The following is a 72,089-nucleotide window of genomic DNA, read 5'->3' on the forward strand; positions in this document are numbered from 1 at the left end:
TTATGTGAAAGGGACCTTTAATAAAAAGTTTGTCATATTCTTGTCACTTCAGTTAATGATAAAATGTTTTTTTAAGTAAAATATGTATACAACATAAAAGGGAGACAAAAACAATTGTTTGAGGAGTGGTTGAATTTTAGTTTGGTGCTTTGGCCTTAGCTTTTGTTTCTTTTTATAGTTACCAACAACTACATAACAAGTGCTTTGTGAGGCAGAAAGAGTGGAAGTTACAAGATAATGTTAAGAAGTAAATTTTAAATTGTACGTAAAATTTATACTGTATGATAATGTTAAGAATGACAATATTAAGAAGTAAGTTTTAAATTTAATTAAATTTTATAAAATTGAGTTATAATAATATAATTGTGTGATGATCGAATAATCTGGTGTAATTAGCATCACTAGTTGCTCGTGTTAGGACAAGACAAGAATAGAACACCTGACGAAGTATTTTTAAAATCTATTTAGTTTAAGTGTTTTATCCTCGTATAATATATAATCATGAATTCATTAAAAAATAACTTCTTTACAATACATTAACATAATATTTTTAAATTATATGATATCTTTTAAAATTGAAAAATGAAAAAAAAAACAAGTGAGAAAGGTATCAACCAAATTAAAGTATTACCAATGCTCAGGTGGCGTCTGAATTGCTTTCCTTCACCCAATGGCCATGTCAACATCAACATTAGTTAAACCATTATTACCATGAAAAAAAAGTACATTTAATAATCATTTTGTACTGGACGAGCAAATTAGAGAAAAAAAAAATGTAACCAAAACAGAAGTATTAAAAATTAAATATTAAATATTTTTAAGATCTCAGCTTGTTGAATGGCTTTAGAGCTTATTCAAAATGTTACCGTTTTAAAAAATAGTATAATAAACATATTTTTAATAGGTTAATAGACTAAGTTTTTACATAAACCAATATATCTAAATATTTAAATAAAACAAATAATTCCAACACATTACAATAAAAACAAATTAGCCCAAGAACTATATCCTATTATATTATTTTCGTTTATTAAATAATTAAGTAGTCTTTTGTTTTAAGCCTTAACTTTTTTAATAAAAGACATAATTAAAAAGTTGTCTTAATTTCTTAAATAGGCTCCAAAATAACATGTCCCCTTAATCTAAAAACTTAGAGTCATCACTGAATTTAGATGTCTCATATTCTTTATACAAGCAACAAATAAAGTGCAAGAATTTTTGTTCTGTGAATTTGAGAAAAAGATATTTGCATATAACTTTTCAGAAATCTAGAGACTTTAACTTCTTCATTTTATCGAAGGACTGATTCAATTACTACCATACACAACACTAATCGATTCCTACATGAAGTGCTGTGACTACAATGCTGTGAGAAAATAAAGTGCAAAAATCATTTCAATTAAATTGGCATAAAGTGCAAAAAACAAAGCTAAAAATATAAACTTTTTTGTAGCCTATTTTAGCCACAGCAATACATCATGAATTTTTCAGAAGCCATGATTTTTGCATACCAGCAATTTAGTTCCATTTCTTGAGCTTTAGGATGAACCTTTCTGCAATGCTTAATCCCAATTACCAGAAAGAAAAATAGAGGTAACTTGTTGGCTAGTGGCTAGTGCGTAGTAAAAGGAAAAGGAATATATAGCAATAAAGAAATTCCCAGAAAATGTTTCTTTACATGAAAAGAAAAAAAGAAGGCAGGATTCCCTACATATGCTGCGTCCAAGCATGATCTTTGTGCACATCACTTTTTCCCCTTATCCATGTGACATGAGCAACTAGAATAAAGTTCTGCATTGGAATTTCTTATCTTCATCTTTCACCAGCAAACTCAATCACTTAACTTTTCATTCATTTTCTGGTTTAACATACCATGGTTGTCATGTTGGAGCAATTGCCTCCAAAGCACAAAAAGCAAGAGAGATTGATTATGTATGCACATATAAACAACTATTTCTATGTTATTTTCTTGAATGATACATATAACACAGCAAAATTCAACACAAGACTCAAAAGTTTCTAGCCAGAGTTTAATAAGTTTAATAACCCAATGTTAACGCCTAACTTTCTTCATTGTTTGAGTCCTATACCAAGCTTGATGTGCTCAACAATTCTTCCTTCCACCCTTTGTTAACTTTCTGAATAAATTCTTCCACTCTTTTCCTCAGTTCATCATTGCTGTCATCTTTTTCACTTCTGTCATCATCCTTTTCCTGTTCCACCTTCTCTTCATCTTCATTGCTGCAATCATCATTACCTTCAATTTCAATATTCTTAACTGTTTCAGCTTCATGATCATGTGACACTTCTTCCACTTCCACTGCCTGTGGCATTGGTGTTGTGTCTTTCTCCACCACTGGCTTAGAGTTATTAGCTCCTTGTTTCTGATCATTTGCACCCTTCAAAAGATGAATTTCACTCTGTTGATGAATGCTGAGGCTAGGCTTCAAGTCCACCAGAATTATGACTATGATCAAATTGCAGAAGCAGAAGATGAATGCTGAGCTGGAAGCAGCTTGAGTGATGAACTCCAACACAGAACCCAACATCATGGCTTGGAACAATTAGGACACAAACACAGAAAAGGGCAACAAAGAGTGAGTGAGAGAGGGTGAAAACAAACAAGATATCAGCAACAGCTAACTCTACATGCAATGTTTTGAAGACTTTAAGGGCCTATTTAAAGCCCTATTGGGATAGATGCAAACGTGGAAACGCAAATTTTAAGGAGTTTGTTGTGAAAGCTATCATCAGAATGTAACAATACAATATAGTATACGCACATTTGTGTATGTACATATGTGAAAGCTATGGAATATGGCAATATAATACACAGTTGTATAATAATTGATTGATTCATGTATTAATAATGAGTGTGTGAAAGGTTCTTCCAACTGTGTGTGGGGCGTCTTTTATTTCATTGATTAATAAAAAGTCTTTTGTACTATGCAAAGAGCATCACATGGAGCTTTCTCAGCCAGTCATAGGCACAGCCTATGTCATAAATCGACATCACCAACCAAAACTCTTACGTTTTTGGTCTCTGTGTCGAGTCTCTACCCTTTCTTGTTTCTAGTTTTGTTGATTTTGTAACGATGGTAATTAAGAAAACTGAAGAAATGGGTTAAGATTTTGTTATGCTGTTTTGAAGATCTTGAGATTTTTTACTGTGAGTTGGTGAAAATGACCAGGGACCTAACTCTGAGCAAGATACTGTTGAATGTTAGAAAAATTAGTTGTTTTATTAGCCTTGAAAATGTCACCTATGATATGATGTTCATAGCTTTGTCCCTCATCGGATATTTCTGTGCCTGTCTTTGACCCAAAGGAACATCATCTAAAATTTCTTAGGGCCAAATTTATATTCCAAGTTTAATTTAATTTAATATTCATCACAACGTTATTATTCTAACTTTTATGATTAAATGGTTTTAACATTTTCATCTTGTATACTTTCGAAAAATTAAATTCGTTCAATTTATCCTTAAGGATACTTAACTTTGAAAAAGATAGTATGTATATTCTTTTTCTGAAAATATACCCATTTTAATTTTTTTTACCCAAATAAGCTAATTTCCATTTTATTTTTTAAACTAACCCGTTTACTTTTTACACTACAATATAGTTTTCCTCCTTTTTTCTTTCAAATTTAAAAACAAAATATAAATTTTGATCGATTTTCTAACATGAGATGGATATATTGAAAATTCGACTCTTTGAAAATCAGATTCTTAATATATCCACTTTTATGTCTAAAAAGGTCAGAATTCGAATTTTAATTCATTTTTTAAAATTGAAAAAATATATATATAAGGGAAACCAATTCCTTTGCGAAATCTCATTTTAAACTAAGATAATTTGAGAATTAAAATAGACGAATTTATTTGAATAATGTTTTAAAAATAGGTTTGTTTTGAGAAAAAAAAATCACTTTAATAATCATAATCATTGACAATAATATTTTACAACCAATAGGGAAATATGATTTTTTTTGTTTGTTTGTAATTAATGTTTTTCTTATTTTCATTATAATACTCATTAGAAATTATTATCTTTTTAAGCTTATGCAACATTTTTTTCTTCATTTTATCTTCAGTGAGAGTTTTCAATATTTGGATAAAAATAAAAAAAATAAAGCATAATCATTCAAAACAAATAAATTTATTTAATAGACATGCAATAATTAATATGACAAGAATATTTAGCTATATGGAAGGTCTTATCATTGACATTTTTGTCAAAATATTCTTTTTTTGTATACCACACATTTAATCATGAAATTTAAGTTATGTGTTAATTTCAATTGAGAGGAATAGGTAGAGTCATAAATAGACGTAAAACAAATATTCTTATTTTTTATAACTAAATTAACACGATTATACATAAATAATTTACAACAATTATGCATATATACTAAGAGTAAATATGCAATTATGTAGTAAAAGATGTATCATGTGTCTTAATAAATTTCAGCACACGTGCCAATTCAAATTAATAATAAAAAAAAATTAATATTTTCATGGATATGCATGCTCCTATGCCCAAGACAAATTTGGATAAATGTGTTACTATACATTTATAAGAGAAGAAATCAGTAAAATAAAAAATTAAGAAATGGAAATATCAATAAAAATTCTGTCTATTCAATAAAAAATTACGAAATCTTCTTAGATTTATCTAAATTATTGAAGTTATTTCTCCAACAGGTAACTACATTTTGTCAAAATTTTAAGGTTTAAACCATCGGATGGTCCTCATGTTTGTATCAGAATCTCAGTTAGGTCCTCATATTTTCAACTGTCTCAATTGGGTCATAATATTTGTAAAATTGAGCCAATTGGGTCCAAATATTTGAAAAATTGAGTCAACTAAGCCCGGTCCGTTAAATCTTCACAGACGGCGTTAAATGAGGCTGACGTGTTGCATGTTGATCTCAAAGTGTTTGATTGCGTGGAATTTTTATTTAATTTAAGCCATTATGACATGGCAAAGGGTTTTACTAATTTTCAGATTAGGAATTTACTTATCTTCAAATTAAGCCAAAAACTGAATCAGTCCAAAGGTCCACCATCGCTGCCACCACCGACAGTCACCATTTTCACCATTACGCCTAAACCCTCTTCAACCCCAATCTCCAATCAGTCCTTGCATCATCCAAACACAACTTCGAACCACCAAATATCAGATCCCTTCCTCAGATGAACAATCCCAATTATCCCCAATCGCAGTGATAAGCCGGAGGACGAAAACCATAGTCCCCGTAGAGACATTGCCGCTGAGACGCCCACTGGCCCAAAAGATCCACTCCAAAACGCAGCTACCAACTCTAACCGGCTCCGTCATGTTGGTGGCGACACTCAAATCGTCGCGGTCCACCGCTCCATCTCCTTCTTCGCCCTCATTCCGCGTCGGCTCCCAATTCTTCGCCCTCACGTGCCGCCACGCTCGCCTCGTCGTCAAGGACCGAACCCTCTAGAGGAAATTCAAGATCCCCTGTTACCGCAACGACGAATGCTACCTCGAGGAGCATTACTTTCCCACGCTCTTGTCCATGGCAGATCCTGATGGCTGCCCCAAATACACACTCACCAGAATTAATTGGACCGGCACCGTCAACGGTCACCCTTATACTTACTGTCATCTTCAAGAATTGAAATTTCAAGCAAGGTACGTTTTTTTTTCTTTCCTCGTGTTATTTTATTTTATTTTATTATAGTCAAAATGATTGGAGGGTGGGTGTTTCCATCTTCAGCTTTATATATTGGAATCTGGGTTTTGATGCTTGTGTTATGTGTTTTTCTCTGGATGATGATATTTCTAGGGGTTTAAAGTTAGGAATTACTTTTTCTGAATTTTCAATGCACAAAATGAAGGAGGAAGAATTTAACCAGAATCAGCTTGATCGATTATGTCGTTGACCTCATTTGGAGACTCACTACTACATCCCCCTCCCAACAACTCTAATTTCAGATAACCCCATCAAATAGATATAAATCGACTCCAAAAAGCGTCGGCTTTTCTGACTCAAAAAAACCACAAATCCCTTTTGTTTTCTTCTGTGTTTGGCATCCAGGTTCTGACAAGGAAAACTCACTTAAGTCATTGTTCCCAAAAAGTTAAGAACAAAGTGAAAGGCCCCAGCAGAAGTCTCTACTCTGCACAACTCGCAAGGTCGAAGGAAAATCAAGCAAACAACCTCCGTCGCCGCCCAGAACCAGAAGAAAAAATGATGGAGAATAGTGTTGGTAGCTGCGTTTTGGAGACAGTGGAGGATGATGAAGACATGGAGGATGATGAAGACTTTGAATCCCTAATTAAATCTTGTGTCATGTCATAAATTATTCACCTAAAAAAAATTACATAATATAATACTGTCTTATCAGCATTTTAAGTATGCACCACGTTAACTCAAGTTAACACCGTCTGGAATAACTTAACGAATAAGATAAAATTAGTTCAATTTTACAAATATTATGACCCAATTGAGACAGTTAAAAATATGAGGACCTAACTAAAATTCCCATAGAAACATGAGAACATCCGAGAATTTAAACCAAATTTCAATTTAAAGAGTGCAGACACCTTTTAAAAGAAAATTGAAGCTCAAAATTAAACAAATAGGTTTCGTCCAACTAAGCCACCGATAAATATTTTTAAAAAATGTAATGATATTTAATTTAAAATTCTAGACAGAATAACAGTAGTAGATTAAATAATTATAATATATATATATATATATATATATATATATATATATATTCTCACTTCTTATTTTGTTATTATTATCTCTCTTCATATAAATTAGTTTCAGTGGACTGATTAATTGAAGTGTTGAAATATCAGTTCATATACCATGCTATATATGTATATAATACATAATTGGACAAACACAACTAAGAAATTCAGTTAACAATATGTAAATACATTGAACTTTGTTCAAATAAAAAAATAAACTTTATTCAAGTAATTATTAATAATGTTGATGATTGATGCTCATAACCATCGACAATTATTGTTTATCTACCTTGGTTGACTTTCAACTAAATTAGATTTAAGAGTCAAATTCCTTTTATTGCTTTCTCATTTCTGCTTCTTGGATTTTTGTTTATTGTTTCTGACACATAAAAATGGCTTTTATGAATTCAATAATTTCATTAAAATATTTCGTGGTTGACTTATAATTACTGACATGAATTTTAGTCACCTAACAATTATTCGTGTATTTCGATGGTTTATTCCGTAAGAAAACTGTAAAATGTACATTTACGTTTTTAACACTATTCTTCATAGAAGGTTAAGAAACATTGTTAATGGAAATGGAGTAATTTTGTATCCGTATGATAGGTGTACGATAAATTTAATTATATATTTGGTTCTTCTATTTATTTGGTTGTTAATTTAGTCTTTTAATTTCTTTTAAATGGTTTAATTGGATTTTTTTTAAAGTTGAGGTTAATGTATTATACTTTTCGAATTTTTAATCTTTTTAAAAAATTAAAATTTTTAATTAGAAAAACATAAATTGTCACATATAGGGGATAACATCCAATTTTATATACTTTTATATGTTTATTGTCATGAATAAATTAATTATTTTTTAGTTTTTTGTTTTATCCTTAAGTTTAATGTATTTTGTATTGTTTTGTATTTTAATTATGTTGTACTTGTTTGATTTCTTATATATTTGTTTAAGTGTGTGAAATAAATGAATATAGAACAATTTTAATACAGGAAAACAAGAAAATAATCAAGGAAGCATGTTTTAGAGAAGAAAAGATCAATTTGAAGCAAATACTAGCATCGGACTCCACTAGGATCACATTCAGTGCTTCAATTACAGGCGATGCTTGGGATTGAGTGTCACATTTGTGGGGTTGAGCACCACTAATCCCTACTCAAGTAGGGCTGAGTGGTGGGGAAGTGATGTTGAACGCTAGTTTGACAGAGTTGCTATTTCACAATTTATTCAATGGCGTTAAGTGGTGGCATCACTAACATGTCAAATATGAGTATTTATTCATACTTCTCGCTAGGGTTTTGGAGAATTCCACATTTTCACAAGTTTTCTTCGCCTAGGGTGCTTAGGAGAGAGTTTTGGGGGTTGTTAGGTGTCTTGGGAAGCTCTTCCTTCTCCTTTAATAGTTTCCACCTTCATCCATGGTGATTTCCCTTTTGGTGTTAGGATGGAAGATCAATTGCAATTTGGAGATGGAGATGTGAATCGAAGGCTTGGAGCACTTACTAGGTGCCTTGAGAAATAACCTTCTTCTTCTCGTTTCATTTTCTTCCTTCAATTTGTAAACCTTAGGTTCTCTACCATAGAGAGCTAATCCTATTTGTTGATATTAGATATAATAAACTAAATATTGTTTATGTTACGTTAATACATATGTTTTTCCATTTCAATGTTATTAATTGATTTTTATGCTTAATGTCTTTTGTGACTTGATCACCCACATCTTGATTGTTGGTTTTTTAGGTGTTATAAAATATCTTTTGAACCTAAAACTGAAATTAAATACTTAATGAGCTTGTATCTAGGGATAAAAAATGATTCGTCAGTAATCTTGAGAATCTTAAACTTAATGTATGGTTGTTTGTTAATGATCCAAGGGATTAGACTTTAATGAGTTGTCATAGGCTCAAAGCCACTAGGAATAAGATTTGAGTAATCTTGTGAATTGATTTTGACATGAATTTGAAATTGATATGATTGTGTATGCATGGGAATGAAGTTGATGAAATATAATCTTGACATTTGTAAATAATTGATGTTAATTTTTTTTGTTGCACATCAACTGTTTGATAAAAATACTAAAAATAATTTCTTTATTTTTTTGTGAGTTTTCTTGTCTAATTGAGTTGTGAATTGTGAGAGTTGTCGTGTGTTGCACAAGTCCCTGTGAAAAGAATAATATTTATTACTTGCTACGTACGACTGATGCACTTGTTGTTTCCCATTAACAAGTTTTTGGAGTCGTTATTGGGGACTTGTGTTCCAATATAAGGCAATTTGAGTATTTATGACTCTTTTAAACTTTGTTGTGTGTGTTTTTTTTCTTGTGCTTTCTTTTATACAGTTTGCCTATAAATTTTTATGCTTTCCATTGATTTGGTTTATGCTTAATGTTTGTCTCGGACTACGCCTTAAAACATGATCTAGTTGTTGGAAGGTCCTAGGGATGTGATTTCGGCAGCCTTCCTAACCAAATCAAACTAGATAACACAAGTAATCAGGGATAAGATTGTAAGTTTGACACCCACCGATCTGGTTCTTTATATAAGTCTTGATGCATGCTTGGGTTAATAGATTGTGTAAAGTGCGTCTGATTTAGATAAACACAACCAGAGAAATATGAGTGTTTTTACCTTAGAGAATAGGAAACAAATATTAGTAACCTTATGAGAGTACTTAGTGATCTTGCATGTAAAGACCTGAAAAATAGAGTGTTATAGAGCAGATTGATGTATTAGAATAATGAGATCGATTATTTTACTTTAAAATAATCTGATAATATAAAATGAAATTTTATAAACTCTTCTCATTATTCTAAGAACACTTCATCTCTCTAGAACTTTATTCCTCAGAGTTCTCTGAGTTCTCTCTAAAATTTCTTCTTGCTGAGTTATCTGTTCAACGATCAGGAAGTGCCTAGGCGATCCTGGCGTTGAGGGCTTGAGTTTGGACCGATCAATTTCTCGTTCTTCAGCTGGTAAGTTGTCTCCCTTTCTTTGTCCGCTCTTCTCTGTGCTGTGAGCATGCAACGATTCTGGTTGCATGTGATTAGTAGTTATTCCTTCCATTTCTAGCTCAATTTAGGTTCTAAGTGTGGTTCTCTATCACCATTTGGTGAGTTGTAGATTTCTGTTGAAATTCCTTGCTGTGCAAGGTACGGCTGGAACGTTTCTGTGGTTGGGACTGTGTATCTCTGAGGTAAGGGAAGCTAGGTTATGTTTTAATTATCAATTAGTGTTGTATGTGAGGAATTTTGTGATTTAAAGTGTTGTACAGTTAAAAGTTCAGTTTGTGAATGTATGTTCTTAACTGATAAAATGGTGGGAACTGTGAAATGTGATTGAGGAGATGATTTGGATTAATCTATATGCTGTGATATGTGCAAATTTGTGATTGTTATTGGTTGTGATGTGTTGTAGTGTTGAGGAAGTAAATTGTGAAGTGAATTGGGCTGGTTTAGGGTATTTTAGAGGAAGTGAGGTAGTGAAATTGAGAATTGGTGGTCAAGGGCTGTTGGTGACTGCTGGGATGGTGTAAATAGGTCATATGGGACTGGTTTGAGTCATTGAAATGGTCAAAAACAGGTTCCAAGTGGTAGAATTGATTTTGGGTCTATAAGTTGATGAATTGGCGGTTTTAGAGTGTAGATTGGGGCATAAACACTTTAGATTGGTGTTAGGAATGTTTAGAATCCTTTAGTCAAGTTTAATTTAGTATATATATCGAATTATGAGTGTTAGAAGTTGGCCAAGTTGAGTGGAATTGGTAAGGAGTGATTGAGTTGTGTAATTCTGCAGAATTTCGTTCTGCAGATTATGCAGACTCGCTGTGCGAATGGATTCGCATAGCGAGTTATCTTGGCGAGATGCTCTCTGCCAATGTAACCGCATAGCGAATGAGTGCGTTGTGCGAGTGATTTGAGAGGGTTGCTCTCTGTTTATCAATCCGCATAGCGAGTGTAATCGCTATGCGACTGATTGGGGTCTGGAAGCATTCTGTATTTTATTCGATCAGCGAGTGGGTCTCGCTCTGCGAGTGATTGGGGGGTTCAAGTCTCTGGATAAGGCTTTTTACGTAGCGAATTGGGTCGCTATGCGAGGGGTTGGGGTCTGTAGCATTTTACAATTTTATTCGCATAGCTAGTTTAGTCGCTATGCGAGAGATCCAGAGTAGTTGGTCTCTGTCTTTTGTTTTCGCAAGGCGATTTAGATCGCTGTGCGAGAAGTTTATGGTCTCGCTATGCGAAGGTGTGCGTTGTGCGAGGGGTACGTTCTAGTTCAAGTCTGGTGTGCTCTTATGTTGTTGAATATGTATCAATAAGTGTTGTATGAAGTAAGTTGAAGATGTATCATGTAATATCTGTGGTGATTGTGGTATGTTGTAATCAAAATGGTAAAGTTCAAATGTGGTTTATGGACGTAATTTCTTGATCCTCAAGGAGAGGAGACGTGGTGGTGCCCTATGTTGTGATTCAAAGTAGAATCTCTAGTTGAGATTCAAGTAAGTTTAGAATGGATGCAGGAGCTCAGTCTTGGGGGTTATCCTAAAACTCCAATGGTCTTTCATTCTCAAGTAGAGAGGATTGATCCATGTCGTGAGGAGTAGCAGGAGGTCCTAGTCTTGGGTGCTTCCAGTATGGCCCAAGGTGAGTGATAACGGACTAACCTCGTGAGTGTGGTAGGGTGAAACCCATTGGCAATGGCTTTGCAAAGCAGTAGAAGCCACCACGAGTGCACGACCCGCCATAGCTCGACAATCATTCTAAGTCCGGACAGTCAGAGTCAGTGTGTGTTATGTGTGAAGGGTTTAGGTGATAAAGATGGATAATATGATTGTATGAGTTCTATTGATTGTGGTATGATTAGTCTTTGTTTAAACTAGCTTACCCTGTTGTGTGCTTATGTTTTGTATGTTCTGCTATTCTTTTCTGCGATGACCATCCTTTGGATGTGAGCAGCGGAAGAAGATGTTTCCTTGGAGCAAGCATTGGATGGAGGTGCTGCTGCTGAGTAGTTGTGTTTGGTTCTTTAGAGCCTTGTAGATAGTTTTGGATTAGTCTTAGGTTTGTAAATAAAGTTTTAAATTTATAGTAATTTTTGGATGACTGTAAAGATATCACTTTGTGTTCTAGATGGATAATTGTACTACTTTATCATGCATGTTGCTTCTCCTTATTATAGTCTATACTATATATATTGGGATGTTACATTGCAACAAGAGAGAAGTAAATGAGGTTATTTGGGAAATCTATTTAATCATTCTGCATATTAGATTTGTTGTTTGGTTGGTGGGCCTTTTGATAACGGTAATTCTTACCATTATCTGAGGTTCATTTTAGAGACAAAATCAACTCCCCTTTAGCTTATAACTTGCTTAATCCTCTCTTTTATCTTAGTTTTATGAATAATTGTATTTTAGGCTACTTTGATGTAATTTCATCTCTAATCCCTTATTTTGTAGCTAATAATGTGCTTGGAAGAATCTCCAACAATGTATAGAGCTAAACCAACCACAAGAAGCAAGCAGATATGTAGAAAAAGAGAAAAAGAGGTAGTGCAGAAAAATCAGGCCCGAGCGCCCCAAGAAGGGGGCTGAGCGCCAGTCTTCACGCAACTCTCGCGCCCGGGCGCCCCAAGAAGGGGGCTGAGCGCCAGTCTTCGCGCTACTCTCACGCTTGGGCATCCCAGAAGGGGCGCTGATGTGGCAGATATGTTCTATTTAAACCTAAAACGCGAAGGGGTTTGGGTCTTTGGTGGCTTGCAGGTGCGATTTCACTCAGAGGAGAGCTTGGAGGGCTGCTAGGGTTTGTGGGAACACTCCCTTCTTCCTCTTTGGGTTCTTCTTCTTCTTCCATGGCCATTTTGTAAGCTGAAAGGCTATCCATGGAAATGGAGAGCCAAACCCATCTTGTTAGGGTTAGTTGTAGCCTTTGAATCTTGTGTAATTGTTGAATGATTTGAATATATATATATATATATATATATATATATGTCTTTTCTATCAATTGCTAGTATTCTTGTTTCCAATCTTAAAGCTTGCATGTAATGGGGACGTTCATGACTTGATTTTAGGGTTTCATGGGTTATGGGGACGTAAGATGGAACCCAGAACTGAAACAAGAGTCCTTGTGGTTCGTTGATTCTAGGGGTGGAAGATGATTCACATGTTGTCTTAAATCCTAGTTCTTAATGCGGGTTTTGCTTGTTAATTAGTCAAGAGATTGATAATTAATAGGTAAAAGTTAGGCTCTTTCACCTAAGGGATTAGGGCTAGAGTAATTTTGTTGATTGACTTTAATTAATTGATGGAGAGGAGATGAAATTGTGTATGCACAAGAGTAAATTGGTGAAACCTAACCTTAACAATGTCATTTCATATCATTTCTAGTCTATTCCATTTCTAAGTGCCTTTAACACTAAAGTCCAACCATGTAATTATGTGTAAATTTATCTTTCTTGCACATGCTTGTAAATGAATGTTGTTCTATTGAGTCTAGATGAGTTGTTAATTGCACAATTCTCTAGTATTATGAGTCTCTTGGGAAAACGATACTTGGTCTTACCATGGTTTTATTACTTGAAACGATTCGGTGCAGTTGCCGAGGTCTTAACAAGTTTTTGAATTATGTATAAATTTATCTTTCTTGCACATGCTTGTAAATGAATGTTGTTCTATTGAGTCTAGATGAGTTGTTAATCGCACAATTCTCTAGTATTACAAGTCTCTTGGGAAAACGATATCTGGTCTTACTATGATTTTATTACTTGAAACGATTCGGTACACTTGCCGAGGTCTTAACACCTTTGTTTATGTTATGCATTTTGCTTTTCTCTTTGTTTTTGGTTTTTAACTCTCTTTTTTGTTTTTTTGTTTATGTTTTCAATTCTCAAATCTTTATCTATTTCAATATCGGACTAACTTGTTTGTTCGAGTATCTTTTGTGTTCTTATGAGTGTAAGGTATATGAAAACAAAAGGAGGACACAAGGAAGCATATGGTATTGGTCTTTTGGTCCTTTCCAATTTATGATCAAATTAGAGATTAAGCTTACTTACAACTTATATATACATGTTAAAATAATTTTTTGAATTTATACATCAAATCACTCCACTTAAATACTCAAATTATTTTATTTTTTACATTTTTACACTTGTAATTTTTTATACTTTTAAATATATAGATAGAGTAATTTAATGTATAAATTTTAAAAAATTATTTTAACATGCATGTATAAGATGTAATTAGGTTTAATTATTAATTTAGTCTCAAATTAGAGAACACTAAATTGGATTTTTTTTAAAATAGAAGAACTAAAGTTAAAATAACCACTGTCATGTGATAATAATACTATCACGTGACATTATAATAACATGACATGTGATAGCATATATTTTTTTAAATTAAAAATTTTAAAAATTGAAAAATTCACGAATTAACATATACCATATACGGACATAACATTAACGTCAATCTAACGGAAAGAATTAAATTAGATCGTTTCAAAAAATCTGAAACCTAAATAATGGATGAAATTGAATCAACCAAACAATGATAAAATGTATGATTAAGCTTAGATGTTAAGTAACATTATTAACAAAATATCCTTATGATAGATGTTATGAATCTAATATAATTTCAATAATAACAACCGAATTTTATATTTTGCATTAAAGAAATGCTAACTAGTGTTATAAGAACACGGTTTAAGGTATAATTAATGATTATTGATTTCACTATTAAATATGAAATAATTAATTACACTAATTAAAATAATATAAATTCATAAAAAAAAATTTATAAAGACAAAAATATTTTTTTTTGTCTTTTAAATTAAAAATTTTATATTATTAGTTTTAATTTTTTTATAATTATTAATTTCAGATATTAAAATATTGTTGTTTGTTCTTTAATACATGGGATTTTGTTAAGTCAAAAGGAATGTTGCAAAATGTTATCGTAAAGTCAGTGAAAGAAAACTCAATGAAGACTCAAAATCATATTTTAATTGTTTTTTATTTTATTTTTAGATGTCTAACAATATTAAAATAAATGACAAACCGTTAAAAAGAAAGAGAAACCGTATAACTTATTTTATTATTTAATTACTTTTTAGTTTTTGTGGTGTTCATCAAACAAATCAATTATAAGTGTATAACAATTATAATCATTTTTGTTCTTTAAATAAAATAAGTTTACATTATTGAGGTTAAAATTAATTTAATATCATATTTAACTATAAATTTTAATAAAACTTAATGTTTATTGATTATTCTTAACTAATCACTGTAACACTGGTTAGCGGGACTCATAATTAAATGCTCTATTTCTAAATCATTAAACTATGACAATTGAAGAATTTACTACTGAGATCAAAGTTGAAGTAAACACTCAAACATTAAATATTTAAAAACGTGTTAAAAGAATAAAGCAATTATGAAACATGTTAAGTAATGCAAATACATTAATTATATATGTATTTATAGTTTCAATAAAAAAATTAATTTAACATTTATTTATTTATTTTCGTAAAAATATTTATTTATGTTGAGAAATATTATAATACACTAAAAGACAAAATACAATATTAGAAAACTTATGATCATGATTTATATATTTGATATCTTACTATGGTAATTAAAAAATGAATAAAAATAAGTGGGAGAATATAGATTTTTCCTCAAACTTTTTAGGAACAATATGTGTCTCGTTTTATTCAAAATGGATAAAAACAACTGTGTGAAATTATTGTTGTTGTGTGTGATAGATTTTTCAACTTCTGTCGGATCCTTTAATGTTACATTAAATACTAACATTTAGAAGATGAGATTGTGTGCAAAGTTTGACAAAGTACAAAGTACAAAGTTCTACATTAGACGTTGTTCCTTGTTTTCTTTTCAACTAATCCATTATTCTTTTAGAAATGAAGCACCATCGCATTGAATCAGTGGTTTTTTTTTATTTGTAAATAGAGTAATCAGAAAGTTTTTATCGTATTCAATTTGAAGGTTTTTGGTGAAAAAAAATGGATTGTATATATAATTTAAAAATGGAAAACAACTTTCATACTGCACAGTTCAAAAATAAAAAGTAACTTTTTAAATTATATTGTTAAAACTTTAAATTTAAGATTTATAAAATAATATTTACATTTATTATATATATTTTTGATCTTCAATCCTCTCCGAGAACGCAATCCACTTTGATGAGTTGTTGACCTGCAGAAGACGCTCTGACGCTCAAGTGAGATATGTTTCATAAAGAGGTCTATATTTTATTAGGATAGAAAACAATGTCTTTACCTAAGCCTTAACCCTATATTTATAGAGTTTATGACAATCAAGCTCATTAATTCATATTTTATATGACAATAAATCTAATAATACTTGCTAATATACCTATTAATTCTCCATTAATACCATATTCTTGTACAATATGACCTGTCAATCACTCATAAATAATGTATATTCACATTTAATATGACCATTAAACGTATTAATTGACCATTAGTGATATTTACCTTTTCTGATTAGTTTCTCTGACAGCCGGTAGGTTGCCAAATATAGTACAATATATTTATTTTAACTATATTTTTTAACCTACTTCATTATCTCGAATTATATACATCTAAATATAAGACTAAACATTAATTAATGATCTTACAATAATTTGATAATATGCAAAATAATTGATTTAATAAATAATAAACATCAAAAAATATATTAAGCTTATCTTTTCAATATTATTTTTAAGTTATTTATATATTTTAAATTAATATATTTTTTTATCATATCAACATACACAATTTGGAAAAAAAAATTTCTGAGTCCATCAATAATATACAACATGAATAGTAACAACAACAGTCATGGATGAGGTATGGAAAGGCTACTGGAATTGGTGGCAGCAGTAAGGGATAGTTTGATCCTTTAACCACCCCATAAAGTGCATATGAAAACTACGTGGGTGCAAAAAGAAATGGATAACTACCAATATTCTTGGCCCGTTACAAACTCAAGCGTTCAAATTGGGGGGATTTCACATAGTAATTAAAAAAAATTGAATACACCTTTATAGCTTATTCTAAAAGAATATTTTAAAATTTATACAATTTCCCTAACATTTCTCTTTATTAATTTAATAGAGGTGACAATGCATCCTACTTTTTAGGTTTGTCCCACAATTAGCTTTTAAATGCGGGTTGAATTGGTTCATTCCACTTTGAAAATACTGGTTCAATAATCTGGTCTGCTCAACTCTGCATAGATTCTAGCTTGTGGGCTAATGGACCGATTCACTTTTTTTTTATCACTTTTTTATTTTTATTCTTTACTTTTATGATAAGTTTTAATGTCATATAAATTAATTTTTTTTAACATGCTCATAAAATTAAACAGAAATTTTATAAAACTGAATGATAAATCAATAATGAAACATTTTCTTTATATTCGTTTATGTAATTTAACATTCATGACAGATTTTTAAGATTTTAACTAATTTAGATATACATAATACTAATATTTTCCATTCATACAAAATTTCGAATATATATATGCAAAAGCCAAAAATATAAAAGGTAAATAACATATATAAATACATTTTTTTTATATCATCTCATGCTGCTTAAAAGTAAAAGAATAATAATAACATAAGGTAAAAAAGTAATAACAACGTAACATTGACATTCATTTAACATATCTGAAGATAAATGATTTTAAAAGAATTAATTTTATAATATTTGAAAGAAAAATAAAAAATAAGAAAGGATAATATTAAATAAATATAAAAAAATTATTTGTGTTAAAATATATTTTTTAAATAAAAACTTTCTGATTAAAGATGTTTTTCTTTCGTAATTACGTAGTGGTAATCATTATTTTGTAGTAACTAGTGCCCATTTAGTTCATTACAGTTAATTATTTCTAACTATTAACTCTCTTTGAGAAAAACATCAAACGCTGCCTCAAGTTTTAGAAGCTAGAATGCAAAACTATTGGCTACTTTACGACCTTGAATCTAACAAATCAGAAACAGCCTAGGCCATGTAAGAAAACCATGAAACAAACCTTTTACTGACAAAAACAATATTCATACAAAAGAGCACTTATAACAGTTAAATTAAATTAATATATGTTAGACAAAGTAACTTCTATTTTAACAGGCTTTATTTTTTTAATCACGAGAATTTAGTTAAAGAAACTAATAAAAAAGGGTTATCTTCTCATTACTAAAATAAGTTCTTACATTAAATTTTAAAATTTTTATGAATCATGTTAAAATATTATTGAAAAGTAACGTTAAATATTTTCAAAGGTAGTTTTGCTTTTCACTGATTCAACGTTTTCGAGAACCTCGGCATCTAGAAAGGGAGCTGAAGCACTTGGCATATTCCTATCTGCGTGCTTTGGGGACCCACTCGCATCGAAGCAAGACTCTCGTGATGCCCCACACAAACCATCTCAGCCCTACACGTCACTCTTCTTTTTCCCAAGATCAACGGTCTATATTCAACGTCTTTCCACAGTAGCCACGTACCAACGCCTTTATAAATGAACCAATCGCACTCATGCATTCGGACTGTATCGTCACTTTCTTGGAAAATCAGAGCGACGCTCGGAAAAATCAAAACTGTGAAAGAGTAACACAGCGATGGCAACAATCAAGGTCGTTAAGGCTCGCCAGATCTTTGACAGCCGTGGAAATCCCACCGTCGAAGTGAGTTTCTCTTTGCTGTCTCTCTCTCGCCATTTGCTTTTGTCGTTTTTTATTAGAAACTGAGAAAATGTGCGGGAAAATGAGATAAAATGTGCGGGGAAAAGGAGAGAAAATGAATTTACGTTCCATTTCCGGTTTTACATAGAGAACGTTGATTCGTTACATCACTTGCATTCTGTATTTTTACGGGGATGGTTTAAGCGAAGCTTTGATTTCTATATCATGAAAGCGGTTTGTTACTGTTTGGACGTTGAGAAAATGTGCGGGAATATGGTCCACGTTCTATTTCGGTGTTAGTAGATGATTTGTTTCTATTTTTGTTACGAGACTGGTTTATCCGAAGCTATGATTTATGGATTCTGAATGCGGTTTGTTGTTGTCAGGTTGACGTTACACTCAGCGATGGAACCTTCGCCAGAGCTGCCGTGCCTAGCGGTGCTTCAACAGGTAAATGATCGGTGTTTGTTCAATAGAAGGAAATGTGTTTGTTTGTTCACTGTTCTTGTGAGACATTGTTTGTCTTGTTCTGTTTGAAGCGTCATTATCGTACCGACCAGGGGTTGTGGAGTTTGTAGTGTGGTAGTTGGTAGAAGTCGAATGCGAAGGTTTTGAATGTTATATTCTTGTTTATCTGTTTCAAGGTTCGTTTCATATGGTTGCGGCATGGGTTGGTAGTTCTGAAAGCGGTGTGCCTTACTCATTTTGCTTTCTTTGAAGGTGTTTATGAGGCTCTGGAATTGAGGGATGGAGGCTCGGACTACCTCGGTAAAGGTGTTAGCAAGGTGCTTGACGTTTGATATTCTGTTATTTCATTTTTATGTATTTACATGGTCGTTTGACAAAAAGAGTGGAAAAATGATAATCAATAACTTTTTGCCTTTATTTTTTTTGTCGTTTATGATGTGTTAGATCTGATAATAAGACCTCATATTTGCCTTGCGTAGGCTGTGGAGAATGTGAATAAAATTATAGCACCTGCGCTGCTTGGGAAGGTATTATGCAGCTGTAAAATTGGACTTGTCGAACACTGTTAGGAACATATTAATGGTGGAAATTTTCATTTGTTATTTATTTTTTGTCTTTACAGGACCCAACCAAGCAGACTGAACTTGACAATTACATGGTACAGCAGCTTGATGGAACTGTTAACGAGTGGGGGTGGTGCAAGCAGAAGGTATCGCTACATGATTTCGTTTGAATTATTCAATTCGGTGACTGCATCTTATATAGCTGTATTGGGCGTTCATTTTATGCTAATTAGTTTTGCAATATGTTGACATTTTCAGCTGGGTGCCAATGCTATTCTGGCAGTGTCACTTGCTGTCTGTAAGGCTGGTGCTGAAGTGAATAAAATTCCTCTGTACAAGGTATTTGAGGTTTTGCGGTAATAATAGCTCTTATCTGTTAATCTTGTGTTCTTATGATATGTGCTTTTCTATTGTTTTAATTTTTCAGCACATTGCCAATCTGGCTGGAAACAAGACTTTGGTGTTGCCTGTTCCTGCATTCAATGTTATCAATGGAGGCTCACATGCAGGAAATAAACTAGCAATGCAGGTAATGTCTATTTAATGCAATAGTTGAACAGGGACAATTTCTGATTGATATACGTACCCTGTGTCCTCTTTTATAGGAATTTATGATTCTCCCAGTTGGGGCATCTTCGTTCAAAGAAGCAATGAAAATGGGCGTAGAAGTATACCATCATCTAAAGGTTACAGTCCTTTATTCCTAACTTCTTTTTTTCACAAAAGGAAAAACAGAAACACAAAATGGATGAAAGAATTAACATTCTTATTAGTGATCATGAATTAAGATGTTCACGTGTTTATCTTACAGGCTGTGATTAAAAAGAAGTACGGACAGGATGCTACTAACGTGGGTGATGAAGGTGGCTTTGCTCCTAACATCCAGGTCTTAACCGGCTAGTTTTAGTTTTATTGATCTTGTAATTATTTGAAAGTAATATGTCATTTTCTTGCTTGCATATAGCTGCTTGCATATAGCTGCTTGATTTATGTTTTTTATATAACATTCCTAAGATGTGTGAACAACTATATTTTTTCTGTTACACGATTTTAGTTATTCTTATCTTCTAGTTCAAACAATTTTAGGAAAACAAAGAAGGGCTTGAGCTTCTGAAGACTGCCATTTCCCAAGCTGGTTACACTGGAAAGGTTGAATCTCTGTCTACTGAATCTAATTTAGCACCTTAACATATGGCTGACTAATTTCTATCCTCACAGGTTGTAATTGGTATGGATGTTGCTGCTTCAGAATTTTACAATAACAAGGACAAAACATATGACTTGAATTTTAAGGAAGAGGTTGATATCTTACGAACCTTTTCCCAGTTTTTCTTAAATTTTCATTTTCCCGCCATTAAGGAGGAGGTTGTCAAATGCTTTAGCTAGATAACATACTACTACCTTGTTGCAGAATAATGATGGATCGCAGAAAATCTCAGGAGACAGCTTAAAGAATGTGTACAAATCATTTGTGACAGATTATCCTATTGTGTCTATTGAGGATCCATTTGATCAGGATGACTGGGAGACCTATACAAAATTAACCGGTGAAATTGGTCAGCAAGTGCAAATTGTTGGTGATGATCTCCTCGTCACCAACCCGAAGGTATGCTTTATTAACTCCAAATTGATCTATGTACTGCAAACAAGGATCATTTTGACATTATTGTCTTTGTTATTAACAATGTAGCGTGTGGAGAAAGCAATTAAGGAGAAGGCTTGCAACGCCCTTCTGTTGAAGGTAAAATTAAGGCTTTTTTTTTTCATCTGCTAGAGGATCAGAATTTTAGATTACCGTATTATTTAAATATCTATCTAGTCTGAAAATTTGTTTATCCACTTTAAGAAGAAATTTTCATTTTTGTACTTTCAATTTTAGGTGAATCAAATTGGTAGTGTAACAGAAAGTATTGAAGCTGTGAGAATGTCTAAGAAAGCTGGCTGGGGTGTCATGACTAGCCACCGGAGGTAAAGAATGCTCATTTTCCCCCTTGTATGCATTTTTTTTTTACATTGTATCACTCTTTCTAAGTGCAAACTAATGTGTTGTATTTTGTATGCTGTATGTAGTGGTGAAACTGAGGATACCTTCATTGCAGACCTCGCAGTTGGGTTAGCAACTGTAAGTAGTGAGAAGCTTTTTTAGAATAGTTTGTCATGGTTCTTTATTGTTTTAGTAGTGAACCTTTGCGGACAAATTGTGTCTGAATTTTAAAATGTGAGTATTTAGCATACGCTGATATAATTTAATCATGCTGCGTCAATATCAAACAGGGCCAGATCAAGACTGGAGCTCCCTGCCGATCTGAAAGGCTTGCCAAGTACAATCAGGTAAAAACTACAAACCTTATTAAAGTCTTTTTTGTTACATTACATGGCCTAAATATAGTAATTACAATACCTTACGCCATCTCCAATACAAGAATCTTATTTTGCTTTTTGTGAACTTATCATGATTTATTAATTTTATGCTCTCTCGTTAATATAAAATGGATGTAGAGAGCTTACCTGGTATATTAAGTTGAAGTGTTTGACTCGTTCTTTGGTGTGTGTTGCAGCTTCTGAGGATTGAGGAGGAGCTTGGTTCAGGTGCTGTTTATGCTGGTTCCAAATTCAGAGCCCCGGTGGAACCTTACTGATTATTTAGCATATGAACACCAGCAGCATTTAAATAAGATTCTATTCACTGCAGGGGGCTTCACATGTACTTTTTTTTTCTTCCAAAACTTAAACATGTCTGAGAGTTGAGTTCTTTTTGGCGACAAAATAGCGTAGCAGTATATGTGTCTCTTTTGGCCTGGCTTCTTATAGCCAATTATCAGCTATTACTACAAATTTTGGGTGAACTTTATAGTTTCTACATTCATTGTGTTGCAAACTCCCAATCCTCAAATCACTCTCATCTCGATCGTGTCGTTCAGCTTTACCATCTCATCAATTAGAATTAGCATCGTTAAATTTTAACGCCTTATGCAATATCTTCAACTTATTTGGAACCGGCCATTTTGTCAACACTATTTGTGTTCTATTTTAATTATTTGAGGAATGTGATAATTAAAAATATATGCAAAATAAAATAGGTTTGGTTTAAATTGACTGTGTATTTTGATTTTGATAGCAGACCTATAATTTCTATATTTTTAAGTTACATAAATAAAAATTTTCATTTTCTATATCAATGAAACGTAATTTTGATTCCTATAATCGTTATACTAACCAATGACAGATGAAAAATATTTAGTTACCAACAATACAAAAAAAAAAGTTGTGAATGAAAAAATGTATCTACATGTATATAATAAACTTTTTTTCTTTCAAAACCAACTCTTTTGTTGGCGTTGGTATTTCTTTTAGAGTAAATTAGTTTTAAACCCGTACATAAGTATGTGTTGATGTAGGTTTGTGTGTTTATTAAAAAAGAATTAAAAAAAAAAATTTAAGTTTATAATTAAATTTTAAATAAAATCAATCTTAAAATAATATATAGGTTTAAAAAGTTATTATGTCCATAAAAATATAAATAATAAACTTTCTAAAAATATTAGAAATATTTATTTGGATTGATATCCAATAAAACAAAACACGTCTAAAAAATATTTGAAGTAAGCAAAATTAAATATCAGTTGAATTTTTCTTATGTGTTATTTTACACTTAATGTTGAGGAAAAAATTGCACTATGTTGCAAGCATTGATATAACATGACATTACTTAAACCAAGTTAACAAAAAAAAAGAGAAGAAGATAAATATCTTATTCTCAATCTTAAAGACAAATAAAGTTTTAATAATGATAATAAATGAAGAAAAGTTGAAGTTTTAATTATAGTAATGATTTATGGCAAAATGGTGTAGAGTTAAAGAAAATTAGATTCAAGAGTTACTTTGAAGATTGAATGCTCAGATTTAAGAGTTACATTAGTCAAAATTAAGTATTTCATCATAAAACTAATTTTCTAAACTTCACATCAATAAACGATTATCATTCTACTATAATCAATTATTGATAAAATAAAATCTATAGTAAAACATTTTTTGAAAAACAAATGCAACAATAATTAATTATTATATTGATTATCATTTATGATAATCAATTATCATTTTACTATAATTGATTATTGATGAAACCAAAATCTACATTGAAACATAGTTTGGAAAGCAATGTGGTAATAATCTATTATTGCTTGCAATAAATAATCAATTATTAGCAATAATTGTAACTTAGTTTTTCATATTTTAACCTAATTTCAAAATGAGTTTTTTTCCAAAACAAGTTTCATTCTATAAAATGGGTAAAACTTTATGTTTTTAGATACATGAGTTGGGTTATAACTCTGTGTGGAAAAGTTTTGAAAGCTTTATGAGTAGAGCGATAAAAAAAGGAGGTGTTCATTCTCTTTAGATTTTAAGGAAGATATCTTTCATCTCTTGTGGTTTTAAGAGAAGTGTTTTCTAAACCTTCAACTCTTTTTTTTTTTATTGAAAGTTTGGTTTATTTTTAATATTTGAGTTAATCCCTCTTTAGATATTTTGATTTGAACAGTTTGATCTGAACCAATATAAAATTTATTCTACAAATTTCTTTTTTCATATTCTCTTTATTCATCTGTGATTATCTTAAAGGAATCAATTTTATTGCTAAGTCAGATATTACAAAGGGAAAAAAAAATTTAAAGCACAATTTTTATTAAGAATCCAATCCATCCATTTTGGGTTTTGTCTAAATGTGATTATTTCGTTGTGCAGTTCTAACAAACCAAAAAACCAAAAAATATAGTTGCAAAATGTTTCTACAAGGAAAAAGTAAAAATAAATGAAGATAAAGACAGAAGTAACAATAACTTTTTTGATAATACTGTAGAATATAATAAAACAAAATATATTTGTTTTATAGTAGGACGTCAAGATAAAGTGAAAAATAACTAGTTACATTCAAAAGAATAAATCCATTTGTTTTCTATAGTTAATTTAAAGTTGATAAAATTAACTTACAATAAATAAATGTTTCATTGATACAGGAAAAGTCACTAGTAGGCATGGTGAGAAATACAAATGAAAATAGTTGAAAATCAATTCAATCATTAATATGTTGAAGTTGAATTTTGAGTCAGTTAAAATTTAAAATTGTGAAGTGATGTTGCTAAAAGAAAAGAACTATCTCATCTTGAGAATGAATCTTTATGAATGGACAAATGAATAAACTGAAAAGAGAATTCTTTCTAAAGAAATATGCATTAGAATTATTGGTTGAAGCAAGACTTTTAGGATGCAGACCAACATATACTTCGGTTAACAATAAGAAACTTTCATCTCCTGCTGGGGAACCTTTTCATGATGTTCTAGCTTATGGATAATGATACTTTGATAATATTTTTTTGATAACATTTTAACATCATCTACGTGTTATTCTGTGATTGGTCCATGTTGGTGTTTATGATTATTATTATTGATTGTAGAGTAATTTTGGACCAATCATAGAATGACACGTAGATGATGTTAAAATATTATCAAAAAAATGTTGTTAAAGTATCATTATCCCTAACTTATAGATATGTTGCATTTGAGACCTTATGTATCTAAGAAACACAAGACTAGATATTACATTATTTGTCCATCACTTGGTACAATTTATTTCTACACCATCTTTTACTCATTGTCATACAATTTTGAGAATTATACGATTTGTTAAGAATGTTTCTTGTCTTGGTTTATTGTTTTCCTAGAATAGTCCTTTTCAATTAAAGGCATATAGTGGTAGTGATTGAGCTTCATGTCCAAATCAATCATAAGCTATAATGTGTATTTTAAGTCTTCCTTAATATAATGGAAGTCTAAGAAATAAAATATAGTATCAAGAAATTCTTGTGAAGTGAAATATAAAACAATGATATATGTTACTTGTGAAATTTAATGGATAACTTTTTTTTTAAAATTATGCAAATCCCTTTCAAGACACTTTAACTTTTATATTGTGTCAACCAATCTGCATTTCACATTAATATAAATTTCATGTTTCATGAGTGAACAAACATATAGTTAGATATTATGAAACACAAGACTCAGCATGATCTACTAAGGTTCATTTCCATTCATTTTTCTTGTTATCTGAAAAACATTTATACAAAAAGTTTTAGACCCTAAATACTTCATGCTTTCAAGTTGGAAATTCTTAACATTTACCTTTGAATTGTAACACGTGTCATCTAAAGGCTAACTAAAATATTTTATAATTCATTAAAAATGTTAACAAAAAATTTTACAACTCTCTTTTTCATAAGACTAAGATGTAACAAATTTGATTAATGATGTAACGTGCTCTCATATATATTAGGTGGTCCTGATTTCTCATATATATATATATATATATATATATATATATATAATGCAAAAGAAAGTACAACAAATAAACTTATAACTTAGGTGGCTGCTCCTAATTTAGTAAGGGACCTCATGAGTCGTCTTCATGATATGTGTGGACAACGAAAACTTCCCAGTTTGAGGCAAGGGATGACAGAATTTCAAATCAAATATCAGCAGTTTGAGATTGATATATAATATTATAATTAGATTTAAATATTTTTGTAGCTTTTAATTATTTTGCAAAGCTAGAATAAATCCATGAAAAACTAAAACCGATTATTGTTTACTTATTAAGAGGTATTATTTAGTGAAGAAAAATCATTTGTTATTTTAAAATTAATTTTTTTTAGCAGAAAAGGAAAAGAAGTTGAGAGTTTCAACTCGTGTTGTGGGAAGTGAAAGTGAGGAGAGAAGCGCCACTCCGTCACGCTTTCTCTCTCATCTCTCTCTCTCTGTCTCTCTCACTGCAATTCCTGTTGCCGAATTGAACTCACAACGCAACTCGGATCTTATCACTATTTATTGATTTTGCAATCACATTCATTCCTTCTTGCTGTGAAAAATGGAAAGCGCGTCAGAGCTTGTGGAATTTCCATTGTTGTTGACACCAATCGATTCCCACTACAGAGCATGCACCATTCCCTACAGATTCCCCTCCGATAACCCCCGCAAGCCCACTCCCACCGAAATCTCTTGGATTGATCTCTTCCTCAACTCCATCCCCTCTTTCAAGTGCGTTCTCCTCTCCTCTTCTTTTCACTAAAAAAGATTTTTTTTTCTTACCCGATTCGTAGTTTTTCATCGCTTTCACCATACCCTTTTGCTCGTTCTGCCCGACGATGCCTTGTTTTTGTTAAAAATTACTTTTTTTTATCTCTCTTACAAATCGATAACAAATATGGGTCGTTTTTATATTTTTTGCTTTTCTTTACACCACTATGATGTTTGATTGTGTGATTTTAAAGGCAATCAGGATTGTTTATACCGCTCTCATAGTTACTACTTCTATTTTTATGCTAACTTATTTTATTCGTTTTTTTATGCTTTCTAAAGTGTGTCGACCTTTTTGTTCTTGTAGTTGGATTTGATTTTTATTTTTATTTTTAACTATTTTAACCATTATACGTGTTTGTTTGTAATGGTGGTTGGTATGTATGCTGGTGAAAGGTGAACAACATATTCAGGTGGTGTCACCATTATCATTTGTTTGTTGCTTATTGTTCAAAATAGCAGTTAGAACTTGTTTGTAAATTTTTATATATGTGGAAGTTACTGCCAAAGTAGTTGGTACAATTGGGAGGTCAACTATGCTGATTATGCTTTGATACTTCTCATGGCATTTTTTTAACTTCTTCCCATTTCCTTGGTACTGGGTCAGGGTTAGTTTGTTTTGGTTTCTTTAGGGACTTTAGAGGTTAGCCAAAAGTCCAAAACTTACATCTAGAAGATGATTTGAGTTGTCGCTAGGTAAGTAATGGTGAAGCTTCTTTATGAGTAGTTGAGTGTTTGGTAAACATTTTATGTAAGCGTCATTAATTTTAACGAGAGACCAAAGTGTCATGATCATAATAAAGTCTCTAATAAGTAATAACAGTGGATGTTTAAGTTGTTTTAATAATAATTTGTGAATTTGTTGACAATTTTTTTATATTTTGAATTAACCCGAACACACCAAATGACTAAGCAATTTGACTATCTCTCTTTGTCTAGATTTTAGGAGCCCATCTTTGTTCAATTTACAAACTTGTCATTGTTATTTTTTCCTAATCAGTGAGATATGTGATTTTATATAATTGCAAGGATTTCATTGTTTATTTGTTTCTTGTTTACATCATCATTTAGCTTTGGTTTGGCAGGAGGCGTGCAGAGAGTGATGCTTCTGTTCCTGACGCGGCTGCCAAAGCTGAAAAATTTGCTCAAAGGTGATCTTTATATCTACTTTACATAATAGCTTTAGGTATAGGATTTACTAATTTTTTATTTTGTTTATGCTTTCCCTGGAAAAGATATGCTGACATACTTGAAGATTTGAAGAAAGATCCTGAAAGTCATGGTGGGCCTCCTGATTGCATTGTATGTTCTATACTATAGCTAGAATTATACCCTAAGCCTCCCTCCCCCAGAAGAGGAATTAGAAGATAAAAGCAGCAGCTGGTGATGTTTCTAATTTCCTTCATTGTTTTTCTTTCTGTTGGGTGATTTTTCAGCTTCTTTGCCGACTTCGTGAGCAAGTGCTCCGAGAATTAGGATTCAGAGATATATTCAAAAAAGTCAAGGTAAGTTTTACTGCTATTTGGGATGCCATTAGTTTCTTCTATGCAGCTATGGATAATAAAAGGTCGAATAAAAAGTGTGTTCCTGTCTGATTGTTGTTGAAGAAATTTAACATCTTGCTTGCCCTGTGGAGGAAAATTGAATGGATTTGTTTTTGGTTATAGTTGGTTGAAAAGCTCTATAGTTATTAGTCGAAGTGGAGAAGATTTAACCATACATTATCAATTTCAATAACGAAGAGCTAGGGTGTTATTATGACATTACTTATGCACAATGTAGTTTCATTTCACCTAAGGTATGTTACTCCTTTCTGATTGGCTGCAATAGGATGAAGAAAATGCAAAAGCCATCTCACTTTTTGAGAATGTTGTTCAACTTAATGATGCCATTGAAGATGAAGGCAAGCGACTTGAGAATCTAGTCAGAGGAATTTTTGCTGGAAACATATTTGATCTTGGTTCTGCACAGGTAGGATGATTTACTATGCATTCTTTGATAACTTTGCATAGCTAAATTTTGACTCTTCCTCAAACCAGACTGCATCTTCCCAATTCTTCAAATACCAATTTTAAATCGTTAAGCTGCAATCTCTATGGATGTTCTTTTATGTCCATGTTACAATACCAACCTCTTTACTCATTATTCCTTCCAATTCCCTATTATTAGCTTTGGTTTAGTTTAGTTCAGTTCTTCTATAAAGAGATATGGTGTGGTTGATATCATTAAAATACAATATTCCATAACTTTTGTTGAATTGTTGGCATTACTAATGTCTATCCTTATCCCATTTTCTGATATTATTTGATTTTGTTCCTCAATGCCATGTGAAACATAAGGGCACATGATTTGGTTAATTATCCTAGTTAAAATACAATGTTCCTTTATGTCTTCCCTTGGTTGCTGAAATTTGGCATTGGTAACTAGATATAGTTAAAGCTTTACTCATGTCTGAACTTATTTTTCTATCACAATCATAAGCGGTAGTGTGTAGAATTACATCTATTTGTACTTTATATATTAACTAATTCTTTTCACAATTTCTTGAAGCTTGCAGAGGTTTTCTCTAAGGATGGAATGTCCTTTTTGGCTAGTTGCCAAAATCTGGTTCCTCGACCATGGGTTATTGATGATCTTGACACGTTTAAAATGAAATGGAGCAGGAAGCCATGGAAGAAGGCAAGTTTCATGTGTATAAATTCAAGAGACACAATTTTATCATTAATTATTGAAAAGTATTTTTGTCTCCTGGCTGCCGTTGCTGAAGTTCTAATATTTGCCCTTTATCATGGCAGGTTGTCATATTTGTCGATAACTCTGGTGCAGATATCATTTTAGGTATCATGCCATTTGCAAGAGAGCTACTTCGGCGTGGGAGTCAGGTTTGCTGACAAATTCATTCATTCGTAGAAGAAAAATTCACTAGGGAAATATTGTGTAGAGATATAGGATAAGAAGCCCTTCTTAAGATAAGAACGAAAGATAAAAAAAAACTGAAAAATGAGAAAATCAATGGAGCAAGAATGTCCAATCAATAACAAGCTTACCTGATTTACAAGGCCATTTGCACCACATAAAACCCACATGCATGGATTTTTTTTTACCAGATCATTTGTTATGCCATTGAAATTTCTTTAAAAAGATGAGTTATTATCCAACCAAATGAATTCTTACCAGATCATTTGTTATCACATGGCCACAGATATTTTGAATCTTTGCTTCTGCCAATTTTTTCTGATATTTTACTTGAAAATCAATCATTTAAACTCTAATTTGTGGATAAAATTTGTCAATGAATGTCTTGTTGTAGATGTTTATTGGTCCTATTCCATTTTAGTTATCTTTTTGAAATTGAAGCTGCTTTTCATATGCTGTTGTTGCAGCCAGCATAACGCATTTTACGTGATTCTCTTTGGATTCAGGTTGTATTGGCTGCTAATGAGTTACCATCTATCAATGATGTCACTTGTTCTGAGCTAGTTGAAATTATATCAAAGGTAACGAAAATAAATATGCTTAAGTTTTTGAAATGGCCATATTCCTCACTAACTCCTTTCATTTTTGGTTTCCACTTATCCAGTTGAAGGATGAACAAGAACAACTTGTGGGTGTCAGTACTTCAAATCTTTTAATTGCTAACTCTGGCAACGATTTACCTGTAAGTAAATGAGCAATGATTTTTTCTATTTAGCAAAAGTTATGGTATTTTAACTTACGATCATTAATCCGACGCGGTGATCAAATCTTTCTTGCTTTTGTTGAAATGGATTACAGGTTATTGATCTTACAAGAGTGTCACAGGAGCTTGCTTACCTTGCCAGTGATGCAGATCTTGTCATATTAGAAGGGATGGTAAGTTCTTCCTCTGATATTGTTTGAAACTTGTACTTGGACTCTGCCATTGCATCTGGTTTATCAAATTCATATGTTAAACAAATGCTAATCTAGTTCTTTTGCCAGGGACGTGGAATAGAAACAAATCTGTATGCTCAGTTCAAATGTGATTCCCTGAAGATTGGAATGGTAATGCACCTTACCATCATCTTTACCTTCAATAATGAAAATTTGAGCTTCTAATGATTCCTTATTTCTTTATTGGCATAATTTTCTTAGGTAAAACATCCTGAGGTTGCACAATTTCTTGGTGGACGTTTATATGACTGCGTGTTCAAATACAATGAAGTTTCATCTTAACAAGCCTTATTCTTTTCTCTACTAATGCTGCACAACCTGCATATTTTCTACTGTTAATCCTTCATCTTGGTGCAACCATTGATATGCCTTTAGTTTCGTACTTTTCAGAACGTCAATTCAGTGTTATAAAGGTGATATGACCGAACCATTTTACTTGTAATAAAAAACGATTCTACATACATGCAGTTAGAAAAATGTTAACAGCATACTATTTCTTATCAGTTGAAATTCTTGTTTAAGTAACAAAGTCAGATTTGTTTCTTGTAACCAAGATCCTGAATTTTAACTACAGCACAAGTGTATCATTTCTTTCTAAGGAAAACATTTTCTTAATTTTTAGACCTTCAACGCTAAGATTCTGTTCGTTTAGAGAGATTTTATTGTTGAAAAGAATTAACAAAGATGGATTCATCATTTAAATCATGTTCGTGGGTGATATGCAGATATTTGAATTCATTTAAGATTAAATCTCACTTTTGTTTTTTTACAATTTTAATAATTTCAACTTTCACCATGCATAAAATGCTTTAATATGTATTCGAATTCAGGTTTTTGGGTTCGTTAATAACAATAATACTGGAATGATAATAACTATAAATAATAAATAATGATTTTGAACTTTTGACATTTCAACTTTTAACTGTAATTGTTTATATTTTAATATTTTTTATGTTTCAAGCATTATTTAAGCAAAATATTTTTTTATTAGCTATAAACTATGTTTCAAAAATTAAATTTTAAATCTTATTATTGACTTTACTTAAATACAAATTTATTTTATTTTCAAAATTAATTTTTGATTTTTTTTTCTTCCTTATAATGTTTTTTATCAATAAATATGTTATTAATAATTATTATTTATATTATTTTTATAGTATTTTAATAATTTTTATTTTCTATTAATTAAAATAATTTTTGATCTGTCATGGTCAAATCTTATACAAATTTTACTTCCTAATCTATTTTTAAATTCACTTTCAATCATTTAAAAAAAATAATACTCAATTTATTCTCAAATTTATCTATTCTCTTCTTCTCAAATTCATCTTTTTAAATAAACACACCTAAAAACAGAGAATCAATTCATTTCACACAAATTGAGTCACCGACCTAACTACTTTTTAGTAAAAAAATTATAATTTAATTTAATACATCACGAGTTGGTAAGTTGATTGATTATAATATATTTTAATTTTCTAATTTATATTATATATTTATTATAATAGATATATCGACGCGACTCATTTTCTTTCTGCAGTAAAATCAAAATATTCATTTATTTTATTAAACATTATTATAAAAAAATAGTTGAAAAATAAAGTATTCATTTATATAATTTGACAAATAAATAATTTAAACTTCCAAATCATTTAAACATTATTAAACAATATTTTAGTTTTTAAAAAATTAATTTGTTAATTTATATAATTAAAAGTACTAAATAATTATAAAAAAATGGTAAAATAATAATAAAGAGTTGTTAGTGTTCCCCTTCTGGTTTGTAGGTTAATTAGGTTAATTGAGTCATGCTTAGTTTGATTTACATTTAAAAAAATCGAATTGAATCTTGAATCTTATGTATGTACTTTTAATACATGACACAGAAAAAAAATCCAAGATTTGTTTTTTACACAAATCATATTTATACCTTACTAATGATAATTTAATCTTTGAACTTGTTACAAACATACTTCCACCATTGTAGGACTTTTCCAGAAACAAAAAAATTACTCTGATCTCATATTTGTTTTGAAGTGGCAGAAAGTGATATAACCATTATTACGAAGATGTGATGCCATTAGAAGAAGTATTCCAGAAGGAGTGGATTTGGTATATATATATATATATATATATATATATATATATAATTACTATAATTAAAGGAAGATCCATTGAATCTTTAAGTTGCTCTTCAGTCTTAGCCGTATTGTTGCCATGATGGGATAATACAATTCTTTAATTCACCAACTATAACCTGTCACAACTAATAAAAGGAATCTACACTCTAATTATACTATTATATTATTATTATATTATTGCTACAAAATATATGCCTCGTCTTTTTCATATTTAATTTATCTACTTCATCACTTTTATTACGTCTATTATTATTTTTTTCATCTATAAAGTTTAATCATCAAACCTTAACATATTCTAATCTACTTTCATGCGTATCACTTACTATAGTCTTCTGAGTTTCTTTTTTTCTAAATCTTAAGGAGAAACCATTTGTATTTTATAAGATTTGTCTTTTTAATATTTTGGAAATCTTGGAAAACATGTTTAATTAAGATAATGTTACTACATTTACCAAGACTTTTCAATTATTAATACATACGAAAAATAATAAATATTATACTGTACGATCATTACATTAATATAGAGCATAATAGAACTAGATGATCCATACAATTAGAAACATTAAGGAGATCATCTTAGAAACCGAACGATTGTACCATACAAACTGAACGGTTACCCTTAAACAATAATTAGGTTCGAATAGAGATTAGTTTAAAGCAAAACATGATTAACACTAATTGAGTCACGACTTTAGTGATTCAAAACTAATATTTAAATCTATAAATACATGTTTGAGATAAAAAGACAAATGATTTATTACGTATCTAATTACTGTACTAATTGAAATTTTAATATTTGAACAACTTTTACATGTAACTACTTCCCATTTGGACTGAAGCATCAAAACACATAAAACCTTACAAAACTAATAAACAAAAAGATAAAAAAATGAAACACATGAAAAGAAAAACAATTATTATTGTACTAATGTTCTTGTTATTTTTATCTTCAATACGTAAAGGTTATATGTGCATCTAGTTTTCCTATGGTCATTCAACGTTTCATTTAGTAATTTTAATTGAATTACACTAAAAGAAAATGGACAGACGAATTATCTTAAATTTTTTATATCACAATAATTTATTACTATAATTTTAAACGCTAAATTAATGAAGATTATGTTGTCAATTTCATGAACGGACTAAAATTAACGATGCTTAGATAAATAGTAATTGAGGCGCGTGAGAAAACAAAGCATTTATCTTTTGGGCTATCTTTTTCTTTTGGAGATATACATACCCTACCGTATCACCCTTTTGTTTGGTACCCTATGGACCAATTATTATATATATACCTTTTTCTATATTCTATTTTAAAATATAACAATAATTTAAAATAATTATATATGATAAATAATTTTATACCACCAAAAATACTATTCTTTGCATCATGAATTCAACCACTAAATTATGAACTAAAATAATTTTTAATTTCATAATTACAAAACTAGTTTTATATTATGTGGTGTTTAGTTTCTTACACGAGTTGTTGTGTCATTTTCATCAAAAGATTTTCCCATTATCTCTCCTAATTGATCTGAAAAAATGATAACATCGTGAAATAATTTTTAGTTGCAATTCCAAATCTCAATTAATTAAGAAGCATTCAAATCACGTACATATTAAGGATGAAATTAACATTTTTTTTAATTATAATATATGTTGATAAAACACAAAGATATGAATAAATAATAGAAATATAAAGTGTGATTATTGGTAAGGGGTATCGTAGAATGAAAGACAGTGATAATTACATTGCAAAGGCGAATATACTGATAAGAAAGAAAAGAAAGATTATTGATTATGTGTTTGAACTTTTTGTGTACCCTACTTTGTTGATAACAAATATAAGGCCAATATTCAAAAGACACATGTGGTAATATGTATTATGTAATGATTAACCATAATCATAATTAGTGACACCACCATATAATAATACTCTATAGAAACACAAATGGAGGTTTTACCTTTTTCTTCACACATGGATGAATCAATGTTGTTCGATTACAAACCCTAAAAGTTCAAATTTGAATTTAAAAAATGTTTGTGATTGCTAAAACTTTTTAGCTATGCATCTCCTAAAATGGCTAGCCTCAAGGTAAATTTACCATTCATGTAATCATCAAAATAGAAAAGTTTGAATTTCTAATAAGGTGCTTTAGAGTGTGCTAAATTTAGGTTTTTAACATATTCTGTTTAAGATTTTTTTTATCGGAAAAATTATCAGAGATGTTTATTAAATGTTTTTTAATGGTTTTAAAGAATGATAAATTGTTGGGAAATTTTACATTGGATGCTCAAGTCTTAAAGTTAGATTCTTTTCAGAAAATTTTACTCAAGGTGAGATATCAGAGTTTACAAGTTTAATTATTTTTTGGTGTTTAAAATTTAAGAAGAATTTCAATTTTGATATCCTAAATTTGAAAAAAAAAATATATTTATTAAACTTAAAAAATGCAATTTTAATCCTCAAATTAGCATTAAAGGATAAATATGTTTTACAGTCTTTCAAATTTAATTTGAATAACCGAAGGTATAATTAAATTTGTAACATGATTTAATTTAATCGATCTATTTGAGTTTTAGAAATCTAGTATTAGGTTAAAAGAGAGTACAAATAATGATTTTTTTTTTGTCTAACAAGAAAGCAAATGTGAGTATAATACAAAATCTAGAGATGTTAGTAGCACCTATTAATAACACTTATATATTTGTGAGTCTATTTATATATTTGAGTCATGATTGTGTTATTGAATAGGTATAAAGTGATGATATGAAATAATAAGCTTCTTTAATTGCTAATTAGATATTTTGAAACTCAAAGTTTGGCCTATGCAAACATAAGTTTTTTTTTTCTTTCAACCATAGGACCATGATTTTACCCTTGTTGGTTTAAATTATACTCTATAGATCTCAAATAAAATTTTACAATGTAATTAACACCTCAAATAATAGTAAACTTAAAGTAACATCCATTATTAAGTATTGTCATAGTGATGGTTATCACATAACTATTTATTTATTTGATCAACCAAATATGTTTCTAGATATAATTATTATGTTTAGACACAAAACCTAGAATTTATCATAATACTTAATTTAAATTTCATTCACATATGATAAAATAATTCTGTATACATCTTATTAAATATTGGAGATTATTCATCCTTGTTACAAATTTTTATCGGTTTTACCAACTCATACCTTCATCTATGTAACTAATATAGTTATTTTAATTCAATGGTCTTTATTATTTTTATATTGATATTTGAACAGTATAACCTATCAAATGGGTAAAGAGTTCAAAGATCAATCTAAAACATACTTTAACTAGTGAAAAAAAAAATTAGCCAAAGATTTTATTACCAAAGTATGAAAGAAAATTAACTAAATAATATTATTGACCTTAGTAAAACTCACATTAAAACAATAGTATCGGTGTCCCACCAGTTTTTGATAAAATATTTTACATTGAATAGTTTTTACAAATGATAACTTATATTATTTTAATTGTTAAATTATTTTATGTAAAATCATGTATACCAACTACAGATAATTTAAATATTAATTAATATGCAATTTAATGGTAAGAATTGAATGATATTTTAAATAATTTAAAAGAAAATTACGACTGAATTTTGAACACTTTTAAAAATGTAGTGTAGTAGAGTTTTTGGGTAATTTTATGCGACTTTGTACACGATCCGTGTTAGAAGGAGGTTGGTATTTTGAACTTAATCTTTGGCTTTGGATTGATTGTCAATTTGAGTTAGATCCATTTTATGTGTATGGAACCTTAATATGATTTGGGAGCATTGATGTTAAGAGCTAGTTTTATCTAAGAAAAAAGAGAAGAGATTTTGTTATATATTAAGTTGAATAAAAGAGTATAAAATGATGTTAAAAAACTTTAGTTTTCCAATTTTAAGTTTTCTAATTAGTTTGAATTTTCCATAGGATGATAACATGGTGAGAATGAGTTTTATATTCTAATTTTCTTTTAAGAAAAAAACATCTATTTTTATGTCCAATGAATATAAAAAATTAATTAATTAATTAAAAAAATTACAACAAATGAAAGAAGATAGTATTATATATTCGATATCAAAATTACGTTAATATCAAATATTTATAATAAAATTATAATTTTATATATTTAAATAAAATAAATAAATAATAATTCAATAAAAGTGAAATAATTATATAAAATATCATAATTACACATAAATAAAATTCTATCCCAACCAAATCATATATTAATGTTGTAAATGTTAATAAAATAAAATAGATAAAATTATAAAAAAAACATATATTCCAGTTTAACAATATTTTTAATTTTTTTTTTACTTTCTTTTCTAATTCTAATGAAATTTGTTTTTTATATACTAATAAAAATTATAATACACTACTTAAAAAAATCACAAAGACAACAATATTAAACTAATAATAATTTAAATTTAGAAATAGATCTTTCATCTTTTAAATTTCAATCTATCTTAGATGGTGATAAACAATATTTAGATAATAATATTAAATTATTATATTATAGTAAATGAAAGGTCTTTATGCAATTGTGATGGTAAAATTACACTTATAAAAAGAATGAGCTAAAATATAAAAATAATTATATTAAAAATCACTAAAACATACTCTACATGAAACAACAAATAAAAATGTTAGAAAGAAGTAAAATTAGTTAAATGTGTATTCTATAAACTATAATATTGAACGAATTCATATAAAAAATGAATAATTATGTATATGATAAGATATAATGTATCTTGGATATATGATAAAATTTGTTAGATATTGAACTAGTTAAACTATTGAAAGATATTGAAAATTATTTTAGTGAAACAAAAATTCTTCAAATAAAACAAAATTAAGAATTAAAGAGAATAAACAAGATATATTTAATAAATGAAGAGTTTACTTGAAGAGTGGAAATTTTGTCAAACTTTTTCGTATGAAAAATAAATGATAAATAAAAATATTAAAAAGGATAGAAATAATTAAACGTAAGACCTGAAAACTATTTGATTCACTAAAATTGACAATATCACGTAAACATAATCTAACAAAAGAAAAAAAATTGTATAAATCAAGATTGTGATAAAAGAAAGTGAATTTTGTGGATATAAAATAAACCAAATTATTAAAACATGAAAAAAAAGTGTGCAATAAAAGAAAAAAAAAGTAACAAACTAAAGACTAAGATTTAATGGGGGAACAAAGATGAGATGAAAATATGTACAAGACAAATATTAAAGTGTGTGATATTTTTTGTCAAAATGGAGAGAAATTCGAACAATATATACCAAATCAGGTTTATTTGTTATCCCAATATATACATATCTTAATAAATTTACTAAGTCCACTAAATAAATTAATTTTACTCAATAAATTTATATTGAAGAGCAATTTGTTAAATTTATATATTAGTTCCTTTCAACCAAATTATCTTATTCACAAACTATAAAGATTTCATTAATATATAATTAATATATAAATATTCAAAGTGAAATTTAAGTATATACTAAGATAAAACATAATTATCATCTATGTCATTTAATTTTCTCTAATATTCTATATATATAACTCCTAACTTCCAACACAACTTGATTGTAAATATATTATAAGGAAATTTACCACTAGAAATAATACGATGTATAAACATTCTTTGGTAGAGAAATGAATAAGTTTTAAAATAATTATCAGTCTCTGTATGATAAAGCAAAATAATGTCTCTCTTTCACTAAGAAGTTTTACAAGTAATAGAATAATAAATTCAAGCAAAATAACTTTAATTTGATGGTATTTTTGCATGAAAGGACCCTATTTATATACGTATTTTTGCATGAAGCTTGCATGCAAATCTCATGTTCAAGCTAAATTAAATTATGATTGAATTTTGTTTGGTATATTTTATTGTAGCACATTTACTATATAAGCCTACTTTTTCTTTGAAAATTCCTTCATAGAATTCACAAAACCAATTCAAACATACATTTTCAAAGAAGATTCGTCTACTTTGTCAAAATGTACATAAAAATTCGAGAATCAATATAAATGAAGAATAAACAAAATAACAATTCAAATTTCCATCTTAATCTACTCTTTTACTCAACTTATTTAATCTCTTTGAACTTCTTATATTCTTTATTATCTAAACTCTATCTTTACATATATATCATCTAAACTTTATATAAATATTAAATGTATATTTTACAAAATGCATGTCAAATAATAATAATTATTTAATATTATCTATTAAATCACGTTATTTTAAAAAGTCGCGATTAACATTAAAAAAATTCGAAACTAAAAATAATTAATCCAATTACTTCTATATAATACAAAATAATCAAATTTAGTGTTAACATATCACGTCACTGACGTCACATATTTCTATGGTACCAAACACATTTCTATTTCTTCAGTACAAAGCGGAATATGATTTTTTTTTTCTGATACAGAAACACGAGAATACCAATTATGTTTTTTGGAACAACATAATCATGTTGTTCTTCCCCATTAAATGTACCAAACAAAATCCCCATTTTTCCTAATATTTTTTTTCCAGACTTTGGAATTATTTTACAGCAGGAGCCTTGAATTGTACTCAACTATTTAATAATAAGTGAGAAAAAAAAAGATGAAAAAAATAAAATAAAATGAAAATGCATCCAATTATCTTGGTTGCTTATGATTTGCAAAAGTTGAGGCATTATATGACATAAAATACTGTCAATGTTTACGAAAAAGTTCACATAAAAGAATGAATTAGAATGTGTTGTTATGCCTTTTTTTTTTTCTCTTTTAAAAGGTGAATGAGACATAACACCTGATAATACATGTAAAGTCTATGCTTAACAACCACATGCTTTAGGTTAAATCATTTCATCATCTCCTCACCAAAACCAAGTATGTCTACATACCACCTTTGACTTTTCATCTCAATCATACACTCTCTTCTTTTTTCCATATTTCATTTTCCTTTTCTATATATCAATTAATTTAACCATCAACTAATCATAATTTATATGGATAATTACATTCAAATTCTTTCATGTTTATGGTAATTAACAAATACATGTGTCATATACAATGACAATTAATTATGGTGAGGATAAGAAGAAGGCTTTGTAACTATCATTGTTCCTAGTATTTCATGATCTTTGATACAATACTGTAGAAAAGATAAAGAAATATAGAAACTGTTGGTGGTTATCACACACACTAAATGTTTCCATTATAATTAAATAAAGTCTTCAATGTTATATATATAATATAAATTCAAGTATTTTTATATTAATTTTTTATTTATTAAATATGTAAATTTTTCATAACTTATTTTTTAATTGGATGACGTGTATGTTATATTTTATTTATATGATTTTACTTGTTAAAAAACGTAATTTTTTAAATTAATATAAAATGGTATTGTGGAATGTAAGAAAAAAAAATTACATTTGATAGTATTAGTTTGCTAGATGATATATATATATGTCTGTGTATGGATGTAACACCTATTCTTAAATTTGTTCTTTTTGATTTTTGATTTCTAAAACAAATTATGTAATCCTTTTTCTTGACTTGAATAAAATATTTATAAATTTTTTATTTTATTTTTTATTTAATACATCACAATATACATACATACATATATATATATATACATATATATATATATATATATATATATTAAAAACCAATAAAAAGATAAAAATATAATAAAAAATATTAGTTAGTGTTGTATTTAAATTTGACATTTGATATTAAGATAAAAGATTGAAGAGTTGTGGTTGTATTAGTGATGGATGAAATATGTATCGAGTTACTTACAATTTTGGTTGAGTTTAAAAATTTATCAAAGTTTAAATATAAAATATTGCCTCAAGAGATTTAGGCCACCAAAAAACAAGTAGATAATATTTTTTATTTTTTATTATTTGTTAAATTAGTTCAGTTACTTTAAAAGTTTAGCATATTAATGCTTTTAATAGTCTTCATCAGAGTTATAACTTTAAGTTTTAATTGTAATTATGACTTTTTTTAGTAAACAAATATCAGTGTGCCAGTTTTTGATTAAAATTGTTTCGATTTTTTAACTTTTAAACTAAGTAAACAATATATTTGGAGACTTATTGTGGCATCTGAAATATTATTGTAAACAATATTACAACTTAAAATGTTCGTGAGTATACATGTCCTCAGAAAAAAAAATGGAAACGTGATTATACAGTGATTATACAAACAAGCAGCTAAAAATGTGATTCGTAATAAATATAAAAACTAAAATAATTAAAAATGTATAATTTGAAACTCCTCACCCTATAAATTAATAATAATTAAAAACTAATTTTACTTCATAACAATTTTATATTAATATAAATGATCTTAATTTTCTCAAACTTATCAAAACATGTTAAACAAATCGTTCAATGGCCCAAAATTCTAGGAGCCATTTTCAAAGGCTTAGTGAGAGAGAAGCTTACTCAACACCTTCAATTTTAAAATTTATAATTTCATTAGAAGATTTGATAGCTCCCCTAATAAATATGTATAAACCAAAACTCAAAAATAATTTATTAATTTATCAACTATATTCAAACTTTCTTTAACTTATATTCTTAAATATTTTTAAACATTTTGTATTTATATATTGGGATTAAAACTGATCCCTTACTGTCATAAAGACAGTAACCATTTTTGTTTTGATATGTTTTACGGTTATTTGTTTTGGTTGTTAGTTTGATAGAGCTCTATAAATAGAGCTCTCCTTTTTACATTTCAAGACATACAGAAGCACACTACTATCTGTACCAATATATTTCAAAACATCATAGAATAAGAAAAGACTGCATTTTTCTTACCTCTCTCGTTGTCCTCTTCATCTTTTCCTTCTACGCCGTCGTCAACCGCCGCCTCCACAACGACCAGTTTGCGCAGACGCCACCGCTGCCTCAGCGCCTGGCAGAACCTCCAAGAAGCTCCGTTCTCTCTCCTCTCACTCTCGTATCACACACACACACACTGATTGCGTGGTGCCCCCTGTTCATTCTAAGCCTAATCAGTAGCAAGCCATTATGGGCTGGGCCGCAGATCAAAGGAAACAGTGTTGGGCCAGTTTTAATATGGTATCAGAGCAGGTCTAGTACCTGCTCTGCTTCCGTTGCCTCTGATTCAATTCTTGGTATCTTCTTGGGCTGTTTCTTGGGTTCTCTCTCTCATGGATCAATCATCCAATCCACCCAGTTCTTACTACCTACACCCAGCTGAAGCTTCCAACCCATCCAGCCCCTACTATCTGCACCCAGGTGAGAACCCAGGTCTCACTCTCATTGCCCAGACTCTGAACGAAAATAATTACTCCTCATGGAGCAGAAGCATGAGGAGAACCTTGCTCTCCAAGAATAAAACAAAGTTTATTGATGGGTCCATAAAGAAACCCCAGAAAACTGATGCACTGTTTGATGCATGGGAAAGATGTAATGTGATGATACTGTCCTGGATAACAAAGACCCTCTCCCCACAGATTGCTGAAAGCGTCATATACGTTGAAGAGGCCAAGGAATTATGGGATGAGCTGAAAGAAAGGTTCTCCAAAGGAGACTATTTCAAGAATTCTGACTTGCTGCAGGATATACATTCTATCAAACAGGGAGAAAGGGGAGTGAGTCAATTCTTTACTGATTTGAAAATCCTATGGGAGGAGTTGGAATTTCTAAGACCCATTCCTACTTGCACATGTAAAATTCCATGTAGTTGTGATCTTTCAAGAATCTCCTTAAAATATAGGAAAATGGAACATGTAATATGTTTCTTGAAAGGGTTAAATGATTCCTACAGCACTGTTAAGACACAAATTCATTTGATGGATCCTCTACCTAATATCAATCGGGTCTTCTCTCTCATTATGCAGCAAGAGAGACAAGAGAAACATAGCTCTCTCGAGGTCAAGATTCTGGCAAACACTACTGATAAGAACAGCCAATGGAAGAGCCAAGGAAGGGGATCTGGATCTCGTGGTCAAGGTAGAGGAAGGGGTAGGAATCCTAACTATGGCAAGCAATGCTCCTTTTGCAACAAGATGAATCACACTATAGACGAGTGCTACTCTAAGCACGTATACCCTCCTTGGTACAAGAAGGGTGACAACAACCAAGACAAGAGAGCTGACTAGGGTTCTGCAAATGCCTGCCAGAATAGCACTGAACCTGAAGGAGTTCAGAGCGCACATCAATCAAACAATGGCGACATTTTCCAGTCCTTCACAGCCGAACAGATGCAGCAACTTCTCAGAATGATGGACAAAATTGATGAGCCCCCTCACAAAGTCAATCAAGTCCAGAGAAGTGACACTCAACATAAACAAGGTACCCTTTCCTGGATTATAGACACTGGTGCCACAGATCATGTGACACATGATAAAACAAATTTTGTGACTTTTTACAAAATCAAACCTATTTCTGTAAAACTGCCAAACAATACTATCCTAACTGCTGAACACGCTGGAACAGTACAATTTTCCAAAAATTTTATCATTTTTAATGTTCTCTATATCCCTGAATTTTGTTTTAATTTGATTTCTGTTCAAAGTCTCATTAAGGACCTAGATTGCAGTCTAACCTTTTCCTCTAAGACCTGCCAGATAAAGGAGAATCATACATTGAAGATGATTGGATGTGCTAATTCCTGAAAGGGCCTCTATTACCTACAAGTTTCTCCTAAATCTGATCAAAGATATACTGCTAAGACTGTTTTTTCTTTTAAAAATCTTGATGTAAACCTGTGGCACTGTAGATTAGGCCATCCAGGTGACAAGGTTATGAAATACATATCTGAGAACTTTCCCTCTGTTAAGGTTGACACTAACATTGTTTGTGACACTTGCCATTATGCTAAGCAACGAAAGCTATCTTTTCCTAAGAGTGTTTCTGCCACCACTGATTGTTTTGACATTGTGCATTGTGATATTTGGGGTTCCCTTAATACTGTTTCTGTCCATGGTCATAAATATTTCCTCACCATAGTAGATGATTACAGTAGGCACACATGGATTTTTCTGATGAACAATAAGGGTCAAACTAGAGAATTATTGCAAAATTTTGTTACTAAGATTAGGAATCAGTTTAACAAATTAATCAAAACTGTTAGATCTGATAATGGCCCTGAGTTTAGTTGTGCAGACTTCTACAACATGCATGGGATCAATCATCAAAAAAGTTGTGTTGAGACCCCGGAACAAAACTCTGTTGTTGAAAGAAAACACCAACACATTCTAAATGTGACCCGTAGTCTACTCTTTCAATCCAATCTACCTAATGTTTACTGGTCTTATGTTGTTGGCCATGCTGTTTATCTAATAAACAGGCTGCCTACTGTCATTCTTAACCACAAAACACCTCATGAACTTCTCTACAAGTTACCTCCCACCTACTTAGATCTCAAGACCTTTGGCAGCTTATGTTTTGCCTCAACTCTTGAAAATAACAGGAGTAAACTCGACCCTAGAGCTAGAAAAGGAATCTTTTTAGGATACAAATATGGTGTGAAAGGATACATCGCTTGACATAAATACCAAAGAGCTCTTTATAAGTAGAAATGTCGTTTTTCATGAGGACATTTTTCCCTACAAAGAGGTGGAAGGCAGCAGAGAAGAATATAACATTGAAAGAGACAAGGCTGATACTCTAAATGACCTCCTAAAGGACCAGTATCCCACTGGTGATGACAGACATGACAAGTTGAATGCTGCTGATCCAACAGCAGTGGAACACTCAGGAGAACAACTCTCTGATGATGAAAATAACAGTGATGATGTAGAAACCAGCCAGGAGAGTCAGAAACAGAGGAGGTCTGACAGACCCAGAAGAACTCCTACATACTTGAAAGATTATGTTCACCAGGTGAATCAATCCTCATCTATTCAAAATCGTTTTAAAACACCCTACCCTATTTCTGATATGTTATGCTGTGATAATCTTTCAAACAAACATTTGAAATACACTATGACTGTCACTGGAAACAAGGAACCCAGATCCTACAATGAAGCAAAAGCGATGAATGAATGGGTAAAGGCCATGCAGAGAGAAATTAAAGCTCTGCAAGACAATGATACATGGGTCTTGACCCAACTGCCCCCAAGGAAAAATACGATAGGCTGCAAGTGGGTGTATAAGAAGTACAAGGCTGATGGCAGCATTGAAAGGTACAAAGCTCGTTTAGTGGCTAAAGGCTATACACAGCAAGAGGGCATAGACTATCTGGACACCTTTTCCCCTGTGGCCAAACTCACCACGGTCAGATTACTTATTACTCTACACGGAGACCTTAATGAAGAGGTCTACATGGAACCATCCCCAGGATTAAGCGTATGCAGTGAAGGACAGGTTTGTAGGTTAACCAAATCATTGTATGGCTTGAAACAAGCCAGCAGGCAATGGTTTGAAAAACTTTCTTCCTTCCTGATAACTGCCAAGTTTGTCCAATCTAAGTCTGACCACTCTTTATTTACTAAGAGGACACCTACTAGCTTTACTGCCCTTCTTGTGTATGTAGATGATATTGTGTTAACAGGGAACTCTATGATGGAGATCAACCACATAAAGGAGCTTCTCCATAACAGGTTCCGAATAAAGAACCTAGGAGAACTCAAATATTTCCTAGGGCTGGAAGTAGCTAGATCTAAAAAGGGGATCCACCTATGTCAAAGGAAATATGCCTTAGATATACTGGAAGACACAGGAATGTTGGGTTGTAAGCCTTCGTCTACTCCCTTTCTTAGTGACACAAGCTCCTTATACAAATTGGACAGCTACCTGGATGATCCAGGTCCTTACAGAAGGCTGATAGGGAAGTTGTTATACCTCACAAACACAAGACTTGACCTGTGTTTTTCAGTTAATTTACTTAGTCAATTTGTTCAATCACCTACTGACTATCACTATTGGGCCATCCAACATATTCTCAGGTACATCAAATCTAAGCCCTCTGAGGGGTTGTTTTTCCCTGTTGACTCCCCTATGCAGCTAAAGGCATTTAGTGACTCAGACTGGGCCACATGTCCCAACACCAGAAGATCCACGACATGATTCTGTATCTTCCTTGGATCTTCTCTCATTTCTTGGAAATCTAAGAAGCAGAGAATTGTCTCCAGATCCTCTACTGAAGCTGAGTATAGAGCGCTTGCAGCCACTGTATGCGAGATACAGTGGCTCAGTTATCTCCTACAGGACCTTCAAATAGAAGAGTCAGGAATCCCGGCCTTGTATTGCAACAACAAGTCAACCAGGCACATAGCTCACAACCAGAGCTTTTATGAACGGACCAAGCACATTGAGCTTGACTGTCATGTTGTACGTGAGAAGGTACAGGAACAACTTCTAAACCTCCTTCCCGTGCGCTCCGACGAGCAGTTGGCTGACATCTTCACGAAGTTTCCCCATCGCGTCAGATTCAGATCGATTATTCCCAAGCTTGGACTGACAACCATCCATCGTCCAACTTGAGGGGAGGCTATTGGGATTAAAACTGATCCCTTACTGTCATAAAGACAGTAACCATTTCTATTTTGATAGGTTTTACGGTTATTTGTTTTGGTTGTTAGTGAAAGAGAAGCTTACTCATAACCTTCAATTTTAAAATTTATAATTTCATTAGAAGATTTGATAGCTCCCCTAACAAATATGTATAAACCAAAACTCAAAAATAATCTATCAATTTATCAACTATATTCAAACTTTCTTTAACTTATATTCTTAAATATTTTTAAACATTTTATATTTATAACATATTTTTATTTATATTATATTACATTATAGAGCGAAAAAAAAACATAGACACAATATATTAATAAACTAATATAAAATCTCACTTTTGTCATTAAAACAGATACAAACTTACCCCATATTAATATTCTACACAGATAACAATAGTTTTTAGTTAATTATCTCACCAAATAAACAGAGTTATTTTAATTGTGTGTGTTTCACGGGGTATAGTATAGCTAGTGTCCTACATTTTAGATGCATTTTTGTAATCACCAGTTACATTATTTTAATAATAATTTACTTATAATAGTTGTAAAGCTGACTTCATTTCTCTTTCATATTGTCGGATAATCATTTTCTTTCTATAAAAAAACTTATAAAAAAGAAACAAATGCAGGTGCTTATCAAAGTTTTGAAATTAATTCGTCTGATTCAGATTTTATATGAATTGTATAATTTATTATTCAGTCTAATTATGGAAATGTGTTAGCCTGATTTGGTCTGAATATTATATGAATTGTATGTTTTTTGATTCGATTTGGACAGTTAATTTTTCGTTCATTTATCATTTTATATTTATATGGTTTTAGTTACTTCTAATCATAGTATGTTTGGTCTAATCATGTTCATGCTGATAGTTTAGTTATGGTTACATTTTTTTTCTTTACAACGTGGCTATTTTTTTATTTGAAAAAAGAAATATAGATTACTCAATCTAATTCTATTAAGTGTCTATTTATAAGGCTTATAAGATCTAGATTTGAAATTTAAGTCAATCCTATAAAATGAAAATTATATTTATTTATGTATTATAAATTATAATAATTTTAATTAATACAATATTTTTAAACTAATCAATATATATATATATATATATATATATATATATATATATATATTAAATGTAAGACTAAATACTTATATAGATGAGTGTCACTTAGAGACTTCCTCTCATATCATAAAAATTTGGCAATAAAACTAAGAGACCTTAAATAAATGGAATTTAAATTTACGTGACCTAATCTAAAATGTCATATATCATAACTTTCAACATATATAATAATAAAAAATAACTACTAAATATAACCCTTAACTTAAACAAAATCATCACAAATATATACTTTAATAACAAAAATACCATGTCTAGAAATAAAAACCTATTGTACTAAAAACCCACTTAGTAATAAACAATATTTTTTCTTTTATTTATGGTATAAACAACATAATTTTTTATTAGCATATACATGAACATTAGTCTCGTAGTCCATAAATTAATAGTTTGAGTTAAAAACATAATTTAACTCAAAGTTGATGACATGAGACCTTTTAAATTGAAAATCATATGCAACACCTATACAAAATGATGCTATTAGATTGGAATTAGACTGAAAAATTTGAACAAGCTTTAAAAATAAAAGCTATATTTTTCCTTAACACAAAAGACATATTATCAAAACTATCAAAACAAATATTTTTTCATGCTTATGTTTTAAATTTTGAGCACAATAAAACCACGAAAGAGGTAATTTTAAATCATAAAACTATTAATCATGATGTCAAGTAAAACAATTTCTTTTTACTTCATGTAATAAACAAAATTTTTAAATTTTTGAATATGATAAAAATAATTAAATTTAAGTACTTTCTATTATTTTACAATTAACAATTTTAGTATGGTAAGATATTTTTGTAAATATTATTAGACAAAGAAGTTTAAATATGCCTATATGACATCAAATATTTTTATCAGGAAACATCATAACATATTAATTTGTAGCTATATATCAATGAGCCAAAAATTTATTTGTTGTTACTAACACAAAAAGAAATTTTACCTATAAATTTTTCAGGTATACTTTGAGAATAACTTAATTATACCAGTACAAATATATTATATAATATTATTTTTGACTTTTGCAAAGAATGTGAGTCAAGTAAAATAAAAATGATTTTTCTCTCTAAGAATGTTAGGAAAATAATCAAAACAAATAATAATAATCATATAAGAATAAAACAAAAATATAGATAATAGAAGATTCATTAAGTCAAACAAATAATAAAAAAAGTATGATAAAATTATAATTGAAAAAATAAATAGAAATAACCTGGATTGAGACACACAAAACGTTGTTCTTAGAGAGAAAACGCTTTTATTGCACAAGGCAAAACAAAAGTGTATGTCTTTCCCTCCCAAGATATAGTAACTCGTTAGATCAATTGATCACAACGAGAAGGATATCTGAACTCTATAAACATTAATATCTTAAAAGATAATATAAAGCAGAAGACTCAAAACACCTTTTATGAGTTGATTTGTTTATAAATGATATTTATAAATAAAATAAAAGCTTAAGATTCATTGTAATAAATTTGATTTTAAACTAAAATAATTTGTAGGTAAATGAAAAATTGTTTATCTATAAATAGTATTTATCTCTAAAATTAATATTATATAAACTATAAATTTATTTTAGTTATTTATTTTTTAAATTATATTAAATATTTCTAACAGATAAATCTCAAATAATCGTTTTAATAAAAATAAAACATTTTTCATATTATTATTATATTCTCTTATGAAATACTAGGATTATATTCTACCCTAAAGTAAAATAGGTTAGAATAAGAGTAAGTGATATTAGTTATCCTTTTGGCAAAAGTTAAATTTAGTGATTGATATTGGAGCGTAATTAGAGAGACAATGGAGGAACAAATGAAATAAGAAGACGACAAAAGTAAAACAAGTAGCTTAATAATTGAAGTTAACCCTAAAATTTTAAGTGCTTTTCTTTTTGTTAGGGTGAAAGTGATTTGAGAAAAACTATGAACCATAAAAATCTGGTTCTGATGTTACTCTAGGATCCTGTTGAAATGGAGTCTAATGTCTCTCCATTAATAAAACCAATCAAAATCACCATATCAATGCCATCAACCTCTTCTTCTTTCTTGGATTTTAGTTAATTCTTCATTTATCATCAAAATCATTCAACCCTTTGTTCCTTTTCTCTTCAATTTAAACTCTATTTTTCAATTTAAAATTATCCACTCTAAAATATATAACATTTAACCACTTTTTTCAAAAGCTAAAACAATCAATTTTCTTAAAAAAACAAAAAATAAAATCTAAAGTTTTTTTTTCTGATTTTTTTTATATTTTAAAGTGTACTGTATGATCGTTGGATCAGTTATAGACGAATGATCAATCATTAGTAAGATGATTGAATAGATCATTATCAGGATTGAACAATCGTATAACCTGATCAAATGATTGTATAGTCTTATCTTCTGATTAATTGTTAAGACAATTAATTTTAATATTAAGCAACTTAAGGTAAAATATGATTATCAACAATTGAATCATAATTAATAAAAATCTATTTCAAAATTTATAAATGTAAGTTTGTATTAAGAAGATAGATGATTGCATTTACTATATCATTAATATCTAAATTATTAAATATTAAGATGACTTTGACATCATAATATCTTTTACATATATATCTTTTAAACAGTTTGAAAGAATGACAAAAAAGACTTAAAGTAGAAAATATCTTTTAGACTCTTTAGATGATTTTTTAGATGTTAGACCATTAATATTGAATATAAAATATTAACTTCGACCTCATATTTTATGGATAGAGTTACAATTATGATGAGTTTGAGTGACTACTTGCATTTTTATAAAACATTCCCTTAAATAAAAACTAAGTAACTTAAAAATATTCGTCATAGATATATAGTATAGTAAATGAAATCCTTTGTAGCACTTTTCAGAAACTCAACTATCTTATTAAAAAAAAGTAAAGAACCCAACTTTTATGAATTGAATTAGGCTTTATTGGTACAATTATTTCTGTCTCCTCTTTTTTAACGATTTCATTTATATCTACATTTCAAAATTACTCTTTTAAAATCTAAAGGGATAGCAAAGTTTTTTTTTTCCAATTTAGTTAAAACGTAGTTTTAATTAGAAAAATAGGCGCATATCTTTATTGAATATTATTTGAAAAAAGTCCAAAAAATTTAGCTGTAAATTATTTGTAAGTACAGTCAACTATATTTTTCTCCTATAACAAATGCTTAACTTACATGTTCTTATCACTAAAGAATAAATATATATTAAACTAACCATATTTTAATGCAAATAACTTTTTATTATTTGTTTCCTTGTATATTGATTTAACATCTATTATCAATTTGGTGACCTTGTTCAAAGCTAAAGTAAATATTTTAGGTAGAATTTTAAAGTATATGATAATAAATTTAATAAAACGTCACTCTACCTACTAAAATACTACGACTAATAATAGGATGTTTATGTTAATTGTCGGTAACATTAAACAAACACAAAATATCATTAAACTACAACTGCTGTTCATCTTTCCGACGTATATTTAACAAAAATGTAACTTAACTTATATTTTCTCATACACCATCTTTATTTTTATTTTTTTGAGAAAATCTTATTCATAACGTAAATGATAAAACTTAAGAAGAATGGTAAAATATACATTATAAAACAAAAGAAAATAATAAAAATTTATATTTTAAAATTACAAAAATATAATTAAAACGTCAGAATTGAAGGTATTAAGTGCTTGTATAACATTTTGTGATGACATTATAGTATGTGTACTACCATATGAGACATAGTATTAAGAAAAAGAAGAAATCCATAAACAAAGAACAAGTTGATGTTTTGTTTTTTCAGAAAAACTATACTCAATACAAAATTGGTTGACTCACCCTTCTCTCTCTCTCTCTCTCTTTCTCCCTCTCTCTCTGTTCTCCATTCTCTGGTTCCTGTTGAGTAGCTCCACTCTATATGCACCTTCTACTCCTTTTTCGCTCAGTTACTCTCTTCCTTCATATCTCTTTCTACACCTTCTTCACATCCTACTCTTTATTCTGCAACCCTATATGGCTAAATGCCCCAAAACGACACCCACTCCCACCAAAACGGTGAAACCACCGTCACCACCCCACTACACCCTCCACTTCTGACGCTCCACCTTCAAGCCATGACCTCAACCACCTCAACCTCCACCGACCCCCTCCCATCAGACGACGGCGCGGCGGCCGTCAGGGCTGTCAACAAACGGTTCGAGGGGCTCCTCACTGTCCGGACCAAGGCTATCAAAGGCAAGGGAGCCTGGTACTGGGCACACCTCGAGCCCATACTCGTTCCACACCCAGACACCGGCCTCCCGAAATCAGTGAAACTCAAATGCTCCCTCTGCGACTCTCTCTTCTCCGCTTCAAACCCTTCAAGAACAGCTTCCGAACACTTAAAGCGTGGAACTTGCTCCAACTTCAGCTCCGGGTTGAGACCCGGTTCGGTCCCTTCTCCCCTCCCCATTTCCTCCATCACTCCCGGTTCGAACCGCAAAAGGGGTTCGCCTCAAATGGGTGCCACGTCACCCTCTTCTTATCAAAATCACTCCTTGGCCTTGGTCGAGTCTTCCCGCTTCGACATGGGGTACACCCCGATGCAGAACAGTAACAACAACAGCAATAGTAATAATAATAATAACAACAACATTATGCTCTTGCAGCATCACGGGCAGAGCCAACAGCATTTAATGTTGTCTGGTGGGAAGGATGATTTGTGTGCTTTGGCCATGTTTGAGGACAGTGTGAAGAAGTTGAAGAGTCCCAAGACTTCTCCTGGTCCTGCTTTGAACAAGGACCAGGTGAATTCTGCTTTGGACTTGCTCTTCGATTGGTTCTATGAGACTTGTGGTTCTGTGTCCTTGTCTAGTCTGGAACATAGAAAGTTTCAGGCTTTTTTGGGCCAGGTTGGGTTGCCCGCCAATTTGAGGAGGGAGGTTTCTGGGGGGAGGCTTGATGCTAGGTTCGGGGAGGCCAAGGCTGAGTCCGAGGCTAGGATTAGGGACGCCATGTTTTTTCAGTTGGCGAGTGATGGGTGGAAAAGTGGGGGTTTGTTTAACTTTAACTCGTGTTGTGGTGGGGGGGAGAGTTTGGTGAAGTTTGTGGTGAATCTCCCCAATGGGAGTAGTGTGTTTCAGAAGGCTGTGTTCACTGGTGGAGTGGAGAATTCTAAGTATGCCGAGGAGGTTTTGTGGGAGATGGTTACTGCTGTTACTGGGAGTGTTGTCCACAGGTGTGTGGGGATTGTCGCAGATAAGTTCAAGGCGAAGGCGTTGAGGAACTTGGAAGCGCAGCACCATTGGATGGTGAACACTTCCTGCCAGCTTCAGGGGTTGGTTAGCTTGATCAAGGATTTTAACCGCGAGTTGCCGCTTTTCAGGTCTGTGATTGAGAATTGCTTGAAGGTTGCGAATTTTATGAACAGTGAGTCGCAGGTGAGGAGTCTTTTCCTCAAGTGCAGGGTGCAAGAGATGGATTGTGGCGGCCTAATTCGCGTGCCTTCACCCAAATGTGATCCGTTGAAGAATTTTCAACTGGTGTTTCCTATGTTGGAGGACATTTTGAGCTGTGCCAGAGTGATTCAGATGGTTGTGATGGAGGATGGGTTTAAGGTGATGTGTATGGAAGATACGCTAGTGAGGGAGGTTGCAGGGATGGTGCAGAATGAGGGGTTTTGGAACGAGTTGGAGGCGGTTTATTCACTTGTGAAGCTTGTTAGAGGGATGGTGCATGATGTCGAGGCTGAGAGGCCATTGATGGGTAGGTGCTTGCCTCTTTGGGAGGAGCTGAGGAGCAAGGTGAAAGAGTGGTGTGGGAAGTTCAACATTGTGGAAGGACCTGTGGAGAAGATAGTTGAGAAGAGGTTTAGGAAGAATTATCATCCTGCTTGGGCAGCAGCGTTTATACTTGATCCACTTTACTTGATTAAGGATGCAAGTGGAAAGTATCTTCCTCCTTATAAGTGTTTGACGCGAGAACAGGAGAAGGATGTGGACAAGTTACTGACGAGGCTGGCTTCGCGAGAAGAGGCTCATGTTGTGTTGATGGAGCTAATGAAATGGAGGTCAGATGGTCTTGATCCGCTTTATGCACAGGCTGTTCAGATGAAGCAGAGGGATCCGGTGACAGGGAAGATGAAAGTTGCAAATCCACTGAGTAGTAGACTTGTGTGGGAAACATGTTTGAGTGAGTTTAAATCCTTGGGGAAGATTGCAGTGAGGCTTATTTTTCAGCACGCGACTTCATGTGGGTTTAAGAGTAATTGGTCTTTTATGAGGAAATTTTCAGCTAATAAACAGTCAAGAGTTGCCTTGGAAAGGGCTCAGAAAATGATTTACATTGCAGCTCATGCCAAGCTTGAAAGGAGAGACTTTTCCAGTGAGGAAGAGAAGGATGCAGAGCTGTTTGCCATGTCTGGTAGTGAGGATGGCATGCTGGCTGAAGTTTATGCTGATGCTCCCTTAGTGTAATGTGCTTTTTTTCAACTCTTATAGAATTGTGTAATTTTAGGATTTATCAGATTCTTTCTACAACTCTTCTATTATTCCCTTACATCTAGTTGAAAATTTTTCATGACTTTGGGGTTGAAACAGAAGGAATATTAGAAGGGACCAAAAAAAGCATGTTGTTAGTGACCGTGTTATGATCAGCTTTGATTCTAATGAATCATCAATCTTTTTTCCAGTAATTATTTTGTACTTTTAGGGTTTGTAAAGGAGGAGGTCTTGCTCTTTTATCAGCATAACAACAATCCAGGAAAGGAGCAAGACGAATGTCATGTCCCAAAAATTTTGCTAGTTATTTTGTAATGAGAATGATTATTGAATCCTAATTCTAATATCATTCTACAACTTAAAAAGATGCGCTTCATTAACGAATGTGTAAAGTTTGCCTTAATGAAAAACACCTTGTTTACAAACTTCCTCTCATGTGAAAAACTCCTAATTCCTCTTCTACTTGTTCTTCCGCTTCATTTTCTGCTGGTCAAGTACTGGACTAGAAGCATTTTTCATTCTCATGGAACTAGCTTCAGGATATGATTAATTTCTTTATTAATTTCATCATTTAACTATTGACATTGATATGATATAAAGCACTCATGCAAAATCTTTAAAAATTCAAAAGCAAACTGAATTTTATGGTCTGTATGAAAAATTATTAAAAAACAAGAGGAAAGCCTATATCTAGAGCAAAGTTTTTGTTTTCTCAACGAAAACAACGTTTATATATGACATCATGGGGTGTCATTAACGTGTTTTCTTCACCTGAAGGGGGAAAAAGACACTACAAATAGTCCATGGAATTTTGATTATATATCTCAATTGATAGTTCATGTCTTGATATGCCATAACACAATACATAGTCTATAGATTCAGCTTGCCACACCAATTTGTGTGATTGAATAGAATAGGATGAATTATCATACTGTTTGACCACCTGATTTCCATCACATCCAAAGACTTTAATGCTCCAGTTTAGTTCTAAACTGAGTTGACCAAAGAACAAAAGGTGTCTCACTGCTTTCTGCAAACTGCCTGATGTAGAAGTTTCAGTTTCTCGTAGGGTCTAGCAAGATAAAGAGTTTCCCTTCATGTTTCCTGATTTTTAAAACCACTTTGGCGTGGACCATATAGTTGTTGGACTTATCCCAACTACTCTTATTTTGTGTGTTCTAGTAACAAAGAAAATAACATAATTCTCAATTATATCTTATCAATTGGCATTAACCATTAAGGTCCATCATGCTGTTACAAACCAGTGAGCCACTAACTGAGCACAGTTAGTTCACTTTCAAGTAAATTTCAACTTCCAAGCTGTAAGGACAGCATTTCTATTCTAACGGTATATGTTGTTCCTTGGTCTCTCTCTTTCATAGGGCAATTGATGCATGTGAGAGCCTTTAGAGGAAAGTGGAAACATATATTTGGCCGTTATTTGGCCTCACCTTTGAAAACTGATTCAATTTTTGGCGTCTTCTGTTCTCATATCACTGCACAAAATTGTCACAAGTCAGGCCCCTTAATCTAATTTATATTATTTTCATGAGTGGAAAGAGAAAACATGGCTGAGGCTATCTCCACATCTGTTCCTAGTCATGTTTCACCACAACTAGAGACCGCATCCGCATGGTTAGTCATCACAAAAATGGGAGCACTATAATACCATACCAAATTAATAACAAAAAGTATCTGATGACATTTATGATGTTTCTTCATGATGGAGGCAATCTCAAATGATATGGTGTGTCCTCCTGCCACTAGATGCTCTCATGAATAGGGAGTTAAGTTGCTAGAAATGTTACACTTAAATAGGAGTTTCCCAGAATTTGAATGTTACTTTTTGTGCAGAGTTGGAATGGCTTGAAGCAGTAGTAGGGTGGCAAAGCCAACATGGTTTTAACGTTTGTCAACCTCGGAAGAAGATAAGAATCTTTGTATCCGTAGAAGCATTTCTCATAGATAATCTGGCATATCTCCTGGTGTGTTTGTTTACTACAAAATGATTAGGCCCACAATGGAGAGTGGATATCCATGTCAAAGGGTGTCATGGTCAAAGGAGAGTGAGGTATGAGTGGCCTTCCTTCACATCAATCCACACACTGTTTCTCTCCCTATATATATATTATGTTTGTGAATATTATTATTGTTTTTGTTTAGCAAATGTCCCACAAGCTTTGGTAACTTTCCTTTTGAAACATTTATTTTTGTGATAATTTATTTGTTAATGGGGCCTTGTTTTCCATGTTTATCTCAATGTTGAAAATTGGAATTTTGCAGAATTAACCGTTTAGGTTGCCATGATTGCTAAAAAGGCCTGGAAAAAAGGTTGAAACAAGGAGTGTGGCCTAAAAAAATGGAAAAGGAAGAGACCTGTCGGTATGAGAAGTTACATGATATGGTTGAGAGGGTTATTGCAATATGCAGACTAAATTTTATTGGAGCCATGAACAGAAGGTTGGTGATTCAAGGGTTCTGGTGGTGATGAAATTGCATATCATTTTTCACCCTTCTTGTCAGTCACATGCACATGACACCCTTTTTGTTGTTTTTGTTGTCATCATACTATAAATTTCATAATAAAATTATGCAACTGAAATCTGAGATACTGTCAACCTGATGCAAGCACAACAGTTTCCTAGTCAATAATTAATACAACTTCTGCCTCTATTCCGTGCAAATAGAACTTCTGCAGATCATGGAATTCTGACATCTAAGTTGGGTAAAATTTGTTTTAACAGTATTTATTTTGATATAATTGATTTTTGAACCACTAAAATGTATATTCACATTAATCTTCACTATAGATTTTATATCAGAACGGTTGTACAGTGAGTGGAATTTATTCTTAGTGTAAATCAAAGATGCTCAAATCCATATAAGAAATAAATAAATTGGTATGTTAAGCAATTTCTCTACAATAGATTTTTTAGTACCAAGGCAATCTCTTGCTTATATATATATATATATATATATATATATATACACATCAAATGACAATTTTGAAAACGCTTGACTAGCATGAGAAATAAAAAGCCACTAAATCTTATTTAAAAAATAAAAATTTTAAAAAAGTGTAAATGATTTTGTAAGTTGTCATTTACTATAAATTTATATCTTTATATGGTTGTACGGTGTAATAATAATAGTAAACATAATTCGAAGAGAAATTATTGTATCAGTACAGAATTTATATGCATAATGAAGTAAAAGTTGAAGATGCATTAAAACGATAATAACCAAAGACAGCAGAATTGGTACTGAAGTTATTTTAAACCTGTGATTGGTTATGTTCATAGATACTGCTGCTACATGAACGACGACTCTAGTACTATATTCCATAATAAATCATGCCACAATGTGTCCTTTTACTGCACGTACAACAGCTTGAAACTAGCATCAATATAGCCACCCCTTTTATCTACTAACTTTTCTCCATCCTTTTTCATCATGAACCTATTCTCTTACATGTTATGAAGTAGTACCTCTCAAAAAGCCTCAACCATTTAACTCATTTTAGACTGTATATTTAACTGCACTCAATTATATACTGAGTTCACTGTTTTTGCATTGTAGCATACTGGTAATTTTTACTGATATGTATATGTTTAATTTAAGTATCTTCACCCACCTCAAGGGAAGAAATAATGAAAGTTTCTGTAGCTCCTTAATGACTGACTAAAAGTCAAACATGGTTGTAAATGAAAAAGTTATGTGGCTGGCTGAACTCATTAGTAGTGCAGGGTGCTGTGTTGCTGATTTCTTCAGAACTGATTTATCTTTCTACTCAATTTGGTGTAGTGACAGTGGATCATGTCGGCAATGGCAAGCAATTCTGACTGCTGACCAACTAAAAGGAAAAGACCCTTTTTTTATTTTCTCTTTTTCTTTTTAATTTATATTTTTTTCCCTTTTGCTTGATGTATGGTATAATTTCATTTTTCATTCCAGTCTGGTTGTTCTTGTATAGGAGAGGAGGATGTTATGATTGGCATAGGACAAAGCCATCTTTTTACAAGAATCTTGACACTTTCAATGTTCCCCCATGATTAATCTTTCTTTTTAATGTCTCTCTCCTTTTACATCCCACTAAACAAAACCCAAAGATACATTCTTTTTACCTGATAATTTATGTTATGGACTTGCATTTTCATTCATCAATCTTATTGATTCATTAACATAGGAATTAACATAGGAATTAAGAAAGAGTTCTAGTTCTTCCCCTTACCATGATACATCTCCTGGTTCTGAGAGTAACAAAACAATATTCCCTTTCTTCTGTAACCCAAAACAGTGTGAACTTTATCAATATCTGAACATATGTAAATGAATAAAAAGTACATGTAAAGTTTTCCATATGGTAAAGATGATGTAAAATTTTAACAAGAAAAGATTCATCCTCATCTTGATCAAAGATTGAAATAAATAGCTAATGGTTTAACTTTTACTACCTTGGATTAGGTGATTTAATATTCTGATTTTGCAAATACACTGTTGTTCTCACAGAAAAGTGTAAACCCTAATCTGAGAAGGAATATTTTGGAGGTGATTTGAGAAACAGTTGATATTCCCTCCTTTGCCTTGTTGATTGTCTTTTTGATGCCAATCAGCTAACTAACCATGTAAAGTTTAACCTTTGGTAGTATTTTGGTAGATTTGAAATTTGGAGACTGTGATGATGACAATGATTACATGTTAATCAATTCTTCTCCTATGAAAATGTGGACTGTGCAACAATGATTACACATTAATCAATTCATCTTCCATATCTCAAAATCTTGACCCTTGGATTCAAGATCCATGGCTTTGCTTGCTACATACCAACTTGCCCTACCAACCCCATACACAAGGTAGTAGAAACAATTTGTGTAATAATGTAAAGCACATATTATTCCTTGTTTTTTAGGGCAAAGCAATCATAACAATGTTATAGACATGTTGGTAGAATAGAAAAGAGGACAACAAAAACCACATATTATCAATACTTGAGGGTGGAGTTACCATAGTATTATTTACAACTCTATTCTATAATAGTAAAGTTAAAAGAAAATATAAATTTATATTTATTTTAATTTGTAATATTATAGATAAACTCTTATTTTATGTTTGTTTTTAGCTAAAAGGGTTTAACCTAAAGTTAATTTACATTTAAAAAGTGATTAAGTAGTGGATCACGTGAGCACACACCTATGACCTTCTAGGTATTTCTCTTTAGGTTAGGTTTTTCTTTTTATTTGGATTTTTCTGTTTTGCCATATTTCTGACAAAAGAGTATTTCATGGTCTTAAAATTCCATGTTTCGTTATTTCAATAAAAAGAGTGTAAACCACTTAATTAGACTGAATTTAGTGGGAAGAAAAAATGACCCAAGTAATTGAAATATTTTGTTGGTCGAACTATATTTATTTTTTGAGATAAATTTTATTAAATATTAAAAGGGGCAACATGTATTCAAGAAAGAAAAAGAAAAACACTATTTTTATAGTCTAAATAGATAATCAAGTTTGATGTTTTCTCAATTCAAATTGGAATGATGAATTGACCAAAGTCGATTTTTTTCATAAAACGTGTTGGGTTTAATTTGGTTGGTAGTCAATTCAAACTCACTTGCACTCTCAAATCAAATTTTGAATTATGTTGAAAGTTCAAATTTGAAATCATGTATAATTTTTATGTCTTTGAACTACAAGAGATACTATTCATTCAAAGTAAAGTTACTTATATACTCTTTACTATTTATTATATATACAACTAATTCAACTTTCTACTTTTTAATTTACTTTTTTTTTCTACCACACATTCATTCCAAAATCAAAGCATACTTGTTTTTATGATATAATTTGTTTAGTTAAATATAAAAATATCAAGTTTAAATGAATTGAAGAATGAAATTGGATTCTTAATAGTTGAAAGATTGAACATGGATTATCAAATTTTCTATCAAAGGTTTGTTATTTTAATAAGGACTCTCTAAAAGCCATTTTTCTTTCCTTTATGCAATTGCAAAGGATTCATTGAAACTTCAAACCAAGATTCATCTCACGTGACTTAGTATTATATTTGTTTAGATAAAAATTCACCCTTTCTTTAATAGAGTTGTTGAATAGTTCAACAGCAGTGATGAACATGAATCCAGCAGCTAATTTTCATTAGGAAATCAAAGATGAAAAAATATCAGAAAAATCTGAGGCTCAGATTGAAAGTGGGATTGGAGATATTTTTTATTCTATTTGGGTTTTGTTTTCTCCTTGATTATGTATGGTTTCAAAGAGTTCAAGTATCAATTTCAACCAATGCTTTGTAAGAAACACCAGTAACATCATATTCATGCAAATTGCAAATGTTTAGTGGAGAGGTGTTTGTCCATATTGGACACACACTAATTCACACCCAAACATTCAGTAAAATCTAAATACACCATCAGAAGAAGTATTGCTTTATCTTTTGCTAATTGCAATTAAATCAATTAACCAATTCCTTTAATCATAATCACTTTTTTTTAACTAGTTTTAATATACCAAATAATTTCATATCGTTTAGGAGTCAATGTGTCAGTTTAAATATTTATGGGTTAAATATGTTTTTAGTCTCTTAACTTAGAGTGAAAACTAAAATCAATCTCTCTTCAAAATTTTTGACAAAGTTTAGTCTCTCAATTTTAGAAATGTATGAATTTAATTCCTTTTACCAAATTTTGTTAAGTTTATTTAACGTGTCAAATGCATTTCATGATAGCATTTGAATTATTTATACTGTTTGACACATTTTTTTCAATGTTAGTTGAAAAAAGCGTTTGAAACTTTAAATAAACTTTAACAAAATTTGGTTAAAGGACTAAATTGACGCAGTTATAAAAATAAGAGACTAAATTAATTTAGAATTTTGAAGAGAGACTAATTTTAATTTTTACTGAAAATTAAAAAATAAAAAACATATTTAATCAAATATTTTTTCTTTTAATTCTCAAATGTCTTTTATAGATAAAATTGTGACGAAATTTTAAATTTTAAAACGATATTATTGTGGTAAATATTGAAAATGTTATATAAAAGAAGTGTATGAGATGAGTGTTAATTAAGCTAAGGTTGAAGGATAATGGAGATGTTATATATATGAAGAAGTGATACATACCATGTTAAAATAGACATTTACCACAGTTGTTGCATTTGTGCATACACTTGTTGGGCATGAAACTTTAAGTACAAGCCATTATGTGCTATTTTGTATCACATGGTGTGTTACTTTTGCAGCTCCCACTTCAAGATTGACCCTACAAACTTTGCCCAAACAAATCTCCTCTGCTTCAGATTTCTTTCTTTTCTCATTCTCTCTTCACTGTTCTTCCCACCAATCTATGGCATAATTGGCTCTTCTATCACTGGCCCCAATTCAAATAATAATAATAATTATATCAATAATTATTATTATTGTATGCTATTATTATCCTATTACCATCAAAACCCTTATAGAATTTCCATTCATTAGAGATGGGTCCTAGCATTATTAGACAATACACATTAGACAACGACTAATACACATAAATATCATTTATTATTAATATAAAGAGAACTGAGAGCTAACTAAATAAGATACTATTGTTATATTTAAAATTAAAAATGTATAATATGGTTTTGATGTAAAGTTCCTTAAAATAATATAATGAAGTCAATCATCACATTTAAATTTAAGTTTGAATATCCAAAAAAAATAACTTAAAAAAAAGTATAATTTAAACACAATTTTTTTCTAACCTTAAAGAAACAAAATCATATTGAAAAACTTTTAAAATAGACAATAATTCAAATACAATAATTGACACTAAAAAATATAATTTCAATCATTTTAATTTTTCTTAAAACACTCACCTATATATATAAAAGTAATAATAAGATAACACACTTTTACATTCATTTGACACACAATGTAAGAGTAAAATGGTAATAAAAAAATAATTTTTTGTATTTTTTTTAAGAAAGAAAATTGTTTCTGCTGAAATGGGACGAGGATAACCGTATGTACTCCGACGTTCAAGTCAGAATCTTTATCTGTAAATCTTTGTAATTTAAGGGTGAGTAAAAGTGAGTTTACCTCAAAATTAGACCCATGTTGATAAAGTTTATAGGAATTTGACCAATTAATTTATTTCTTAATGATCATTAATGCAAACCTTAACCACTTAACAATAGCCGTTGTGACATTAATTGCACCTTAACTCTACTTAACGATTGTTGGAACCGATCGGTCATGAGATGTGTTCTCTGGCATGACAATCACTAGGTCCTTTCCATCCAATTTGTTCCCCTACTCAGTCAACTATAAACCCATAATAACAAAAATAATAAAATGTAAAAAAAGATAATATCAAATAAATGTAAAAAAATTTATGTACGTGGAAATATATTTTTTCTATATATAATAGCAGCAATAAAGAATATTTTTATTACTGAATTAAATTACATTACTTTGGGAAAGTGAGGAACCAATAATCATTTAGACTTGAAAGGTAACCATGTACCATACTCTCATGATCAAAGTAGTTGATGAAGTTGTGATGAGATATGAATTGAAAGATAATGGTATGGTATGGTATAGTTGATGGTTTTTTCTTTGTTGGGTTTTTGAATGAAAAGAAAGAGAATAAAAATGTGATGTTAATAATGAAGTTTTGTCGTCTTAGTTAGAACTTTACTCTGAGAGAGAAGAAATCAGTGCAGCCATCAAATCTGGAATTTACCTTACCTTACCTAATAATGGTTATGCTGTATGATCATTACTAACCTTTTATTATACACTTTTTATTCTTGTATTCCTCTACTTTCATAATTACTGTTGTACTCCCAAACAATCCCTACAACTGCCCACCAAAACCTATTATTCTTCTACTAAGCATCATAGCAAAAACACATGTAAATCTATTCTCATTGGACCACTTTTAACCTAATTGCTTCCTAACATATTCTTAATTACCTATATTGCCTTCTTAATCATGTTCGTTTCTAACAATAGTGTATATTATATGCTATGCCATTCTTTCTTAAGTGTAAATTACTCTAACCTATCTTCATTATTATTCATAAGCATGTGTGCATATACTGTTTCTTTTCTTCTACCCCATTCCTTTTAATTAACTTTGTCTACATTGTATATTATTACAAACCAAGCCAAATATTATTGGTGAGAGGGATTTCCATTGGATTTTATATAATATTCATTTATCCACTTTAAAATCTTTGTTGATTAATTGGTTAAATAATAATTCATTAATTTTGATTGTATATTTAGATTTTATATATTATGATTGTTATGATAAAAAAATTCATAAAACAAAAGATATATATGAATTTATATATATATATATATATATATATATATAAATAAGATATCCCCATTAATAATAATAGGTTCTTTTGAAGTATGCAAATTCGAAAAAACTTGATTCAAAACGGATAATATCTTTTCATTTGTAGAGATCTGTATTATATGTTATATTATCATTCGAAACTGTAATTTTTTTCATACAATAAATTATTAAGTTTTATATTTTTTTGAAAATTAAATTTTAAGTGTGTATCATGTAAGACTATAGACAAATAATATTTTCAAAATATGTAATAGTGTTTATTGACGAGATAAATTGTGTAATTTAGTTTACTTACATTAAACTAAATTGTGTTATTTTCTTTCAGAGAAAAATTGAATTTTAAATGGACATTAACTATTTTTTATTCTATTAATATCTTTGCTATCCTTTTATTTATTCATTATATATGCACTTTGAGTGACCAATAAATTAATTAAGGCCTTTTCTTGTTGCACTTCATTATTACTAACTGCACCAGCATATTAGGAGAAAAAGATTAGATAGCCTTATTCATTGTATTCCATAAAACTTGTTCAGGAATAAATTTTTTGCATTATGGTAAACTTGTTCCAAAAATCCTTTTCAAAAAATCCTATTCTACAAGTTATAGTCTTGAAATCAAGTTCTGAAAATTTAAAAAGTTTGTTCCAGAATATTAACGAAACAGATTATTGGAAAATCATCTTTTTAAAAGATAAAATATGGTAAATGTACAATTTGGAGGTTCAGATATAAATTATGGGGGTGGAGGAAAAATAGTTTGTCAATAGATAAGTCAACAATTATTTGGGCTAAATTTTCTTTGGGCCGATGTTTTAGATGACACATTTGATAAACCAGTAAAAAGGTTTAGAGAGAGAGAGAGAGAGAGATTTTGTAAAAATATTTTTTACAATTAGCACACAAATTTTATTTACTCAAAAACGAATATTAGAAATTTTGTTATTATTTCTCACCATTTTTTCCTACCTCCTCAACAAGTATCAGAAAATGAAACGGGCCATATATGGGCTATAATTATTATAACAGGCCCAGCCTGTGACAAGAGGCTTGGGCTATCTATCCATGTTTTCTAAGTTGAAGTGTTGTTTCTTGAATCAGCATGATTTCATGCCAAAAAAATGATTCGGTTCTACTCAGCCTCTGCAAAACCTTTTCATTCTGATCACTGTTGTAAACTTGTCTCTTTGATTGACTCATGCAAGTCGATGCAACAAATTAAGCAGACCCATTCACAATTAGTAACCACAGCTCTAATATCACACCCTGTTTCAGCCCATAAGCTCCTCAAGCTCACTGCTTATGTTTCTATTTCTTATGCACACAAACTGTTTGATCAAATTCCTCAACCAGACTTGTTCATTTACAACACCATGATCAAAGCACATTCTATGTTACCCCATTCCTGCCACAATTCCTTTGCGGTTTTCCGCTCATTAATCCGGGATTCGGGTTTTTTTGCGAATAGATATAGCTTTGTGTATGCTTTCGGTGCCTGTGGCAATGGGCTGGGTATGCAGGAGGGACAGCAGGTTCGCGTTCATGCTGTGAAAATTGGTTTGGAGAACAATATATTTGTTTTAAATGCCTTGATTGGTATGTATGGGAAGTGGGGACTTGTGGAGGAGGGCTGGAAGGTATTTCAATGGGCTGTGGATAGAGACTTGTATTCTTGGAACACCATGATTGCTGCCTACGTTGGATCTGGTGACATGATTCGAGCTAAGGAATTGTTTGACGGAATGCAAGAAAAAGATGTTGTGTCATGGAGTACTATAATAGCTGGTTATGTTCAGGTATTGCTGGATTTGAAAGTAAAATAAATAATGATATTAGCATTTTACACGATTGCCTTATTCGTTTGAAGTGGGCATTTCACTAGTACGCGGTTGAAAGTATGTCACATTGATTGTGTTTGACTTAATTGTTAATGTACCGTGTCTAAAGTTACTTCATGCTTACTATAGGTTGGTTGTTTCATGGAGGCTTTGGATCTTTTCAACGAGATGTTGCAAATAGGTCCTAGGCCAAATGAATATACCCTTGTAAGCGCTTTTGCCGCTTGTTCGAATCTAGTAGCACTGGATCAAGGAAAGTGGATACACGCTTACATCGGGAGAGGCGAGATTAAGATGAATGAAAGGCTTTTAGCTAGCATCATTGACATGTATGCAAAGTGTGGGGAAATAGAATCAGCATTCAGAGTTTTCTTTAATTACAAGGTAAAGCAAAAGGTTTGGCCATGGAATGCCATGATTGGTGGGTTTGCAATGCATGGAAAACCCAATGAGGCCATAAATGTGTTTGAACAAATGAAGGTTGAAAAAGTTTCTCCTAATAAAGTCACATTCATTGCCTTATTGAATGCTTGTAGCCATGGCTATATGGTCGAGCAGGGGAAATTATATTTCAGATTGATGGTTAGTGATTATGCTATTACCCCAGAAATAGAGCATTATGGATGCATGGTGGATCTACTTAGTCGTTCTGGTTTCTTGAAGGAGGCTGAAGACATGATTTCAAGTATGCCAATGGCTCCAGATGTTGCAATCTGGGGAGCACTGTTGAATGCTTGTAGAATCTACAAAGACATAGAGCGGGGACATAGAATAGGAAGGATCATTAAAGACATGGATCCTAACCATATAGGGTGTCATGTTCTACTGAGTAATATATATTCAACATCTGGGAGATGGAATGAAGCAAGAATGCTGAGAGAAAAGAATGAACTCAGTAATGAGAGAAAAAAGATTCCTGGTTGCAGCTCAATTGAATTGAAGGAGACATTCCATTAGTTCCTTGTTGGAGATAAATCCCACCCTGAAAGTAGGGAGATTTATTCATTTTTGGATGGATGACAATCAAGTTGAAGAGTGCTGGGTATGTTCCAGAGTTAGGAGAACTTTTGCATGAAATTGATGATGAAGATAAAGAGACTGCTCTGTCTTTTCACAGTGAGAAGTTGGCCTTTTGGATTGATGAACACGGCATATGGAACTCCAATTCGCATTGTAAAGAATTTAAGGATTTGTGGGGATTGCCACCAAGTAACAAAGTTCATCTCCAAAGTTTACGATCGAGTAATTATAGTAAGAGACGGGACAAGGTATCACCACTTCAAAGAGGGAATCTGTTCTTGCAAAGGCTACTGGTAGATAAGGAAGCAGCTACATTCAGCCATCATTTTTCCCTTTTTGCCCACCTTTGACACAATGGAGCATTTTTGTTTCTTTGGTAAACTCATTCACACATTGAGTTGACTAGACAAAGATATGCATTTGATTAGAGATTTTTGCTAATACAAACGATAATGTTGCCCATGTGATCTGTTACATACTAATAAGAAAAGTTCGAAGAAGGAAGAATGACCTTCTATGATCATTATTTGCATTGTTGAACAGTTCGCCCATTGGTTTATAAAGGGTCCTCTTGCTTTTGGGGCTTTTGGCAAATTCTTGAAGAATGCCCATCAGGGTGCTGTCAATTCTTTACAGCTTCAGATAATGGAAGTTGCCTGAAGTTTGTACACTTCTGTTTCTATTGTATACACTATACATGTACTGAACAAAGAATAGCTTGGTTATGCCAGCTCAAGTTTTGTTCTTTTTTGGAACAGGTAAAGCACAACCTCTGAGGAGTAAATTGCTGTATAGTTCTTCTTGACCATTTCGTATAGGTCTCATTTTTCCGAAAACTTGTATTTTATATTTGGATATTTACCAATACCTTTTCTTTAAGGTTATTTCCTCAGACCGTCATTATTTCAGTTTTATCATGGCTTCTTGATTGTATTGCGCAACTTTGATGAGATCAGTAAAGTTTCGTAAGATGTACTATTAAGGGATAATATCCTTGCATCTCCTCTGAATCTGGAAAATAGAAGCTCAAAATAGTTCGAACTTATGTATTGAAAGCAGAGACAACACTTTCCATTCTCAACACTGTTGGGCAACACAATACTCGAGTTTGGCTTCACATTTACATATATATTCAAAGGTATAAGGTCATTTTGATATTTGAAAATATACAAAGTTACCACATTAATTCTTGAAATTAAAAAAAAAAACTGAAAATACAATTCATGTCACAATAGTTCAGTTGTTGATCCAAACTTGAGTGATAATATTAATATGTTCATATATAAAAATTACAATAGGTCATATTTCAAAAAGGTAATTTACCCTATACACTCCATAAAAAGGAAAGCCACAAACTATTTCATTTAATTCATATGAATTCGGTTCTATATTACCTTTCGAATTTCTAAAATATAGCATGACAGCAAACTTTACATAATACGACTGAAAAACATCTGATTTTACATCCAGCTGACCAAAAACTTTTATTCCACAAAACTAAACAGACACTTATTAATTACACGAGTAATACCAGTATAATTGGACTATGTGTGTGACTGTAAAGGGCTATACCTTCGAAGGCAATATTACAAAATCACTCCTCCACATTTACTTGAGCACTGGCTGCTTCCATCAGTCCGTTGCGTATCTGCTCTCCAATATCCCTAACATGGCCAGGTCCGTGGGGTATAAAAACAGTGGTATTCTTTGATGAATTCCCAAGGTCTTTGATTGTGTCAAAGTACTGAGTTATCATGATAAGATCCATCACCTCCTTAGCATTAGTGCCTTCTACTTTGTGAGAGAAATTCAGGATGTTCTCTCTCAAGCCATCTGTAATAGCTTGCCGTTGCCTAGCCACACCAACCCCACCCAAATACTTGGCCTCAGCTTCAGCTTCTGCCTTTTTAACTAGCAATATCTTTTCAGCTTCTCCTTTGTACTCACTTGCAAGTTGCATCCTTTGAGCTGTCAAATAAAATCCATCCTCGCTAAATACCGTGGCGTAGAATTGAGCGTATCATAATCTTAATTAACCCACTAATACTTGGATTGGCGGAAAAGGATGGAATAGAATATTAATGGTATCATGCTCCATTTTTTTAATTGATAAAACAAATATGAAAAATAATGAAAGCCATGAAATTTATTTCATTGTTTTACCTGCATTGATCTCATTCATTGCCTTACGCACAGAAGGATCGGGTATAATATCAACCATGAGAATGTGCTCTATATTATACCCATACTCTCCCATCACCTGATATTCAGGAGATAAAGACCATTGGTATTCAGAAAAATAATTAATCAAGGATGAGCGGACAAGCAAAGAAAAATCTTATCAAGTTATCATATTTCAAAACACATGCTTATACATAAAAACTTTCTTAGATGTTTGCTGTCTCCGGTTGCTACTATTGTTGTTCGCTGTCTTATTCATCTGGAAAAGTCAGAGTTGTGTGCACCTTAAGGAGCACAACCGAACTTCAGTGTTTGCGTGACCACATGCCTCTAGATGTGCCACCACGCACTGACCTCTGTCACCATTAAAAACCAAGCGAATGTGTCTCATGTGCCACCTTCCCATGGTCAGAATCACAGTGGGCCATCGTGGTTGCCTCATAGATGTCTTCTGACATGTTTTTGCCCTTGGTTCTCAATTTCAACATCCTTGCACAGTCGGTAAAGTCTCTTTCCTCACGAATTACGATTTTCACTCCATGTGTCCCGAATGTGTTGCTCAAGTGGAGTATGGTCTAGTGTGTAAATTACATTGCTCTCTCTAAGGACTAAAGCAGTTATCCCAGAGCTAAATTTAGTCATACTATGTAGATTTTTGGATTGGAACAGATCATTTAGTTTTCTATTGTTATCCTTCTCCCAGAAAGTGTGTTTATCTAATAGTCTATGTTGACAATATAATTATTATAGGAAATGATACCACTAGGATTTCTCAACTAAAGGAGCACTTATTTAGCCATGTTTAGACCAAAAATCTTGGCTATCTGAAATACTTGTTGGGTGTTGAAGTGACTCAATAAGAGGCTGCAGGGGGGGAGGGGGGTACGGGTGGGAAGGAGCGGAAGGAACTTAGTTATCTATCTATTACGTTGTCAATTAATGCAAAATTTTTACATTGACCATTGGGATGTTCTAATTCACATTCCCAAATATATAAAAAAAAATCCAGAACAAGGATTGTTATATGAGGACAAGGGGTATACTGAAATTATAGGTTATTGTAATGCAGATTGAGTTAGTTGTCCCATTGACAGGAGATCCACCACAAAATACTGTGTCTTCATGAGGAAATATTGTCTCTTAACAAAATGTTGTTTCTCAATCCACTGAAAAATTAAATATACATCTATAGCTTTGGCCATTTCTGAACTTGAGTGGATTAAGTAACTCCTTCATGGGTTGAAATTTTGAGATGTTGAGTAGGTGAAGTTGTATTGGGATAATAAGGTATTCCTTCAATTGCCTCCAGTTTCATAAGAGATTGATTGCAATTTTGTCCAGAAGTTTGTTGTCCAAGGAAATTACTGGTTTTATGAGATCTAATGACCAGCTTACCGCTATTCTAACTTCTTTGAGAGGACCTATAATTTAGTTTAAATATTCCAAGTTGGCTTGAGGGGAGCGTTAGAATTGTGATTATCATTTTATTGTATCATATGCTTTTATTTTTTGTATATATACCTAGCCTAGGATTGAGTGTTATAGGTTGAAGCTATTCCATTTATTGTACTCTTCTCTTTCTTATATATGTATAAAATACATCAACTGAGAACAATAGCTCACAGATTTTACTCTAAATTCGAGTCTTCTTATACCAGTGTTCGTGGGCAAGTTTATCGAAATAATACCTACTACTTACAAAAAAGAAGTTACCTTTTCAAGTTCCTCCAAGACAGCTCTAGCAACCTCGCCCTTCTGCTCAAAGAGCTCATCCAAGTTCATTCTCGGAACAATAGCACGTGTCACTGAACCACCAATCAAACCACACAACAAACAGTCAAAACAATAAATAAATAAAAATTCACACAATTGTGCAGAAAAAAATAACCATTAACAAACACAACCATCGAAAACATAAGCCTGGATCTGCTCCTGAGGATTCTGCAATTCATAGAAAGCATCATCCGCGTTTTCCTTAATCACTCGGTACTGAATTGAACACAGCAACTGCACAAACACATTGTCCTGCCCCACAATTCAAAATTACAAATCACTCACAATGCCTCCTTTCTCCATTATCATTAATAGGTCATAGTCTGCACTAACTAAAAATCACACACCATGCCAACAAATTAAAAAAATTACACGATTGTGACATAAAATCTGACAAAATTAAAAAAAAAGATAAAAATAATTGGGAATTGAAACGTAATTGATTGGGGACCTTGGTTTTGGTCTCGATGCGGACGTCGAGGGAGGAGATTCTGGTGGAGAGGATTCCGGCGAGGCATTCGCCGGCGAGAGGGTTGAAAAAGTGGCAACCGGGTTGCGCGAGGCGGTGGAAGCGACCCCACTGTTCGACGACGCCGACGCTCGATTGAGCAACGCATCCACAGAAGAAACAGAACGTGTTTCCCATCCTTGCTACTGTAGAATCAAAAGCACTGAACAACAACAAATCAACACTGCCTTAACGAAAATATCTTCTTCGAAGTAAACATGTTATATACTTCCATATTCAGAAGAAAAGTAAACGTGTAATACAAAAATGTTAATTGGGGTTAATGTTTAAGATTTTCATCATGCTTTTAAATTTTGTTAATAAAGAAAGAAAAAGAACATTGATTTTACTTTCTACGTCTATTTTTTTACGAATCTAGTTTGGACAGTTGTTTTTATAAAAAATAAAATAAAATTTTAAGCTCATGCATATTCAAAAATAAATTTAGATAAATTAGTATAAAGTACTTTCTCTAACAGAATTCACTGATAAATTAGTTGAAGTTTTTAAAGTATGGTAATAACATAACATCTTTTGAATTTTATATTTAGTTACGGAAAAAAATTGGTTAAATAAATCCTTGGCAGTGTAACCCATCTGTTCAACAAAAATAATATATTTTTCAACTTTTGTTTTAGTAAATATTTTAAAAATTATATGAATGATGATTTTTAAATTATTAAAAGGTAAAAATTTCATAATTACATTATCATCAAACTCTAAATGCTTTTAATTTGTTGAAAGTACATAAAAATATCACTATACATTAAAATGTTCTACATTTTTTAAAAGGAATTTGTATCACAAAGAGTACTACTTCACGTAACAATTTATACTTTGGATAAAGAGTTGCTCTCACAAATAAATTTTTTATTGGACGGGTGTTGAAAAAATCATTTTAGATATTTTGCAACATATTTATATTGTTTTCTTTATTTATTTTATATAACAAATACTAAAAATATCTATGAAAGTATTAAATATTTATGAAAATCATAAGAAAATATAACAAATCTCGTGTTTACATTTAATGCTAACTGCCTGTAGAAAAATTGAAAAAATGTGACGTGTAACACATTTTTTTATTTGCTAACGATATTATAATGATTGAATATTAGAGGCATTCAATGATAAATAGAGATATTTATGTGTCATTAGATTGTTTCCTAAATGACGAAAATATTATAAAATCTAATATGTTAGCAAATTAAGAAGTTTATAATTGTTAGTCTGAAAGTTTTATATAAAGAAGATAGTAGATAACATAATTAATTTAACTAAAATATAACAAAAAAATCAGTAACAATAATTAAGTAGCTAATGTTGATACTAATTTACACATTCAGATACCATCAGAGGCTATTTATTTGTTTTGGATAATAGGATTTTTTTTAGGAGTTTTTTTCCTTTTGCACCCTATTATTGTTAAATACACCCTTACATTAAAAAAAACTAAGACATCATTTTTCACTACCACATGTCACCACTAATCAGCCTTGTCGCTGTCATCTTCCACTGCATTGTTGTTGGAAATCGTATTCTAGAAATTTCAAAAATTATATTTCAATTTTTTTAAAAAAATATATAA

At 31.1% G+C, this 72,089-nt stretch overlaps 7 protein-coding genes across 9 annotated transcripts; 5 read left to right on the forward strand and 2 right to left on the reverse strand.

Annotated features, from left to right (window-relative positions):
* Positions 1-1,817: 1,817 nt before the first annotated feature.
* LOC128193547 (nuclear polyadenylated RNA-binding protein 3-like) lies at positions 1,818-2,861 on the reverse strand. The gene has a single exon (XM_052867239.1). The coding sequence runs from the start codon at positions 2,550-2,552 to the stop codon at positions 2,085-2,087; it is 468 nt and encodes a 155-aa protein (XP_052723199.1). The 5' UTR covers positions 2,553-2,861; the 3' UTR covers positions 1,818-2,084.
* A 15,446-nt stretch (positions 2,862-18,307) lies between these two features.
* On the forward strand, positions 18,308-22,336 carry LOC108344704 (enolase). The gene is made up of 17 exons (XM_017583165.2): positions 18,308-18,448; positions 18,832-18,895; positions 19,166-19,230; positions 19,393-19,440; positions 19,536-19,622; positions 19,735-19,815; positions 19,904-20,005; positions 20,082-20,162; positions 20,288-20,362; positions 20,563-20,625; positions 20,695-20,775; positions 20,888-21,082; positions 21,167-21,217; positions 21,356-21,444; positions 21,547-21,598; positions 21,751-21,807; positions 22,035-22,336. Exons 1-17 carry the CDS (start codon positions 18,383-18,385, stop codon positions 22,113-22,115), a joined length of 1,338 nt encoding a protein of 445 aa, XP_017438654.1. The 5' UTR covers positions 18,308-18,382; the 3' UTR covers positions 22,116-22,336.
* A 3,857-nt stretch (positions 22,337-26,193) lies between these two features.
* Positions 26,194-31,049, forward strand: LOC108344644 (damage-control phosphatase At2g17340). 2 transcript variants are annotated; one of them, XM_017583083.2, is made up of 12 exons: positions 26,194-26,565; positions 27,690-27,755; positions 27,840-27,906; positions 28,041-28,109; positions 28,435-28,575; positions 29,155-29,283; positions 29,400-29,486; positions 30,027-30,101; positions 30,185-30,262; positions 30,379-30,456; positions 30,565-30,627; positions 30,718-31,049. In XM_017583083.2, the coding sequence occupies exons 1-12, from the start codon at positions 26,396-26,398 to the stop codon at positions 30,796-30,798; spliced, it is 1,104 nt and encodes a 367-aa protein (XP_017438572.1). In that variant the 5' UTR covers positions 26,194-26,395; the 3' UTR covers positions 30,799-31,049. The 2 variants fall into 2 exon arrangements, with proteins under 2 accessions (XP_017438572.1, XP_052723414.1); XM_052867454.1 differs by lacking the exon at positions 26,194-26,565 and having other exon boundaries at positions 27,840-27,886.
* Positions 31,050-41,889: 10,840 nt separating this feature from the next.
* On the forward strand, positions 41,890-42,843 carry LOC108344080 (uncharacterized). The gene has a single exon (XM_017582547.1). It carries the CDS (start codon positions 41,890-41,892, stop codon positions 42,841-42,843), a length of 954 nt encoding a protein of 317 aa, XP_017438036.1.
* An 8,294-nt stretch (positions 42,844-51,137) lies between these two features.
* Positions 51,138-57,880, forward strand: LOC108345775 (uncharacterized). Of its 2 annotated transcripts, XM_052866991.1 has the most exons (4): positions 51,138-53,789; positions 55,672-55,888; positions 56,101-56,277; positions 57,622-57,880. In XM_052866991.1, exons 1-2 carry the CDS (start codon positions 51,361-51,363, stop codon positions 55,685-55,687), a joined length of 2,445 nt encoding a protein of 814 aa, XP_052722951.1. In that variant the 5' UTR covers positions 51,138-51,360; the 3' UTR covers positions 55,688-55,888; positions 56,101-56,277; positions 57,622-57,880. The 2 variants fall into 2 exon arrangements, with proteins under 2 accessions (XP_052722951.1, XP_017440008.1); XM_017584519.2 differs by lacking the exon at positions 57,622-57,880 and having other exon boundaries at positions 56,101-56,489.
* Positions 57,881-64,187: 6,307 nt separating this feature from the next.
* Positions 64,188-67,085, forward strand: LOC108344998 (pentatricopeptide repeat-containing protein At5g66520). The gene is made up of 2 exons (XM_017583546.2): positions 64,188-64,977; positions 65,149-67,085. The coding sequence occupies exons 1-2, from the start codon at positions 64,303-64,305 to the stop codon at positions 65,974-65,976; spliced, it is 1,503 nt and encodes a 500-aa protein (XP_017439035.1). The 5' UTR covers positions 64,188-64,302; the 3' UTR covers positions 65,977-67,085.
* Positions 67,086-67,377: 292 nt separating this feature from the next.
* LOC108346126 (protein PPLZ12) lies at positions 67,378-70,752 on the reverse strand. The gene is made up of 5 exons (XM_017585118.2): positions 70,445-70,752; positions 70,125-70,245; positions 69,934-70,025; positions 68,203-68,299; positions 67,378-68,007 (listed from the first exon to the last, which is right to left on the reverse strand). Exons 1-5 carry the CDS (start codon positions 70,637-70,639, stop codon positions 67,634-67,636), a joined length of 879 nt encoding a protein of 292 aa, XP_017440607.1. The 5' UTR covers positions 70,640-70,752; the 3' UTR covers positions 67,378-67,633.
* Between the last annotated feature and the right edge of the window lie 1,337 nt (positions 70,753-72,089).

This window comes from Vigna angularis, chromosome 8 (assembly GCF_016808095.1).
Source record: "Vigna angularis cultivar LongXiaoDou No.4 chromosome 8, ASM1680809v1, whole genome shotgun sequence".
Taxonomy (NCBI): domain Eukaryota; kingdom Viridiplantae; phylum Streptophyta; class Magnoliopsida; order Fabales; family Fabaceae; genus Vigna; species Vigna angularis.

What these genes read in the sequence shown, in the direction of transcription:
- LOC128193547 (XM_052867239.1), bottom strand. Translation starts at nt 2,552, where the DNA reads ATGATGTTGGGTTCTGTGTTGGAGTTCATCACTCAAGCTGCTTCCAGC.
- LOC108344704 (XM_017583165.2), top strand. Translation starts at nt 18,383, where the DNA reads ATGGCAACAATCAAGGTCGTTAAGGCTCGCCAGATCTTTGACAGCCGT. An exon ending in TCGGTAAAGGTGTTAGCAAG is followed by an intron (nt 19,231 to 19,392) that starts GTGCTTGACGTT and finishes TGCCTTGCGTAG; the next exon opens with GCTGTGGAGAATGTGAATAA. An exon ending in ATAAAATTCCTCTGTACAAG is followed by an intron (nt 19,816 to 19,903) that starts GTATTTGAGGTT and finishes TTAATTTTTCAG; the next exon opens with CACATTGCCAATCTGGCTGG.
- LOC108344644 (XM_017583083.2), top strand. Translation starts at nt 26,396, where the DNA reads ATGGAAAGCGCGTCAGAGCTTGTGGAATTTCCATTGTTGTTGACACCA. An exon ending in AACTCCATCCCCTCTTTCAA is followed by an intron (nt 26,566 to 27,689) that starts GTGCGTTCTCCT and finishes TTGGTTTGGCAG; the next exon opens with GAGGCGTGCAGAGAGTGATG. An exon ending in ATATATTCAAAAAAGTCAAG is followed by an intron (nt 28,110 to 28,434) that starts GTAAGTTTTACT and finishes TGGCTGCAATAG; the next exon opens with GATGAAGAAAATGCAAAAGC.
- LOC108344080 (XM_017582547.1), top strand. Translation starts at nt 41,890, where the DNA reads ATGGATCAATCATCCAATCCACCCAGTTCTTACTACCTACACCCAGCT.
- LOC108345775 (XM_052866991.1), top strand. Translation starts at nt 51,361, where the DNA reads ATGCCCCAAAACGACACCCACTCCCACCAAAACGGTGAAACCACCGTC.
- LOC108344998 (XM_017583546.2), top strand. Translation starts at nt 64,303, where the DNA reads ATGATTCGGTTCTACTCAGCCTCTGCAAAACCTTTTCATTCTGATCAC. An exon ending in TAATAGCTGGTTATGTTCAG is followed by an intron (nt 64,978 to 65,148) that starts GTATTGCTGGAT and finishes TGCTTACTATAG; the next exon opens with GTTGGTTGTTTCATGGAGGC.
- LOC108346126 (XM_017585118.2), bottom strand. Translation starts at nt 70,639, where the DNA reads ATGGGAAACACGTTCTGTTTCTTCTGTGGATGCGTTGCTCAATCGAGC. An exon ending in GCATCGAGACCAAAACCAAG is followed by an intron (nt 70,246 to 70,444) that starts GTCCCCAATCAA and finishes ATTGTGGGGCAG; the next exon opens with GACAATGTGTTTGTGCAGTT. An exon ending in AATGAATGAGATCAATGCAG is followed by an intron (nt 68,008 to 68,202) that starts GTAAAACAATGA and finishes TTTATTTGACAG; the next exon opens with CTCAAAGGATGCAACTTGCA.